Source organism: Capsicum annuum, chromosome 8 (genome assembly GCF_002878395.1).
Source record: "Capsicum annuum cultivar UCD-10X-F1 chromosome 8, UCD10Xv1.1, whole genome shotgun sequence".
In the NCBI taxonomy this organism is placed as follows: domain Eukaryota; kingdom Viridiplantae; phylum Streptophyta; class Magnoliopsida; order Solanales; family Solanaceae; genus Capsicum; species Capsicum annuum.
The window spans coordinates 11,585,221-11,657,309 of record NC_061118.1 but is presented as its reverse complement, the minus strand read 5'-3'; the positions used below and the strand labels follow the sequence as shown (position 1 = coordinate 11,657,309).

General features: G+C 34.7%; 1 long non-coding RNA gene and 1 other non-coding gene across 12 annotated transcripts; one reads left to right on the top strand and one right to left on the bottom strand.

Moving 5' to 3' along the window:
- Nucleotides 1-27,698: 27,698 nt before the first annotated feature.
- LOC107839006 lies at nucleotides 27,699-71,792 on the bottom strand. 11 transcript variants are annotated; one of them, XR_007043900.1, is made up of 6 exons: nucleotides 71,656-71,792; nucleotides 71,441-71,541; nucleotides 39,582-39,675; nucleotides 37,613-37,810; nucleotides 36,171-36,278; nucleotides 27,699-29,231 (listed from the first exon to the last, which is right to left on the bottom strand). It is a non-coding gene; the product is annotated as an uncharacterized LOC107839006 (long non-coding RNA). The 11 variants fall into 11 exon arrangements; XR_007043899.1 differs by lacking the exon at nucleotides 39,582-39,675 and having other exon boundaries at nucleotides 37,613-37,819; XR_007043891.1 differs by lacking the exon at nucleotides 39,582-39,675.
- On the top strand, nucleotides 35,662-35,768 carry LOC124886803. The gene has a single exon (XR_007044211.1). It is a non-coding gene; the product is annotated as a small nucleolar RNA R71 (small nucleolar RNA).
- Nucleotides 71,793-72,089: the final 297 nt, after the last annotated feature.

Here is a 72,089-nt window from a genome sequence, read left to right as displayed (position 1 = left end):
TGGCTATGAGAATAACTTTTCCACATCTCAAGCTTGACACAGTACATCCTTTAGCTGGGAATTTGACCTTATTTCCTTTGTCACAAATTTGAAAAACACTTAGAAAGCTGTACTTAAGGCTATTCACATACTACACATGTTCTATTGCTTGATAAGATTATTTTTCAAATCTTTCCCACACCATTAATATAGCCTTTTTTTACCAATTCAAAAATAGACACCTCCACCATGAAATGTCTTGAGAGAAAGAAAGCAGGCAGTCCTCCTTTTCATATGCTATGAACATGTGCTATCCATTAAATAGTTCTTACAACATTCCCCACATCCTAGCTGCAAACATAGTCATTTGTTAGATTTAGGAACCCACTTGAGTTTGAATTCCAAATAGGATGACAAATGTGTGATCAAATATTGCTAGTCCAGTCCACTAGGTAGAGAATTCTTCTTCACATTTTTCAAGGGCATGAAACATTTAGGATAATAATTCTCCTATTGGATCTAATTAGCACTGCTCTTTTTAGCTCTAAGCTAATATTGACAGTTTTTCTTCAAGTGTCCATCACTTCCACAATAAGTTCATAGAGGGGTGTGGACCCTGAATTTAATACCATCCCAAGTGATATGTCTTATACTCGTATCGAGTAATTTTGCCATTATTGACACTTTAACCAGTTAGATTAGAAAGGATTTGTAAGGATATGGTCCATTTTAGTGATTTGTTAAGTTCTTCCCTTAGATGGACCAGGTTCTTTTCTAACTCTTCATTCTTATAGAGGGCAGTCATAAGGTGATTTTGAGAATCCCTCAATTTACCTTCAAGCTAAATCTAAAGCTTTGAAGCTTCTTTCTTTCCTTTATCATCAGAATCATTTTCTTTCTCTAGTTGACTCAAAAAACTCTGATTATCATATTTTGACTTAGCAAACTGTTCTTCTATTTTATATATCTGGAAAGTTAAAGCAATTAATTCAAGATCTTATTCTCTACTTTCTTTTCTAGAGAATTTTTCTCAGTAGCCAGTTCACGTATATAATCAATGAATACATTTGCTAGTTTTTTAAATCTTTCCAGCAGAGTATTTTTCTAAATTTTCCTTAATGTCAGAGAGAGTTACCTCATTTTCTTCTTTATCTTCAGTGTTTTCCATGAGACAAAATAAGGAATCATAGTTAAATTCACACTGCTTCATAGTCAGCATAGACATATCTTCAGCCTTATCAGCTTCACCAAATTCACTGAAGGGATATCTCCACATTGCCAGGGCCTGCCTCGCTGCATAATCAGTTGTAATCTTTCTTCTTGATTTTGCAGGGACCTGGTCGCTGTTCTTTCCTATGACACCTTTAGTTATGAGATATTACTGATTATCTATTTTTTTGCATTGTACAGTCCTTAATGAAATGTTCAAGACTTCAAAATTTGTGAAAAAATTCAACAACACCAATTTTTTTTGCTTCTACTTCCTCTTCATTGACACTGACCACTTTTCTTCATAGAACTAACAATTCATTTTTTCAAGTAGGAAACATCAGTGTCTTCTTAAAATGAATCAAATTTTAAAGCCTTTAGTGCCAGCGATTTTCCCCTCTTTCCTCATTTTTCTCTTGTCCTTGTTGCTTCTTAAGCTCAAGAGTATTTAGATTACCAACGAGTTCATCCATAGTGAGAATCATCAGGTTTCTTGCCTCTGTAATAACATCCATTTTTCATTCCCAGGACTTAAGTAAGAAAAACTAGAATTTTTATCACTTGCATATATAAAGGTATTTCTCCTAAGCAATATAGCTCATTTGTGATAGAAGTGAATCTTGTATGCATTTCTAGAATTGTCTCTCCTTTCATGGTGAAGTTTTCATACTAAGTAGTAGAAATGTCAACTTTAGAATTCTTCATATATATGGTTCCTTCATGAGCCGTCCTCAAGAAATCCCAGTTTTCCTTAGCATTTTTACACAAAAATGACATTAACCAACCCAGGGCGTTGTCATAATGGGCATCTCAAGTCCATCTAGGATCGGGGACCGCCCCCTGTTACCCAACCCAACCACCTATATGAAGCCTTAGGTGTGATTAATTTTGAACATATAACAAGATAGCATTATTGATCTCATTATGACTCTGGGATAGGATAACAAACATGACCAATCCAAATTAATCCAACCATACCAAACCAACCACCCAACCATACTAACCCAAACCATAAGCCATAAACCAGGCCATAACAAAAGAGATTACCAAAACAAAATATGATATGTAGGAACAACCAACAATTTCATCTAAAGGTGTAAGCCTCAACACTAACACTGATGCTAAGGAAAACACCGATACCAATCCCTCCCATACCAATCCCCAAAATTACCATAAAGCCTCTATCCAAAAGAGTAAATAAATTTGGATGGGACATGCCCCCAACCATGGCCAAAACCAATATCCAAAATATAGTCAAATTGTCTAAAAATATCCATAACATAAACTGAAGCCTGCCAAAAGGATGAAATCTTACCACTTCAGTCCAAATTCTAATATCAAATCCGCGTACTAAATAGGAGGAGCAGAATAGTCATTTCCTTGATAGCGTGGGTATACAACTGCCAGTAGATGGGGTTAGAGAGTGACCGCTAGCACGAATCTCGAGATAAGTATAAAATAATGCCAGTTATAAAACCAATTAAAAACCATCAATAATGCATACAACCATACATATATAAGTTCTAGGAAAGAGAACCAGGTTTAGCATGCATTGAAAACCTTTTTACGTGGGCTGTGAAGATTGGCCATCCTAAAGCACCCACAGGCTACATAGGTTCTTCTCCCCCTGCTGAAAGGGTCCCACTGTGTATAGTGGCACACCCAGGAAATATCCCATAGGATGACTAGTATATCCCCTAAAATAAAATGTGACGCACGTATATCAACATCAAAACACCTCATATCGTCAAATATTAATTTCTAATTTTTGTCCCCTTGGGATAGACACCTTTCATGACTTTGCTGTACACCCCGCCATTAATGCCCAATTAAAAGTAGTTTCAAAATAGCCAAATAATTATCCATTTATTAAAAGGTAAATATTAGTGGTATCGTCATACCATCCCTTACTTGCAAGTAATATCCACAACAAAACTATTTAGGTTAAGAAGACCTTAGGTGCTCTTCCAATTACCATATTAAATCCATTTTGGAGACTTCCATGTTCTCCACAAGAATAACCATTTAGCCTTTAGCATTTTCAAATTGTTAAACCATGTATAAATCCTTTATCAAATTTAAAATATGCATGAATTCCATTAAAAGAAGTCAATGCAATGAACATATCTTTATAAGAATTTTACCAAACACCTTGGGGGCATAATATAACCAAAACAAATTCCAAAGACCATTAAACCATTACCATGCAATCCAATTGTCCAAAACCACCATTAATGCATAAAGAAGAATAATTAAAACCATAGGAAACCATAATCAAGCATTCAATATCAAAACCACTAAATAATAGTTGAAAACCATAATCATGAAATAGTAAAACCATGAAATCAGTCATACAAACCATGAATTTTGTTCAAATTATAATTAGGGAAGAAAATCATGCCTTATACCAAAGAATTGATGGAAGGAAATCACCAAGATAAGCCCCAAACCCTAACCTTCTTGCCCAAAAAGCTCTTGAAAGAATTATGGAGTATTTTGGAATAGTTCTAACTATTAATGAATAGAATAATAGGGCAAATAGACTCCACAGTGTATTAAAAGTTATGGGTCCTAATTAGGGTGAGCAGTGAAATGTATAGAATACCTCTACTCAAGTTGCGAAAAATCCCAACACAGAGATACTACTGACCCATACGAGTCGTACCCTCCTATATGATTGGTACCCACCACTCGTATCCAAGCCCCAACCCTTGGATCAAACACTATCCAGTATACGACTCATACAACCAAGTCGTAACCACAGCATAGAATTCGTACCCATAACCCGTATCCCTGGAAGAATGAAATACCAGAAGGATCAAACACTGCCCTCTATTCGAGTCCTTGTTACTACTCGTACCAATCCCTACGAATTATATGCCTAATTCGTAACCATTCTAGTGATAAAATTTATCCCAACAAAAACACTATTCAACATACGACAAGACCATACCACTCGTACCCAAGCATAAGGCTCGTACCCGTGAGTCATATTAGTTCGAACAATGGAATTATAGGAAATTTTCTTAGTGTCAAAACACAGGATGTTTTAGTCTCCCCCACTACAAACATTTGTCCTCGAATGACGGACAAGGTAGGGGTAACCATATACAGAGTCATTTGCATTATCAAACCTCCCTTTAACAAAGTTTGAAAACAAAAAGTCAAAGATGTAAATCTTTAATTTAACAAACTCAGAAATTAAGGATGTGTTCAAGAACACATACCTTCTGCACGAACACCAGGAGCAAAAACAGATGTGGATACTTGGACTTTATATCCTCTTCCTCTTCCTAAGTAGCTTCTTCCACCTTATAGTTCCACCATATAAACTTAACTGAAGCCACATCCTTGGTCCGCAACCAATTAACTTGCCTATCAAATATCTCAATTGGGATCTCTTCATAAGATAGAGAATCAAAAATACCTAATCCTTTCAATAGAACAACCGAAGAAGGATCACCAAGACACTTCCTTAAGGTAGAAATATGAAAGATCGTACGAACCAAACATAAGGTAGATGGTAACTCCAACTCATAAGCAACGTTGCCAACTTTCCACAAAATCACAAAAGAATGAATGAACTGAGGACTGAGTTTCCCCTTTTTTCAAACCGTACCACTCCCTTCATGGGAGACACCTCGAGGAACAGCCTATCTCCGACCTCAAACTCCAAGTCTCTATGCCTAACATCTTCATTAGACTTTTTGTGACTTTAGGCATCTTTAAGCCTATGCCAAATCACCTTGACCTTCTCCATCGACTGATACTCAAAATCTAAACCAAACATGTCCCCCTCCACAAGCTATAAACCACCCAATAGGAGGTTTACACCTCCTACCATATAACACTTTGAAAGGAGTCATACCAATACTCGAATGATAGCTATTGTTGTAAGAAAACTCCACGAAAGTTATATGCTCAACCCAATTGCCACCATAGTCAATCACACACGCCCAAAGTATATCCGCCAATGTCTGAATAGTTCTCTCTGCTTGCCCATCCAACTGCGGATGGAAAGCAGTGCTTAGACTAACCTTAGTCCCCAACCCTTTCTAGAAAGACCACTAGAATTGAGACATAAACTACGTAACACAATCAAAATTAATTGAAACAGGAACCCCATTCAGCTTTAAAATCTCCTAAAGATAAAATCTCGTATAATCCTCCATTAACAAGGTAGTTTGCACTGGTAAGAAATGCATAGACTTGGTCATCCTACGGAAGGTGTCCCAAATTGAATCATACTAATTTTGAGATCGAGGAAGACCGGTAACAAAGTGTATATTGATCATTTCTTACTTTTATTCGGGAAAATCAATTTGTTGATACAACCATCCTAGACTCAGCTACTTAACCTTAACCTGTTGACACACAATACACTTAGCCATGAAATCAACCACATCCCTTTTCATCCTATTCTACTAGTAGATCTTCTTTAGATCATGATACATCTTAGTTGAGCCGTTATGAACAATATATTATAACTCATGCACCTTAACCAAAACCCTTAGCTGTATCCCGTCGACATTAGGAACACATAACCTCCCTTAGTACCGTTAAGTACCATTACCACAAATCTCAAACACAACTACTTTTTGCCCACCAATATCACCCTAATTCTTATCAAGACAAGATCTAAAACTTTTTTTCTTTAATCTCCACACCAAGAGATGATTGAACCATTTCTTGCACCATCAAACCATTGTCATTAGAGTCCAAGAGACGAACTTCAAGATTATCCAAGTGGTGAATATCATTAAACGGTTACCGCTTGACTTCCTCTACATGAGCCAAACTCCCCATGAATAACCTGCTAAGATCATCAACAACCACATTAGCCTTATTGGGATGGTAGGGAAGACTCATAGCATAATCCTTGAGAAGCTCAAGCTACCTTCTCTGTCTGAGATTAAGCTCTTTCTGAGTGAACTCGTACTAAAGACTCTTGTGATCAGAAAATTTATCCACATGAACACCGTACAAATAATGTCGCCATATTTTCAAAGCAAACACAACTGCCAATAACTCTAAATCATGAGTAGGATAATTCCACTCATGTATATTAAACAACCTGGAAACATAGGAAATTACCTTCCCATGCTGCATCAATATGCAACTAAGACCTACTCGAGTTGCATCACAATAAACCACAAACCCATCATTGCTTTATCGTAAGTTCAGGATTGGATCCAAATTCAACTTAACCTTTAACTTTTCAAAACTTCCTTCATAAGCATCCGACCAAGAAAACTTAACCATTTTCTGAGTCAACTTAGTCAAAGGAGCAGCTATTGAAGAAAAGCTTTTCATAAATTACCTATAATACTTGGGTAACCCCAAGAAACATTAAATATCAGATGGATTTATCAAACTAGGAGACCTCTTTACCATAAATACCTTCTACGAATTCATTATGATCCATTCACTAGAAATAATATAAACCAAGAAAGTCATAGCGTTCAACCAAAACTCATACAGATGGACCTTATTATACAATAGTTGTTCCTTTAACATCAGCAACACCATATGGAGGTGATTAATATGATCCACCTCACTCTTCGAATAAACCAGAACATCATTAATAAACATAATAATGAAAAGATCCAAATACTACTTGAACACCCTATTCATAAAGTTCATAAATGTTTCTGGAGCATTGGTCCACCCAACTGACATCACTAATACCTTAAAAAGCCCATACCCAGCACGAAAAGCCATTTTTGAGATGTCCACCTCTAGAATCTTAAGATAACGGTACCCTAACCAGAGATCTATCTTAGTGAAGAACTTGGCACCCTGCAACTATTCGAACAAATCATCTATCCTTAGGAGAGGATACTTATTATTTACCATCACCTTGTTTAACTGCCTTTAGTCAATGCACCTCTTAAGGGAACCATCCTTCTTGCGGACAAACAACACCGGTGTACCCCACAGAGAAATACTAGGATGAATAAATACCTTATCGGGAAAATCCTTTAGTTGCTCCTTGAGTTCCCTCAACTCAACCGGATCTATTCTATACGAAGGAATAGATATTGGATGAGTGTTTAAAAGAAAATTAATACCAAACACTATTTCCCTATCAAGAGAAACACCAGGAAGATCATCCAGAAAGACCTCTGGAAACTCATTAACCACTGGGACCGAAGATAAAGAGGGACCTTCCGAGTTAGAATCTTTAACCCTAACCAAGTGGTAAAGACAACCCTTAGATATTAACCTCTGATATCTAAGATAAGAAATAAACCTACCCCTATGAGCTAAGGAACTACCTTCTAATTCTTAACTGGTTCACTAGGGAACTTAAATATAATCCTACGGGTTCGAAAATCTACAGATGCATAAAAAAATACAACCAATCCATACCTAGAATTACATCAAAATCTACCATATCTAACGTAAACTGATCTGCCAAGGTTATCTTGCGACAAAAAGATACCACACACACCCTATCAACTCTCTTAGCAATAACCGCATCACCTACCAGGGTAGAATAGAAAAAGGATCTGAGATAACTTCTGGATCAAAACCAAAAGACACATCCAAATATGGAGTCACATAGGAAAGAGTGGACCCTAGATCAAGGAAACAATATACATCATTAGAGAAAAGCTGTAACATACTAGTAACGATATCAAGTGATGCCTCAGATTCCTGTCAGTATGCCAATGCATACAACCTGTTCTAACAAAAACTACAACTAGGAGCAGCAACAGAAGTAGATGCCATACCACCAGGTGTAGGAATAGAATATGAAGCCACAAGAATTTTATTCGCACCCATATCAACCTTGTTGACCAGATAATCCCTGAGCTGATGGTCTACCTGGTAATACTTGAAGAATTTGTCCATTCCTTCCTCACAATAGCCCCAATGAGGACGATCACAAAATTGACAAGGAGTACATGAAGAAATTAAATGGCCTTTGCTCGCCTGATATTGGGCAACCTGCACCTTGGAATTGTTACCACCTTGATGGTGCCTGTCTCGTGATTAGTAAGAAACACTAACAAAAAAGTATCCAGAACTCCCCCACTTCTTTTTCTACAACTTACCACCACCTATACCTCTTTGAGACTAAGCACTTTCCTGATCAGAGAGCCTTTTCCTCTTTTTATGGTAATCCCCAAACTCTGCTTGCTTCCTTTTCTTATCCTCAACCAGCTGCATATGAATAGTTAACCTTGAGATGTCCATATCTTTAATCAACAAGGCAATCTTGCTTTGCTGAATCAAATACCTTTTCAACCCAAAAGCAAACTTCCTCATTCTCGAATTCATATCAGCCACCAAATCAAGAGTATACCTTGATAACTGATGGAACATTAACGAATATTCATTTTGTGACATCTTTCCCTGCTCGAGGTTCACAAACCTCTCCATCATAGCTTCCCTCAATTCGTAAGGAAAGAACCTATCTAAGAAGGAATTACAAAAGGCCTGCAACAACCTTTCCTCTTCTATATCACCTTTATCCATATCCCACCCCTCATACCACTGATAAAAAACTTCCTTGAGCTGATATGCTGTAAAGTTAACCCCCTCTACCTTTGGAGCCTACATCACCCAAAAATTTTTTTCATCTTATCCAAGAAGCACTTTGGATCCTCCTCTACCTTTACCCCAGTAAAAGTTGGACGACCTAACTTTATAAATTGGCCAACCCTTGTGGCCTCAGTAGATAAGACACTAGTCATACCTTACCTAGCCTGACCAATAACTAATTGGGCAATAACATAAAAAGACAGATAAAATTTTGCATTTTTCATGTTGCCCTGAGGACTTGAGGAAAACTATCCAGAATAGGAGGAACTTCAGCACCATCAAGAATAGGACCATGAGATCTAAGATAAACTTTAGAGTAGGACATACCCCTTTAGTATTATCCTTGAATGGGATAGAAGAATTTTTTTATGTTCCAGATCTAAAAGGCATGATTTGAAAGGTGAACAAATAAATATTAGAGGAGATTCCAGGATTGAGAACTCAAGCTTGAATGTAGAATAATAAGAAAGTGAAACATTCCAAAATGTCTTGCAGCCTCTCTCTTATAAGTGTGGCACTCTTTAAACCCCTAAAAGAGACTCTACTCAACATGGCTTTGTGGATTTCCCAGTTGACCATGAAACCTAGTTCTGATACCAACTTGACACGACCCGACCTTAGGCCTTATCATAATGGAAATCGTAAGTCCAACCAGGATAAGGGACCGCCCCCTATTACCTAACCCAACCACCTATATTCAGCCTTAGGTAGGCTAACTATTGAACATATAACAAGATATCATTATAGTTTTCATTATGACTCTGGGATAGGGTTACAACCGTGACTGATCCAGCCGAATCAAACCGTACCAAACCAACTATCCAAACCATACCAACCCAAATGATAGGCCATAACCAAAGAAAATATTAAAACATAATATGATACTCAATACCAAAATATAATAGGATAGAACAACCAAAAATATTATCCAAGGGTGTAAGGCCCAAAACTAATATTGATGCCAAGGAAAATACCAATACTGATTCCGACTATACCCACCCCAATAAGTACCACAAAGCCTCTACCCAAAAGATTAAATAAATTCGGTTAAGACATGCCCCCAACCATGGCCAAAACCAATATCTAGAATAAAGTCAAAACGTCTAACAATATCCATAATATGAAATGATGCCTTCCACAAGGATTGAAGCTCACCACTTCAGTCCAAATGTTAATACCAAATTCTCATGCTAAATAAGAGGAGTAGAATAGTCATTTCATGCATAGCATGGATATATAACCACTAGTACATAGGGTTAGTGAGTAACCGCTAGCATGAATATCAAGATAAGGATAAAATAATATTAGTTATAAAACCAAGTAAAAACCATCCATAATCATATAACCATGCATATGTAAGTTTTGAGAAAGGGAACTATGTTTAACATGCATTGAAAACCTTTATACATGAGCTATACAGCTTGGCCATACTAAATCACCCACGGGCTATATGGGTTCAGCTCCCCCTTGTGAAAGGGTCCAAGTACGTGTAGCCACATGAACAGGAAATATCCTATGGGATGACTAGTACATCCCCTAATATAAAATGAGACATACGTACACAGTCATCAAGACCCCTCATATCGGCAACTATTAGTTTCCAATTTCGGTCCCCACGGGACTGCCACCTTCCATAGTTTTGCTACATACCATGCTATTAATTTCCAATTAAAAAAAGTTTCCAAATAACCAAACCATTATCCAATTCTTAACCAAGGCCAATATTACTGGTATCATCATATCACCTCTTACTTACAAGTAATATCCATAGCCAAACCATTTAGGTTAAGGAGACCTTAGTTGACCTTCAAATTACCATATTAAATCCACTTGGGAGACTTATATGTTATCCACAAGCATAAAAATTTATCCTTTAGCATTTTCAAACCAGTTACTCAATGTATAAATCCTTTATCAAGTCTAAAACATTCAAAAGTTCCATTAAAAGAAGTCAATGCAATAAACATATCTTGATAAGCATTTTACCAAATACCTTGGGGCATAATATAACCAAAACAAATTCCAAAGATCATTAAACTATTACCATGCAATCCAATTTACCAAAACCACCATTAATTCATATAGAAGCATAATTAAAACCATAGGAAACCATAACCAGCCATTCAATATCCAAACCCCTAAATAATAGTTGAAAACCAAAATCATGAAATAGTAAAATCATGAAATCAATCATATAAACTATTCCTATAGTTTAAATTATAATGAGGAAATAGAATCATGTCTTATATTGAAGAATTGATGGTAGGAAATCACGAAGACAAGCCCCAATGAATTTCGCAAAATAAAACCATAGTTTTTTGGCCACAAAAGCTCTTGAGAGAATTATGAAGTATTTTAAAATAGTTTCTAAGAGTAAATGAATAGAATAATAGGTTAAATAGCCTCCAAAGTCTATTAGAAGTGGTGGGTCCTAATTAGGGTAAGTAGTGAAATTTCCAAAATATCCCCACTTAAGTTGCACAAAATTCCTTCATAGGGATATGATTGGCCCATACGAGTCTTATCCTTTTATACGATGGGTACCCATCACTCGTATCCAAGACTCAACCCTTGGATCAAAAACTATCCAGTATATGACTCATCCGATCAAGTTGTAATTACAATGTACTATTCATACCCATAACCTATATCCCTAGTATAATGAATTACAAGAAGGATCAAATATTGCCCTTCATACGACTCCTTGATATGATTCATACCAATCCCTACAACTCATACCACTAAGTCGTAACCATTTCAGTAAACAAAATTATCCCACCAACAAACACTAGTTACCATACATTAGGATCATACCACTTGTACCCAGCATATGGCTTATACGCATGACTCATATTGGGTCAGCAAAATGGAATTTCAATAATTTTTTTTATTCATCAGGTTTTATGCCAAAGATGAGCAAATTTTTGGCCTTGTAATTCATTTTAAATTTCTTTCAATCTTTATCATCAAACTCTCTCCTAGTTTTGACAACCTTGAGGACCATTAAGTATTACATCCATCAGCTCACTGTCCTTAGCCATAATCAACTCATACATCCTAGTTTTCCACTACCTATAGTACTGCCCATTAAAGCGTGGTGGTTTAATGAGAGATTGCTCTTCCTCTAGAATATGTGGAGAAGCTATGATAAGCAAATCACATAGGAGTGAACCTCTTAGAGTGTTCTGTCTCTGAAAAAAATTATGAAACATGAGGGATTGCACCACACTATAAGGGACCAGGTCCATTAGAGTCAGTCATAGGAAATCAAATAGTAAAATAGTAGGAAACAAATGCTTTGTTGTAAACTAAATAACATGAATATTTTACATGGAAACCACCTTGATCAAGGGAGGATAACCCCGGCTTGCCCTCAGAAATACTAAACAATCAACTATAATTAAACTCTTAATTACAAACTCAATAAAAAATTATCTCTAAGATCACTATTTTGCAATAACTCTATCACAAACCCTCCTTGACAACTCTGCCAAAAACTCACCTAATATTGATTAACTCTAAGAAATATTAAACTCAGGTATCTCTACCTAAGAACTCTTACGAACACAATAAAAAGGAATTACTTTTATAACATAAGTATTCAATTATATACACAGACTTTACTCAAGAATACAAACACTCTCCAAGTACATATAGATTTAGACTTGAGCACTACTTGAGTTTTTGCGGATTTCTCTTTTTGAATAATCATGTTATAAAAATTGATAATTTAAGGAGAATTCTTATCAATATATAATTTGATAATGATTAGGGTAGAACTACGATTGGCCCAGGTGACCTGAAAGGTATAATATAACTTGTGCATTTTGTTACACTAAATGACAAAAATGCACATAATAGTGATAGTTGTACTAAACTCATGAAGACCCAGGGACCAGGTCCCTTGATGTCAGCTGATCATTATCAAAACAAAATATTTTATTAGGTGTGTTTTATTGGATATGATATGTTTGTAAGTTTAATTTACAAGAAACTAGGTTCTTGGAGCTTACCAAAAGAAAAAATTAACAGCTAAAATTTTATGCTACCAACTTTGGCACCTACTGGCCATAGGTACCATGTTGTGGTTGTAGGAGATAGATCATAGGTTCAAAAATCTAAAGTCTTAGAGATTTTGTAGTTGTATAAGATGTCTTCTATCTTCTTGGGGGCACTTACGACCCGTAAGTGACACCGTAAGCAACCATCTACTAAAGTTTTCTTTTTTTTTTTGGGTTTGATTTCTAGGGTTTCCATATAGTTTATAAATACTCTTTTGACTATTTTTAGTTGATATATTCCCTGTGAGGATAATATATGCTGTTGGGGATAATTTTACACATTCTTATCATTCACAAACATATATTTTATTCTAAGAATAGATTTAGATCTTGGGATTGTTGGGTTCTTGATTTTGGTTGGTTTATTGATTTGAGACTTTGATGTTTTTTTTTGTAAATTATTATGCGATCAACTTAATGCTTTCATGAATTCTATTAATTTTTTCACAATGATGTGTGGCTAATTCCCTTAACTAGCATTTTGGGAACCCTGGCTGAGTAACAAAGTAGGAGAAGTGAAACATTATTCCAAATTAATATTCTTGTAGGTATTGTGGTCATATTTAGTATAATAGAATTATTAGCAATGGGAAATAATAAAAACCCATATTTATTAACTACATACTTCCCAAGAGAGGTAATCATTAGGAAAAAAAGATGATGACAATAATTTAAGAACCACCATCTTATAATTTTACCATCTTAACTAATTAAATAGAGACTAGAAAGTAATAGTTAATCTAGGAATTAGGATTAGGGTTAGAAAGGGAACACTTCGAGACTCAAAAGGCAAGGATTGAAATTCTCCAATAAGTCCATAAGATAGTTGGTGATACAAGACTTATCAAATTATGCATGAAAGATATTATGTAAGTTCAACAGAGCACAATAAAACTATGGAGTTAGAAAGCATGGACGAACACAGTCCTAGTTTTTGAGATTCATTACAACCAAAATCATTTGATTTTTTTTACTATTTATTTATGAAAAATATCCCCCCTCATTTACTTTTCTGCACTACCCATTGTTTTAGCATGTTTGAGAGTTAGTTCCAAGTACTCCCTATTGGTTTGAACCCAAACTAGTTGGGTTACTATATTTTCACATTGACCACTTGATACTTATAAAGAGTTGTGCTTTTGTGCGACATAAAAATTTTTACATCGTTGGTTGGGAATATTGTTATGTTTTATTGATGCGTGTAATGTCCATAAACTTAGTTATGAGTTGTGTGAGGCTGAAAAGATTATTATAACCCAAATTAAGAAGCTAAAATTAGAGGAGTCAACACTTGATCATATGTTTATAGATATTGTCACTATTTAGAAGAGCATAATAGAGTTAGGTGAGTATGTAAAAAAAATATAGTTCCTATTTTGGGATGTATTGGACCTCATTCGAAGTATTTTCCCATATTATGTTTTCATAGTAAGATATTAGTCAAGCCATCTGATTCTATAGAAGAATGTGAAAAAGAGGAAGAATATGTATATATTCTTGAATTTGTTGTGCCAAAATCAAGAAATTGTATTCCTCACTTAAGGAACAAAATTTGCAACATGCCATATCTATTGCTTAGTTCCTTTATTTTCATACCACCGTCCCTTTAACATAGTAGAAAATTGGAGAAAAACTTAGGGGTGCAATTTATAATTTCAAAGTGACAGAAAAATTAAAGGCCAACCCTTTGGCTACCTTGATAAAGTTTGAGTAATAACGATGCCTGCATCATGTTGTGATGTTAAATCAGGAACTACATGGTAGGTGATACATGGGATTCTTGTGAAGTTTGAGTAACCAACACAGTGACGTTATAAAACAATATTAAATCAACAATTGCTTTGGAGGAAAACTAAGGTATTGTCTTAATTTTATCATTGGAATTTGTGTTATAGTTATTAGCGTCAGATATCTGCTCTTATGGTGCCATAGGTATGTTCCTAATTCTATTATTTGCTAGTGGTCTAATGTATTAGGGAAAATGCATATTATAAGTTAGGGGTAGGGCTTCTTGTTGGTCTAGATGTTCTCTTGGAGTTTTTATTATCATGTCTATTTTCTCCAGAGCTTGTTCTTAGTATAGCCAGCATGTTTAGTTCGTATTGTATTTTTTTTATTGTATTGTTTATGTTAAATAGGAGAAACATAATTACTAACATCATTTCATAGGCTTTGATTATGCTTTAATGGTTTGAAAAAAATGACACCCCTTCGAACTGTGTAATATGTACATATATGTCACCAATGCGAATCTCGTTATGGCATTAGAATTAGGGACATAATAATCATGGATAACATTTGTGTGAACCGGATAAGTTGTAGTTTGTGATGCAACCCTTTGCCATGTGTGCGTGAGATTCTTACTTTATTTTTTTTTGTGTTGAATTTAGAACTTGCCTGGTTAGTCTTGCCTAGGTTTTAGGATAGTTGGTTAGGAAAAGATCATAGGTCGTTCATGAAATTAGTATACTTTTAGAGAGAAAAGAAGGGTAGAAGGGTAAATGAGAGAAAAGAAAGTAGGGTTTGATGTGGTAGAAAAAAACCTGAAAAAGAAAAAATAAAATAAAAAAAGACAAAAAAAGAACGAATAAAAAGAAAACCACACCTAACAAGAATAAGAGGTAAAAGAATAAAAAAAGGATAAATGAGGGTAGAATAAAAGAAAAAGTTGTTTAATAAGTAGACCCCCTAAAGTAAGTGTAGCGCCAAGGAGGATCGATCACTAAATTCCTTGATGTACCATTTCAGAACTCAAAATTCCATTAAAATACAAGTAATTTCCTATTTTTATATTAAACCGAGTGTCTGAAAGCCAACGTAAAGAAAATAAGGGCAAGCCTATAGTATTCTATGCACATTGTTGGAAATTCTTTATGAGTGTGAGCGTCTCATGGTTGATGAGTGTGAGTATCTCGTGGTCATCCTTGCATTAACATCCATGATTCTATTGAGTGAGTGGGACATCTTTGTGGTGAGGTTAAATGGGTTGTATTGCTATCTACTTATTTGTTCGGGTACTGTAACTTGTATATATACATGATTATTTGTTGCTAATGTAATGTCATATATTAATTACTTTGAGTCTTATTGTTGTACTGCATTGATAAACCCAGTTGGTTCTGAAGTGTTAATAATTTGACAGGGTAATGTTCTTGAGCTTAAAGTTGATGATTGGCTGCCATCGATGTTTTTGGTTTCTCCGTGTTAAGCATCGTTGTGTTGTTTGTTGTGTTTATGTTGACTGAGAACATGCAAGCCTCTAAGTTGAGAGTATTGATGTTCCATGAATTCATAGTACTTTCGACCTATAAAACCAAGTAATATGGAAGTAAATAGTTGTGTTTTGTTAGATATGATGCGGTTTTAAGTTGATTTTGCAGTAAACTAGGTTCTAGGAGCTAATTGGAAGAAAATGTTGAAAGCTGAAATTTTCTGCTACCTACTTTGGAACCTACAACCCATAGGTACCAACTACTGACTGTAGGTAATAGAAAGTAGGTTCCAAAAGCTGATGTTTCAGAGATTTTAAAGCTGCAAAAATGTCCTCAACCTACGTGAGGCCTCCTACATCCCATAATTGGCACCGTAGGTGGCCACCGACTCAAGTTTTACTCTTTTCTAAGGATTTGACTCCTAGGGTTTTCATGTAGTCTATAAATACTATTTTGATGTTTTCAATTAATATATGCTCTGTAAGTCTAAGATATTCACTTTGGGGAAATTTTATATTCTCTTATTATACACAAACTTATATTTGATTCCAAGATTAGGTTTGGATCTAGGGATTGTTGTGTTCTTGATTTTGGTTGATTTATTTATTTGAGACTTTGGGTTTTCATCATAAATTAATGTTTCACAACGATATAAGGCTAATTCCCTTAACTAGGGTTGGGGGAACCCTGCTACATCACAAAGTAGAAGAAGTACAACATTGTTCCCAACAAATATTCTTGCATGTATTGTGATAATCTTCAGTATAAAAAATTTCTTAGTGGTTGCGAACTTTAAGAACCCACCTGTATTCACTACTTACTTCACAAGAGAGGTAGAAAGAAGATCACAATAGTAATCTGAGATTCACGTCCATCTTATAATTTTTCCATCTCATCTAATTATAAAGACATACGAAAGGTAATAGTTAATCTAGGATTTAGAATAAGGGTTAGCAAGGAGAAACTCTGAGACTCAAAAGGTAAAACATAAAATTCACAAACGAGTCCAAAAGATAGTTGGTGATACATAACTTATCAGATTCTCCATGTAAGATATTAGGTTAGTTCAATGGAGCACGATAAACCTTCAGAGTTAGAAAGCCAAGGGAAACACCGTCATAATGTTTGTTTCAAATTGATTACAACCAAAAGCATTCGAGTTGTGAAATTGTTTACAGATATAAACAAATCCCTAAGTTACTTTTCTGCACTGCCTGAATGTTTCACAAAGTTTGAGAGATAGTTCTAAATAATCCCTGTGGTTTTGACCACAACCAAGTTGGGTTATTATATTTTGACATCGACAGCCAGATATTTCTAAAGAGTTGTACATTTGGTAAACCAAAAGGACATGACCAAGAATTCATAAGGTCCTATCGACTCCGAAAAACTACTTTTGGAATATTTGAATCTCTAATCTTCAACAGTTGATACCCGGTCCTTAAATCAATCTTCGAAAACACTGAAGCACCCTAAAGATGATCGAACAAATCACTAATACAAGGAAGAGAATACTTACTTTTAATCGTCACATTGTTCAATTATAGATAATCAATACACATAGGCGTAAACCGATATTTTTTATTCATAAACAAGATAGGCGTACCATAAGTTAATACACTAGGTCAGATAAATCCCTTATCCAATACCTCCTGCAACTGATCCTTTAATTCCTTTAACATTGTTGGGGTTATCGTATAACAAAGAATAGATATGGGTTTTATTTCTGGATCAACATTAATAGAAAAGTCAATATCACAACCAGAAGGTATACTGGGCAAATATGTTGGGAAAACATCTATGAACACATAATCAATAAGAACAAAATCCAAAGAATGTTGAGAGGAAACACTAGTATCAAGAATATAAGGAAAATAAGACAAACATCCCATCTTAACTGACCAATGATCCTAAAGAAAATATATAACTCCTTTGGGTCCTGAATGAATCACAACCTTTCGTTCGGTTCTTGGCATACCCGACAAAATTAAAATAATGGTCTTAGCATAAAAGTACAGGACAACATGATAAGGAGATAACCAATCCATACCCAAGATGACATCAAAATCTACTACATCTAGGACAATTAGAGCTGCCAAAGTCTCAGGCCCAGCAAAAGTCACAACACAGGATCAGTGCACCTAATCCACCACTAAAGATTCACCTGCATGGGTATATGCACATATAAGGATGGAAAGAGTCTCACTAGCATAATTAAAATTCAAAGTTAAATAATCGCACATGTAGGAGATAGTCAATACCAAGCAAAATAATATAGATGGAGATCTAAAACAAATAGGGATGATACTTGTAAGGATAACATCATAAGCCTCTACCTCTAGTCTAGAGGGTATAACATAACATTATCCATGACTACCATCTGACAAAGTAGCCTTACGACCACTAGTACATGCACCACTACCTCTGCCTTGCACACTTCTAATAGAATCTCTACCTCTCACAGTCGATATAGGATTAAACTAGAAGACCCACTACCTGAACTCTACAAGGCTACCTATACTGGACTACCATGATACCCCCAAAAGCATCTAGAATCTCTATCTTGAGAAGTATGACCTCTGAAGCTGCTTAAACGACATAATATTTTAGCACATCCTAAAGATACTTAAAGAATAAACTATGTTATCTTAGAATGATCTGTTATACTCTAAAATGATACCCCATACACCACCTTCAGAGTCTTAGCTAGACGAAGTGAATCATCCAACCCCTTTACAAACATTTGTTCCTTCTCAGACTCAGTAGCAATGCTGATATAAGAATATCGAGATAAGCATAAAACTGTGCCTCATACTTTGCAACAGTCATGGAGCCCTACTATAAGTGATCAAACTCATCTATCATCTAATCCCTCAAACAATATAGCCAAACCTATTCAAAAAAGGCCTCAGTAAACTGATCCTAAGTCATCTCTAGAGAATCAAGAGGTCTACAACTTACAAGTGACCCCCACTAATCTCTGGCTCCATCTCAAAACTGATATGTAGTATAAGAAACCCCATGCAACTCAAGAAAAATAGGGTCATGCAACTTCTTATTACAATCCATCCAGAACTCATAGGCATCTTTGCCTACAATGCCAGTGAATTTGGTAGTAACCAAATAAGTGATTTTTGTTAACCACTTTTTATTCTCAAAAGATATAACTATTCTCTCAATAATACGAGGCATAATAAATATATTTTATTGATATCCCGACCAAGGAGGTAACATAGATAAAGGCTGAACACCTGATCATAGAATACTATACTCAAAGTCTAACACAAAAGGCGATATAACATTGAAGTTTATGGAGTACCATAAGAAGATGCCAGTATTATTAGAGGATCCACATTCAAAACTTCTAGAACACCATAGGCAGGCTCTGGCATAAATAGAGGTACAATAATTGGAGATACTAGAACATCAAGCAAACTTAAAATAACACCCTTTAAAGGGGTCAGCAAGCGAATTAGTAAATCCTCAAAGACTAGGGTAGAAGAAGTCTATGGTATCAGTGTCACAACATATCTCTAGTATACTCAACTCAAGTCTCAAGGAAGAGACCTCTAGTAATACCTTTGGATTGGTCAGATCCTCGTGCCCTTGCACTACCTCAAGATCGTCCATGACTCACAACTCGTCCTTTATTCTAAGCTCACTCCTCATATAACAATTCCACATCTCTAGTTTTATGGGATCTAGTCCTTATAATAACATAGAAAAGAGTGAAATATAATTTAGGACATAAGATATGGAAAGATCCAATTGATACAGAATGAAATAATGGATGTTTCCTAAAGGTATCTTATAGTCTATAGAAGATAGATGTGGGTAACTATATACTGATCCATGAGATTCAACTAGATAACATGTTCTTACATTGATAAAACCAATGAAAACCTGACAACTCTAATGCAAATTTAGCATGACATAAAATTCAAGGGTCATTATGGCACTTATCGCGCCATGCCTTGATAAGTAAGCCTATTACCTATACTGATATGAAATAAGAAATCAATACGGAACCCAAGCCAAGGCTTCTAGAATAAAGTAAAACCACATAATATGATAATAATAGCAGTACATAGTCAAAGATACCATACCAGATCCCAAAACATTATGTCACAGTGTAAGATGTACTAAATACATCTCAAATATTACAAGATGCAATAATTGTCAGATAGGATCATAATCTATCTTTAAAAAAAAGGACATGAAATAGATACAAAGAGGCATAAGATAAACTCTGGAAGAATAGATTAATTTCTACCTCAAATAAACCCTAGATATTACCTGAATCATCTACCTGCAGCACAATAATACTTGGATATGCACCAAAAGAGCATAATAAGGGTGAGTATGGTCCATTTGTACTTATTAGGTATCATATGCTGATTGAGCAAAGTAGGAAAAAAATAATATAAAATACACACTATAGGCATGTTATCGACGAACAGGAAATGTCCCAAATTATAGCCCACAATGTCTCCACTAAAAGTTCTACAATATTCATATATACCATACATAAATAAGAGAAAGAAACACAGGCATACATATATCACACATGTACGTATGAAAAAGAAGTACAAATAAATAGATACCACATCAAAGATAATATTACAATGAATAATAAGCACAATATATATGAAATGTAATGACGATGATGGTGATGATGTGATGTGATGCATGAGGTTGTCGCACAACTTTCCTATACACCTACCGAGTTTTCCTCCCAAGGTAGAATCCATGGGGATTCCTTAACCCATTTACAATCAAATATGCAATACTAGAATATAAATCAGTAGAGGGTTTTTAAAGATGTCACATTTCCTATCAGAAAAATCCAGTGGTACCAATGATTCATAAATATGTATGACATGAGTATATAATGCTCACAACCAAAAGGAATGATATTTCCAAATCTAACCAGTATATAAACAATAAGAGCCAAAACCCATTCATTATGCCAATAGTGTAAAATACACAACAATACGTCATTAATACCACATAACTTCCATTACACAACAATATGTCATTAATACCACATAATTTCCAACTTAGAATTTTTTCACTTAAAAGATAAAATCAAATATATATCCATAAGGCCAACCATATAAGATATGACCCCACATGGTCTGACATAGCAAATAATGTTGCAAAATCAGTAAATAACAATAACAGAGGCCACTAGATAGGCGCAGAATGATAATAAAGTCATTTCATGATTAGTTCCCACACCTATAATATAATTTTATACCAATAATAACTACCTAAACCAGTCTAAAGAAAGTTAAGGCATAACCTACCTCGAATGCCAAATCTGATCCAAAAAGCCTTTATCATGAAGATTATTCCATACAAAATAGACTTAGAATGAACTAAAACACACAAGGAGTAAATCTGAGCATTAAAAGGAAGCCAATAATACTCATATTGCCCATTTCAGGGTTGAGGTCAAAATGAACCCCCGAAAAGAGTTTTCAAAAAAGAAGGGTAAAAGTGGAATTTTAAATCAAAAAATATATTTCCATGATTAAAGGAAATTTTAGAAGAAAACTCAAGTGAAAATAAGTTTTAATTGAGTTTAGCTCGAGAAATTACATATATAGGCCTTCCAGGATAAAATCCCCAAATTCAACTTTTTGATCCAAGTTTTAATAAGGTTTAATTTAGAAGAATCAAATAAAAAATATTAAAATAGGGATTTAGAGCATATCTAAGCTTATAAATAGGACAAGTCACCCAAAAAACTCAAAATCCTAAATTTCAAGTCTCAAAAATGGTTAATAATCATGTAAATAGGGAGTTAAAACCACCCAGGCACGGCTTAAGTAATCATTGGGTTTCTTAAGAGGCCATCTCTTAATCGACCAAGTGTTGTTTACACGATACCTGCCTTGTCACGTAAGCAACCTGGTAATATATTAAAAGAAAGGCACCTACGCAATGGGGGAGTCACTTAAGAGATACTCCTAGCTAGCTGCCAAGTCACTTAAGTGCCAAAAGGTCCCCAAGCTGATGCACCTGCTTAGTGCTATACTAACTAGAGAGTTAGAGAATTCTAAGTTTTTGCATACCCCTCGATATTCATCTAGGATATTAAGAATGTAAATGAACTGTGATACTAGACAAAATTGATGCCCCTAAATCAATGGTGATATCAAATTTTCCAAAACAATGTCATTTTTACAAAGATGACCTATGAAACCCAATTTTAAAACTTTAAAAATAAAGGATCAAAATAAAATATATAATCTTTATAACCACAACAATCATGTTACAGCCCTATAATTGATGTTTTGAATCTGCCGTTGTAGTCTGTTCTGCTATCTGATGCATAGATCCATAAATCTTGATCGAAGTCAACTATAAAGCCTTTTTAACCACCAAATACAATAAAATTACAAAAATCATACCGAAATACATAGGTAACTATGCCAATCATCCTCACACCCCAAAAATACCACCAATTAACCACAAGGAGGAGTAAAATAGTCAAATCACACATAAATCAATAATTCCCAAAAATCACCAAAAATCAGGTCATTGTGTTTCATGATTAAGAAAAACCCTTGAACATTGTTTATACACTTCATACATATTTATATTGATTTTCAGCTCCTAGTAAAAGAAGTAAAAGATTCATTCCATAATTCTAGTCATCTCCCATGAACCTATAAGTTCTAGTCTTATGTTAAATAACTTATGCTAAATACAAAACCATCTTTAATAGTATGCTCAGTTACCTAAATTCATGATACACCATTAATAACTAATTAGATCATATTCTGTCATGTATGCTATCAATTTAGATTTCTTTAACAAATTCGTGCCTACAATACTATATTCTTAAGGCTACAATAAAGTTACAAAGTTAAGTATAGTATTCTTTCATACTTTAGGTTCTTATGGTATATCATTTCAGTGGCCCTCCTTATGTTAAGATAGCGGTGATGAAAATGGATGAACAAGGATTTAGATGGGAGAGAGTAGAAGTTCCTTATTAGCGAAAAGTATTGTATGCTTATTTTATCTAAGGCTATAAGTGCAAAGGAAGATCGATGAAAAGCTTTGCTATATATCATAGTTAAATGAGATTTATTAGTGTGACTTTTGGGAGATAATTCATAAAATTATTATTGATAGAGGTATTATAGAATATGAGAAAAATTCCTAGTTATGTTGGTTTCCTAAAAGTTCATATATGGTAATAATTATAGGGTTGAATGTCATGTTGGTATATAAGTGAATGGATGCATTGCGCGCTAGTGAAATCCAAATTAGATCTTGAAGTTGTTGTCAAGGTCGTAAGAAGTATTATTCTTGAGATGACGGATCTAAAAAGTCATAGGATAGTCAACCCCGTAGGTTAGACAAGTGTTATTGTGTTATGTGTAATACCTTCTAACTTTGAGTTAGGCTTGAACATGTACCCATGTGAGTAGTATAAGTTTCATAAGATAAAGTGTATTACTCTAGAGGAAAACTTTAGTTTAGAAAAGTGTTTAAAAAGTGTTGTTAAGCTTGAAAGTTAACATTTGCATTGCCTAAGGAAAATTAATCCTATTCTTGATACTATTCTATATGCCTATATTCAATGTTATACAGTTTTAGCCAGACGATGTTTCGTGTTTGAGTCTATTCCCTCTCTATAATATGAACCTATATCAATATATTAGACTAATTAGACCATGTTGCGATTCCTTTATCGAATTCCTTACTTAGATCATGTCCAAAATTCTTTCTCTAGATTGTTATTATAAATTATGACAACAAGAATTTGAGGAAACTTATATTCCTTTCTTAGTAACTCTTGGAAATTTATTTGCACTAGATATCACTTCACAATTCTATATGTATGATCGTTTCATGAGTGTTTCAATTGAGTTATTAAATATCAGCATAAAATAGCTCCTTATAGTCAATCAAGAAAGCTTAGAAATTAGTGTTAGGTTAGGGGTTTTATCTTTTAAGCTTAGCTATATCCTTTATTAGCTAACATGATAGTTGAGTAACCTTATTTGTCACTCCTAAAACCAATTCAACAAGAATATTAGATTTCCCTCCTAGCACTGTGCTCTTCTAATTATATGTTTACATTGTTTCATGCAATTCCTATGTAGTGATAATGTTCCACATGTATCAGCTGAGTCAATACTTTGTCAAAATTTTATTTCAGTTAGTAAAAATGATAAATTTTAGAAATTTAGTCTCATGTTAGTACATACAATATATTTCATCACAATATAAGTATTCATTTGAGGATGAATGATCCAAAGGGGGAGATATTTTAACACTCCACAAATATCTAGCTAAGATTCTAACCGTCTGTTATTTGTTTATAAGCCCAAGAACGATTATTTATAACCATACATAAGTATCATGATCATTTAACTAGTATGTAAAGTTCTTTCGATTCAAACCTTTAAAATAGGAAACATTTATTGCAAAGCTAAAAGAGTGTTTTGTTATCGATTGAGTTTTAGTATTCGATCCTACAAGAGTTAACTTTAAACGGGTATAATGTTGTGGCTCAAACACACATGTCAGTGCACGTGATCATACAAGTAATATAGTGACTTAGACAGTTAGATATCATGCCCACGAGGATTAAGCAACTATAAATTTAACCAACTTTTAGTTTTTGACAAAGAGGTATTAAGTGTTGTAAAGTAAAGATGTTTGTGAAAATGTGAATAAAAATTATAAATAAATAAGAAATGTCAATGTGTGACAATAGTAAAGCAAGAAACGGTTGTAAACAATAATGATAAGAATTCCAGGGTTGAGGCACATCTAAAAATCACACAATTCTATTTTCTTATTACATTCTAATTGTTTATCAAGTTGTTGATGCGGAAGGTTTATGGTACGATCTTGGTCTCTCAACCTCAAAACTTATATCTATTGAATATTTGAAACTACAACTCCCGTAGATATGCAAAATTTCATCTAGATTCATAAAGTTATCTTCTTGCAATTTAACCAAAAAAGGATTCTAGGTATATCCCTATCCGATATGGTAATTCAAACCCCTTATTTTATAAAAGGATAAGAACCTTGCTCCTTAATTTCTTAGTTCTATCCTACGATTCTTCTCCCGCATTCACATAGAAATATAGATTTATTCTAATGGTGACCACTCATTACAATAGTAAGCTCAAGAAATTAAGAATAACCCAAATAATAATTCAAAAAAAAAAACTACAATAAACAATATGAAAGAGTAATCATGTTCTTGGCCTCAACCCCAGAACAAGGGTGTTTAGCCACTCATGTTTGAATTCAAAATAAAAAATAAGTAATTAATCACAACAAAATTTTATCTTGAAGTAAGGAAGTTCAAAAGAAATTCTAAGAATCCTAAGAGAGAGAATTTTGTGTTTTTCCGTCACTGCTATGCTTTCCAAAGTGTCCCCAAATTGTGTTTAATTTTTCTTTTTATAGCTAGGCTAAAAAATCCGAATTGGTCTTTCGGCGCCACGTGCTGTGCAGTCAAATGCCATACTCCTCATGGATCTGGGACATCACTGAAGGTTAATACTTTATGAAAATTGTGATTTGGCTCATCACCACGATGCGGTGATATCACTGTGAGCTACTGCATTTTGACAAATACGATTTCATCCTTTATTGCGATGAGCTGAGCTGTAGATTTCAAAAAACTAACAACTAGAATTTTACCATTACGCGAGAATATGACGCCCTTATTCTGGAATCTTGAAAATTAGGAAATGGATCCTCACCGAGGTACCTCACTGGTTTTTCACAAACATCATTTGGTCCCTCACTGTGGTTTGGAGACTGCAAAAATTGAAATTTTTAACTTCTAGCTTTCCTTTCTGAGCTATGTTCCCATGCCTTTGTTTATTCCCTTTTCTCTTGCATATCATTAATTTGTTCAATTAGGTCTAATTCATCAAAGTTTTGTCCTACAAACACAAATCATGTCCATTAGATAAAGAACGCACTTAAAGCTTAATTACACTCAGAATAGAACATTATAGCTCTCAGAACAAGTCCAAATATGGGTGAATGTTGGTGATTGATCATATAAATATGCACAAGATCACCACCCCACACTTATAACCTTGTTTGTCCTCGAACAATTTAAATCATCAGCACAATCAATCAATTTTCACATGACAACCTAAGAGTTATGCTTTTGTTGGGCACTTATAATTTTGACAATAACTTCTCAGCTCAAAAATGTTAAAATAGTTTTAGCACATGAGACAATTTGTTTGATCTTTCTGTATTTCAACAATGAATTTCCAACTTGTTGTCAAAATAAATCAAATTAGTCAAACTAGAAACACAAAAAGTACCCAACCATTCATCTGCTTGCACCCTCACAACAATAAAGCTTCCCTATATTCATTTACATCAATATCAATGTATAACCTAAGGGGCATATCAAAATCAAATCACTCTCTCAATAAAGAATTCATACATTTTATTCAATGAACCATAAGCTTGCCCTTAGTGTATTACTCCACTAATTGTCGGATATCGGGATTAAGTATCAACTAGGTCTTTTATGGTTGCAATGTAAGCTATGGGGCGGGTAGGAAAAATTTAGGAAATAGTGACTAATATACCTAAGTGCTTTAATACATGTCATTCCACAATCAACATCACACATATCAACCCAATTTTCAATTTACTACCTTCACACATCATTTATTTCACCCCAATTTAATTAAATACATTACACGAACTATGGCGGGAGTATTATATATATATATATATATATATATATATATATATATATATATATATATAATAGCCATTTGTTGTAACACACCCCTATAATAGCCACGCCTAACTAAAGCTTTTAACTTTCGTTGACGTGCACAATGTCCGAAATAGACAAGGGACAACACATGTTCTTTGTAACACAACTAAGCAATAAGAGAACTAAACTTATTTTCAAACAATTTCTTCAACTCCCAACGACAACAATTGTGCACCAATAATACACTACACTGAGGCTTCACATTCACCTACTACCTACTTCAATTTCACACCCCTTAATCACTTAATCATCTACATTAAAGTATTTAGGATCTTTGGATCAAATAAAGGTCTTCGGTTACATATAAAGATACCAAATAATAGGCTAAAGGCTCAACAGAGCTAACTAGGGATATACACAAGGGTAGGTATATAAAGGATAAAAGTGCGGCTATCAATGAAATTCCTATATCACTTCCTACGCCAAACACCATATATTTCGCTTTGTAAACACATCAGGCAAGTTCTAGGCATTACTATACATATAGAATATAAACAAATACTCACTCTCATAGTGGATTAACGGACTCAAGTTAGATCCTTAAGGTTCTCTGTCTTGTTCTTTATGGAATTCATAATTAAGGCAACAAATTTTATTTCTATTACGAGATTAAGAAATTTATAATCAAATCCTTTGACATTTCAACATGCTTTTTTTTAAAACTCAATCCAATTCGAATCACTCCAAAAATGGCCCACACACAACACTTCCCTAAAGTTGTGATCAGATTCTAATCAATTCTTTACTTTATAAGAACAACTTCCCTTAAGACAGTCGTAATCCATCTAACATAGGGGAAGGCACTAGCTATCAACAGTTATTTTGAATTGCCAAAGAAAGAAAAAAGAAATAATTTAAACTGAAATTTGCCAAGGAGAGCAAAAATAAATAAAAGCAAACACTTTAAACTAAAAGGAAAATGTGAAAAATGCCTTGAGGGTAAATTACAACAATCCATACTTGAAACTTACTAACTATTATAGGCATAATGTTCCGAATAATTAGAAATACAAAAATCCAACACAACATAAAAATAGAAATTGTTCAAGCAAAATTAGATATGAAAGCGAAGGACAACCACCATACACTTAAACGAAGCACTATACTAGTGCTATCAATAAGCATATGGTAAGGTAGCGTCATAGTTCCTGATCAGTCAAAGGGAACTATCACCGTCATGGCATCATCTGCACCTTCCTAATCATAACCATCATCAGCATCAGCATCACAATCATCAGACTGATCCTCAGCATCTGACTCAATATCGGAGTCCTGGTACCACCTATCTACATCTGTAGGTACATCAACATCAATAGGTTCAAAAAACTCAGGAACGATCCTCAGCAAAATTCTAGCCTGATGGCTAATGGGGTAATCTAACTCCATATTATAAAGTTCTTCGTGTGTTGGGAATCTTCCCCTATCCATAATTGTAACATTTGCAGGCCAAACATCCTGGCAGATATCTCATCAGCCCGAGCATAGCACTCGTCCATAGTCAGGATTGGGCCTTGGGCCCCATCTATGATCCTAGCAGTAGTAATATCAACAGGGTGAGTAACAACTTTCGGCTTGTAATCCAAATCCTCCTCATCAACCCTGTGCGTCCTTAATAACCAAGTCGACAAACCTCCAAAACCATAGCTACACCCCAACTAGTAGCGTACTTTCTCCATTACAGAGAATATTACCTAGCCCACATTAATGTCAATGTCATAACATATCAAAGCATAGATTAAACATAACCGGTCCCGTGTAATTTTTGTCATGTGTTTGCCTTAAATGGGGAAATGATACCCAATACGTCCCCCAATTCGGGCCTCTTTGTTAATTTGAGCATAGGGAAAGGAGGAATGTAAGATCGTAACCCAGTGCCTAGTCCATCTAGAAGATGAGAATGTACCACACAATAAGTTTTAGGTATAAGCATAGGGAGAAGTGACAATCAACATCTTCAAGGGGTATGCATCAGCCTCCGATATACCTAGCAGGTTATTTATATTTATAGTTGTGAATCAGACCACCTTTCCGTGAATATTCAATTCATGATCTGGGTTCGTAGGATCCCAGTTGGCATAGAATTTGCAAATCAGATGTTGATTACACTTAGTCAACTGATGAAAAAGTAAGTTCATGTTCAGCTGCTCAATTTGTTGTATCATGCTTGGCATTCCCTTAGTAGGCTTGCCCTGTAAATGAACACCTCAGGAATATAATTGGCAATAGTGTGTTTGGAGTACCACTGCTTGTCTACCTTTCAGGTCGCCTTAAACCTAAATTTCCTTATATGAGTAGGTTGTAGTGGTGGAGCTCGTGGCACCCTAGCAAGTTGGTTTTCAAAATGCTTGTTCTATTTCCTAGCTGCTGCAGAAGAGCTAGCCTTAGCCTTTTCTTTCAGTTGTTAGTGATCTATGGTGCCTGTCATCCAACATATGTAGCAAACAAGTGAGAAACCAAAGAAGTTAGTCCTAGGTCATGCTATCTTAAAGTATGTGTGGCTGGGTCACAATAAGCACCCCACACTTAATTGCTAGCTAAAGTGCACACATATAAAAATGGGGTACTCAGACTTCTCCTATTCAACACATTTAGCACACATACATTGTCCATAATTCAAGCAAGGATAAATTTCAGCTAGACCAAAACTAATTCATACCGTAGTATGTCATTAACACAAGCAATCCCCCCTTATTCAATCAATTTCAAGAACACTGACAGTTATCCACAATAATGTCCCCTATTCGTTACATCCCATTAATGCGAGTGTGACACAATTACAAATAGCTCTAAATTGGCATATTAACTAACATCATTGTATATTAAAAATAGGGATCGACAAGCAGGGTGCACACGCTATTACAAGAATGATTCAATCACGCATATTCAACCCATATTTCACTTATTTTTCAACTCGTTGATTCTTTCATCTTCGGGACTTCAAAAATTAATTCACGCATATTCCTAGCACCAATTGGGTTCACCCTACACTTAACATTTATACAACATTACCTCATCACTATGCAAGGTACTCAGACTTTCCTTCGTGGTGATGCATATTACCCCATGCTTAACACGTTCATACAATATGTACAATCAATAAAATGTAAAGTGTAATAGGTAAGATTGTGATATAAGAACTCAAACCCAAAATACCCCCAATACGTGAACCATATAAAAACACATATGATATTAGCAATACTATTTCTACCACACACCTTTCATAAATTGATAAACCATAGCAGTAAACTCACCCATTCAAAACATAAGTATGACTCCACACTTCAATTTAACAATCATTCACTCACCAAATTAACAAATTAATGTAAGATTGTAAAGACTATAATTAACTACTCTATAAAATTTAAGATAAAAGAGGTATGGGCACTATACTAAAGTGAATCCATTACAAGACAATCTATTCTAACCAAAAATACCGAAATTCATAGCAAGAAAGAGATGAAATTGAGAGATTTTAGAACTTACCTTTGGTGTTGATTAGAAAAATTTAGCTTGGAAGAAAATTGAAAGAGATTTGTGTGGAGGGGGATTTACATATGGTGCTTAAAAGAACTAGTAAGAGGTTTTTAGTGTTTAGATAGGTATATATGGAGGGGTGGGACCAAGACGGGTTGGGTAGGGTTAAACTAGATTAAAATTAAAAATTTGTCCACTTTTAAGCATCAACGTGACGTGGTGGTATCGCTTAGGTTTCACATCAACACACTGGAATTTGAAAATCATCATTTTCTAACCACCATGATGTAGTAGTATCGTGCCAAGCTACTGGAAATTGACGATTGCCATTTTGGCCATCTCTGCAATGCGGTGGCCTCTAATTTCATGTTTCCAGTGCATTTTTCAACCGCCTTTCTACCTAATTTTGAACCTGACTTAAACATATTTAATATTCAAACCTTATTGTTTCCTTGGGCATGGTATTCTCTTTAGTTTCAATGTTCTCATCCCTACAAATCAAACAAAAATAATAAAACATCATAAGAAAAAGTGGGTTGCCTCCTACTCAGCGCTGTAGTTTTGTCGTGGTACGACTCATCTTTCTATATTTTTTTCTTCTTATTTTAATAACTAAAAATTAAACTACCTATTACATTACATTTATGGGTTTGACTCAGACATAGCACCTTATTTTACGTTGTGGCATGACATAGCTTAGGCTCACTCATCAGCAAAAATGATGGATACATTATGCTTATCTCCATGATCATCCCAATAATGCTTCACACATTATCCATTCAACAAAAAATTCCCAGTCTTCTCATTATTCCATAGTTTAACCACTCCATGAGGCATCATTTGCACCACCTCAAAAGGCCCAGATGACTTAGACCGTAATTTACCCAAAAAATCTTTAACCTTAAATTGAATAGCAAAATAAGTTGTCTGGGTTCGAACACTCTGTCCTGAATTTGCCAGCCATGCCATCTCTTTATTTTCTCTTTGTACAGTTTGGCATTCTCAAAAGCATAGATACAAAACTCATCAAGTTTAATAAGCTGCACCAATCTATTCTCTCCCGCGGCGTTCATCTCAAGATTAAACACTTTAACAACCCAATGAGCTTTATGTTTAAGCTCTACAGGCAAATAACATGGTTTCCTATAAACTAAACGATATAGAGAGGTACCAAAGGGCATCTTAAAAGATGTCCGGTATGCCTATATTACATCATATATCTTTTTTGCCCAATCCTTCGATTGACCATTAACATTCTTCTGTAGTATCTGCTTTATCTCCTGATTGGATACCTCAACTTAACCACTTGTTTTTGGATGGTATGCAGTGGACACCTTGTTCCTAACAACATATTTAGCCAACAGATTTTTAAACAAAGTGTTGATAAAATATGTACCTCCATCTCTAATTATAGCTCTGGGAGTGCAAAACTAAGAGAATATGTGTTTCTTCACAAATTTCAATACCACTCTCACTTCATTAGTGGGACAAGTTGCAGCTTCCACCCACTTGGACACATAATAAACTGCTACTAAGATGTACAAGTTTCCATTGGATGATGGGAATAGTCCCATAAAATTGATCCCCCAAGCATCAAATACTTCAACTTTAAGAAATTATTTAGGGGCATCTCATGACGCCTTGAAATTGTACCTAATCTCAGGCATTGGTCATACCTCTTCATGAAAGCCACTTCATCTCTAAACAATGTTAGGAAAGAAAAGCTAGATTGCAACACTTTTTTTGTTGTTCTTTCACCCCCATGATAGAAACCATAAGGAGATGAATGACAATTTTGAAGAACTTATGTGAATTCAACTTCTTTAATATATCTACATGTAATTCCATCAAGAACCTGCTATAAAAGAAATGTCTCATCCCACATATCATAAAGAAGTTTCTTTCATTGCTGAGTAGTAGCTTTGGGAGGATAAACCGAACATGCTACCAAGGTCACAAATACCATGAAAGCTCACCCACATCTAGAGCCAATAATTTTTTACCTGAAAACGCTTTCTGAATGCAGAGAGAGCCATTAACGTTATGATCATAAGTTTTTGGCCATGAAAAATTGTCTACAACTTGATTCTCCATTCCTTTCTGATCCCAAACCTCAAAGTCAAACTCTTGCAGTAATAAAATCCATCGGATAAATCGAGGCTTTGCATTCTTTTTATTTAAGAGATACTTGATGGCCCATTGATCTGTGTGTACAATAACCTTGGTGCTCAATAAATAAGCTCTAAATTTATCGAATGCATAAACCACAACTAACATATCCTTTTCAGTGACTGTATAGTTCATTTGGGCATTATTCAAGATTTTACTAGCATAATAAATATAACGGAAGACCTTTTCTTTTCTGTTCCCCATAATAGATCCTACACCCACATCACTGGCATAATACATCAATTCAAATGGTAACTCCCAATCTAGAGAGATTAAGATGAGTGCTTCAGTCAGCTTCTTCTTCAGCTTCTCAAAAGCTTCTTGACAATCAGCCCCAAAATAAAACTTGGCTTCTTTCTAAAAATTTATACATCGAGGTTCCAATCTTTAAAAAATCTTTAATAAAATGCTTGTAGAAACCTCTATATCCCAAGAAACTTTGCACTCCCTTCACTATAACTGGATGTGGCAGCTTTTTAATCACTTTAATTTTGGCTCTATCTACTTCAAGTCCTCTACATGACACTTTATGGCTAAGGACTATTCCTTTCTTAACAAAATGTGACACTTTTCCCAATTCAGCACCAAATTTGTCTCTTCACAATGAGCAAGGACTTGATCTAGATTCTTCAAGCATACATCAAAAGAATTACCATAAACAGAGAAGGCATCCATGAATACCTCGACAAATTCTTCAACTATGTCATAGAAAATTAACATCATGCATCTCTGAAATATTGTAGGTGAATTGTACAGACCAAAAGGCATGCGTCTACACGTATATGTTCTATTTGGACAACTAAAAGTCATTTTGTCTTTGTCCTCAGGTGCAATGGTGATCTGATTATAACCCGAGTAACTATCGAGAAAATAGTAGTACCCCTTTCCCTGCCAACCTATCTAACATCTAATTAATGAATGGGATAGGATAGTGTTCCTTTCTTATGGCTTCATTAAGCATCCGATAGTCAATACAAATTCTCCATCCATTCACCATGCGATTGAGAATTTGCTCATTTTCTTTACTGGTAACCACAATCATCCTACCTTTCTTTGGGATATAATGTATTGGGCTTACCCACTTGCTGTCTGAAATTGTATATACAATCCCATTATCGATCCACTTAACAACCTCTTTTCACACCACGTCCTTCATCACCCAATTTAATCTACATTCTTGTTGCACCCTTGGTTTGAAACCTTCTTCCATGTATATCTTGTTTATGCAAAATCCTTGATTTATCCCTGTAATGTCAGACATCTGCCAACCAATTGACTTTATTTTTAAAGACTGCCATTGCTTCTCTTACCTGCACATCAAATAAATAGCATACAAGGTGTCATTTTCACCAAGGTAAACATATCTCAAGTGAGGGGGAATAATCTCAAGCTCTAATTTTGGAGCTTTATTAATTAAAGTTTTGGGGAATGGGCCAATTGGCCTATTCAATTGCTTAAAAAGTAGCTTTCTCGTTCAACTATCGCCTGATTCATGACTTGGACTAATTCTAACGCCTACATATCTCCATAAAGATCATGACCCATCAAAGCTCGCTCTAGTAGATCATCAGAAAATAATAAATATAACTTAGATGCAAGGTCAATAGCTGATATGGAAGACAATTCTTCATATATAGCCAGTAATTTTAGCACCTTCTATATATCAAAAACCTCCACTTTATCATGCGCTCGAATTGTCATCATCCCTTCTGCTACATTAATTATTGAATGCCATATTATTAGGAATGGTTGTTCTAAAATAAATGGAATGGCAGGATCAACTTCAAATTCAAGAATCATAAAATCTACTAGAAAGATCAGTTATTCTACTTGCACTAAGACATCTTCAATAATTCCATCCGATCTAGAAAAGGACCTATTAGCCAACTGAAAAATAATGTTCATGGGATTGGGGCTCCAAGGACCTATTTTTTGGTACCAAGATGTGGGCATAAGATTTATGCTATCCCTAAAATCACTCAATCCATGAGCACTGATGGTCTGCTCAATAGTGATCTGCAAAGTGAAACTACCTGGATGCTTCAGTTTTGTGGGCAATTTGTTTTGTATCTTAGATGTGCACTCCTCAGTAAGTACAACTGTAGCATACTCTATCAACCGGTTCTTATTTACCATAATGTCCTTTAGATATTTTGCATATTTTATCACACTCTATAGAATATCGACAGGAGAAAGATTTACATCAACCAGCTTTAGAAGATTCAAGAACTTCTTTTAACTAGCCTCCTCTTGATTATTTCTTTGCCTCTAAGGAAAGGGTAAAGGTAAAGTCTTTTTCTCTACTTGAATTTCATCACTTGTAGCTTTTTCTTTGACCCCTTTCGCCTCATTATCGTTGGAATCATCATAAGTGAGCGTTGTACTACCCATCTTAAGTGTCATCTCATTTAATGGTAACCCACTCCTTATAGTAACTGCATTTAACTACTTTGGATTTGCCTCTGTATTTCTAGGTAAGTATCCTTAAGGTCTTATATTTTATGCTCCCACAATCTGAATGAGTTGCAACTCCTAATTCCTAGTGATCAACTGTTAACTCTTTAAATTTGCTGTGAACTACACTTGATTTGCTAAAAGCTGCTTTATCATCTCCTCCATATTACTTGAGTAGTAGTCTAATTGTTCTAAAGCCGTTGTCAATTTTGTTGCACTAGCCCCTTATGTTTATTATTGTTCATTCCCTAATTTCCAACCTATGAGAAATTGGGATGATTCCTTCAGTTGGGATTATATGTGTGCCAAAAGTTTTATTTCCATGGATGATTAACATTCCGCACATAATTCACAGAATTTGGATAAATAGCACAAGCATCCACTACGTGTTCACTACTTCTAGAAACCTCACACCAAGGTCTCACCTATTGGATTGTATTAGTTGTAGCTGCTTCTTGCGGAACCCCCCAACTATATGTTTTTAAACTAAATAAGCATCTAATTTTGAATTCCTGCAAGTTGGGTTGATAATGCTATGAACTGATCTACCTCTAACACACTAGAAAATTTTCAGGAGCACGCCTCGAATCAGTATGCCATTCAAGATTTCTCCTGTGAAATCTGATTCAGCAGTGTGTACAATTCATCATAAATCTTGTCAAGAGCTTGTCCACCTGCTATTGAATCCAAGAGAATATTGGTATTTGGCTCTAACCCCTCAATGAAAGTATGAATAAGAACATTGTTAGACTGATGATGGTGACGACAATTTCTTATTATACTTCTGAATCTCTCCTAAGCTTGGTAGAGATTCTCTCTTTCCTTCTATCTAAAACTCAAAATCTCACTTCTCAAACATTTAGTCTTCCCTGATAAAAATAATAGAATAAGGAACTTTCAAGCTAGATCTTCCCAAGAAGTGATAAAGAGTGGTGGTTCATCATGTAACCACCTGTTTGCTTCCCCAGTTAAAGAAAAAGGTAAGAGTGTTAGTCAGACACAATCAGTATTCACCCCTGTAGGAATGTATGTATCACTTATTTCTAGAAAGGTCTGTATGTGCTGCTGCATGTCTTTATGTGACAGGGTAGAAAATTGCCCCACTTAATTAAGCAATTGCACCATATTCTGCTTCAATTCAAAATGACCACCTGGCTCGGGCTTTCTAATACTATTAGTAGCATGGATAAACGAAACTGGGATATTTCTGGCATTTGGATCGACAAGATAAATTAGATCAACTGGATGAGCCATTTGAACCTGTTGAATAGGATATTCAGCTCTTCGCCTTTGTTGGAATATCATTTTTGGTTCTACAAAAGACTCTACCAACTCTTTTTCTCTTGCCAGTCCTATATTCAGCTAAACCTGCAAATATTTAGCCGCTAAGATCAAGTCGTTAAAACTTAAAATTATTATAAACAACCAAAAATTTAGCAAATTACTAATAATATTAATCCCCAAAAATGGCACCAAAAACTTCTTGCGGCTCAAACCTACGCGCAAGTGCACATGATCATACAAGTATTGTAGTGACTTAGACAGTCAGATATCCTTCCCATGAGGATTAAGCAACTAGAAATTTAACCAACTTTTAGTTTTTGACAAAGAGGTAGTAAGTGTTGTAATGTATCAAGATTTTTGTGAAATTGTGACTAAAAATCATAAATATATAAGAAATAGCCATTTGTGACAATAGCAAAGCAACCAATGATTGTAACCAATAATGATAAGAATTCCAGGGTTGAGGCAGATCGAACAATCATAAAATTCTTTTTTCTTATCACATTCTATTTGGTTATCGAGTTGTTGATTCACAAGGTTTATGGTACGATCTTAGTCTCTCAACCTCAAAGATTCAATCTATTGAATATTAAAACTACAACTCATGCAGAGATGCAAGAATTCATCTAGATTTAAAAAGTTATCTTCTTTCAATTTTACCGAGCAAGGCTTGTAAGTATATCCCTATCCTAGATGCTAATTCAAACCCCTTATTTCATTAATGGATAAGAACCTTGCTCCTTAATTTCTTCATTCTATCCTACGAATCTTCTCCTTGATTCACATAGAAATATAGATTTATTCTAACGGTGGCCACTCATCAAAATAGTAAACTCAAGAAATTAAGAACAACCCAGATGATAATCCAAAAAGAAAGTACGATAAAAAATATCAAAGAGTAATCATATTCTTGGCCTCAACCCCAGAACAGGGGTATTTAGCCACTCATGTTTGAAATCAACATAAAAAATAAGTAATGAATCATACCAAAAATTAATCTTGAAGTAAAGAAGTTCAAAAGATATTCTAAGAACCCTAAGATACAGAATTTTGTGTTTTTCTATTGCTGGTATGCTCTCCAAAGTGTCCCCAAATTGTCTTAAATTTTTCCCTTTATAGTTGGGTTGAAAAACCCTATTTGTTCTTTCGGCGCAATGCGCTATGTAGTCAAATGCGATACTCCTCACAGATTTGGGCCACTGTAGAAGGTTACTATTTTGTAACTATTGTGATTTGGATTATAACCGTGACGCAGTGATATCACGGTGAGCTACTGGATTTTGACAAATGCGATTTCATCCTTTATCATGATGCATAGAGTGGTAGATTTCAAAAAACTAGCGACTAGAATTTTACCGCGATGCAGAAATATCGCGCCCTTATTCTAGAATATTGAAAAATGGGAAATGGCTCCTCACCACGATGCAGTCATACCGGGGTACCTCACTGGTTTTTGACTAACTCCATTTGGTCCCTCACCGCGATGCATTGACTAAAAAAAATTAGAAGTTCCGACTTCCAGCTTTCCTTTCTAAGCTATGTTCCAATGTCGTTGTTTACTCCCTTTATCCTTGTATACCATTAATGTGTCAAATTAAATTCATCACAATTTAGTCCTGCAAACACTAATCATGTCCATTAGATAAAGAACACACTTAAAGCATAATTACACTCAGAATAGCACATTATAGCTCTCAGAACAAGTCAAAATATGGGTGATTATTGGTGATTGAACATAAAAATATTCTCAAAATAATATAACTTCAAGAATATATAGAGTTTTTGAGTCCTCTTTGCAATGAATTCAATTTTGCCTTAATCTAATATCAGGGTAAAAAATATATGCATTTTGTTAGTAAACCAATAAGGGTTCATGATAAGGAATGATAAGAGACTATGCTCTATTTTAAGGCCGTGGAACACAATCTATGCTCCACGATAAGACCGTGCCACGCTAGTGGTCATGGTGACAATTAAATCCTATTTCCTTCAGTTTTTAGGGCAAACTAGTCATTTATATCCTAAATAATCCCACAACCTATACCAAAGAGTTTTACCTTATCCCATAACACAAATACACCATTCCCACTCCTCCTAAACTCTGAAGAATGTCAAAAGAAGGATTTTCTCTTCAAAAAATCATACATTAAAGGCTCCAATTCAAGCTATCCTTCAAGAAATCAATAATACCAGGTATGTGGAATTTGAACAAAGATTACCTTTAATCCTTTTTCCCAAAACCTCAATTTTGACATAAATTTATAGATTTGATAACTAGGGCTCATAGCTACTTTCCATCATTTCAAAATTCTGATGCTTCCTTATGACCTAAACTTTATTTAGTAATAAAATTTTTATTTACTCATGTTTTCACTCGCATAGTTTATATTATGAATTGAGTTTTAGCATTTTGACATTAAACTCCATGAATTGGTATATATATATGATTTTAGCATGATTTATTCAGTTTACGAGAAATTTGGATGTACTATTTATGATTATAGTCTATCACTATATAATTACGATTTTAATTTTGATCATATGATATAAGATATAATATAAAATTCACGTATTTACTTATTAACATGATTTAAAAAGAGAAACATGATTAGTTTTAAGACTTGTAAGCCCATATCCTTACTTTAAGGTGAATTTCATATATTGTAAGAACTAGTATATTTTTGGAGTAGTATTGACCAGTGAGGGGGTATGGTTTTGGTGCACCCAAATTCCCAAAATCTATGAGCCATAGTAGGTTAAATATGTCCTTGTTAGAGAGTGTCTCTCTTTCTCAAATGGGCTTAGTTTAGTGATCACTGCAATTAGGGTCTATACTAATTGAAAGGTAAGTAGCATCCCTCCTCAACTGGTTTAGATATTGGAATCCATGTTGCTCACATACATTAATTTGGTTATAAGAATCTCCAACAAAAAAGATGATTTTAGAAACTACGCATAACAACTCAATAAAGTAACGCCCCGGGTTTTTGGCCCTGAAAAGTTTCTGAGTACTTAGTTTTCTGTCCTATCAATGACTCATTTAAGAACTTGAGCAATGTTACAAAGTTGAGTTTTCACCTATTTCCCTCTTTTATGTTGTGATTTATAAAAATGCACCAATTGAGAAGCATTCTTTCTATTTATAGTGGAACAATAATTAAGGTAGGTATCTGATTAAGCCAAATGTCTTGAATGCTACACATTTCACCTGTCCAATTTATTACTCTAGATGAAAAAAGTGTGTAGGCCATGTGGCAGCTGTATATTTCCATGAAGAATGAGGGACTTATTCCCTTGGTGTCAGCTGATCATCATAATATTCGCCCTTTCTGATGATGACAAACCATAAAATTTGACCATAGATCTTGGAGAATCAAATTCATTCACCTTAGTCTGAGTGGTTGCCGCTATTGTCAATGAATGTTCCCCTATGAGTAAGCACCATGATTCCTCCTGTCAATGAATCATGCAACCTAGGGACCTGGTCCCTTTTTATCAATTGGCATAAAAATTCAGTCGCTATGTTTTAATGTTGATTCAGTTCATTTATCCACCTACAACATTTAATATTCTTCGCCCTATAAATATTGCATCATTACCATTTACATTTATTTAACACATATGCATTTGGTACCTGGTTCTTAACATATAATCATATCATTAAACACACACCGTCACCTGGTCCCTATAGCATGAATTCAAAATTCCTCATTTTGGCATTATTGAAAAGTTAAAAAAGTAAACAAGTATTAAAATAAGAAAAAGTTAATGAACGCATGTCCACTAGGGAAACTCTTACATGAAGAACAATATTAATGATAAAGAAGAAATAGAGTCAGCATACAAATAAAGGATTCAGTCAATTTAAGTGAGATCTACACCATTAAAGCATACAAAAAGACATAAAACAACTATGTACAAAAGCCACATAAAAAAAGCATTTCAAACTAACGTAGGGATGACAAACTAAAATAGACATGATAGGACTTAGGTAGAGGAGAGATTCTGGGAGAAGGGTACGAGTACAACACAATTCTAGAACTCTTTGCAACATGAGCATTTGGTAGCTACTTAGTGAGGTTTTTAACTTCATAATTCAACCTTAAAAATTTTATACTGAGTTCTGCATCTTTGGTTTGGTGCTTTGCATTTTTCTTCTACAACTTCATCAGTAGCACCAGATTCTCTAAAAATAACATCTGATTCTGCATTTTCAAGTGCATTATCTCAGCGTCCTTTACAGCTAACATAATCTTTATCACCTTAATTTTCTTAGATTTTTCCTGAGCAGCCAGTACTCTGACACTTGGAACATAATTCTAACTTTTCAAACTATGCATTCATTTTCAACAAATGTTGTCATACTAAACTTTTATTTGACTACTCGCGGACTTTTTTTATTCTAAACTATTCTAAAGTGGTCAAACACCTTATTCAAAAAGTACCCATAAGGCAACTATGTTTCCCTTCCTTCACATAGATGACCTTGTGCATGTGCTCAAACATTAGAGATGGTTGAATTATCAACTTAAAGTTTCTCAGACACATTATCATAAGCAAATAAAAACATAGGCAGTGGTCTTTTTCTCTGACCCAGGCAAAATGACTTTGTACACAAATTCAAATAATAATTAGAACTTACTTTTGAGAAATTTCTTTCTCACAAAAGCTATTGAAGTCCCTCCCACCTTTGAGGCACCAATCATGAACTTAATTGATCCTTATTGCTTTACAATAGTCCTCTCCCCTATAACAGGCACATCAAGGATTTTCCCTAGAGAATCGTCATCCAGTATGATTTGTTTTTCTTGCACTTGGCCGGTCAAAGATAAATCATCATCTGAGAAATCCATTGTATAATAGAATTCTCTTACTTCTTCTTTAAAAATCATGGGAGATTGTTCCTCAGGGGAATACAGCTATCCCTGGTAAATGACATATTTCACCAACTCAACCATCGCTGGTTTCTCAAAAATCTTGGGATCAAACACTCTCCCAAACCATACTTTTTTAGTTTACAAGATTTTATTTCTTTGGTCTCTAGATTGATCCATCTTTCCTTTTTGTTTGTTTCTTCTTTTTTTCGAATGACTTCTTCATTCTTTTTCAATAAATTTTCTCTTCTTTAGACCAGGTCCCTTGGAGAATTTCTTTTTTTTTTTCAGTAATGTATTTCTATTTCATTACTATAGGGCTACCAGACTATGAATGGAAGGACCTGGTCCTTTGTGAGACATGAATTTGTTTTCTCCTTTTCTCCATTATTCCAATAGTATAAGGGTCAATGTTCTCATTCTCTATAACCTCTACAACTTCAACATTCTCCTCCTCCATTATAACAACTTCCTTAAATCTTTTTTCTTTTAGTAGTAGAAAACTTGCTATGCTTCATGATATCAGCTAACAACTTCTTTTTATTCCCTCTAATAGAATACAATCTAGCATTCTTACACTAGAATCAACAACTTTTTCTTACCCTCTACTTCTCTTTGTTTCTTCATAGAACACCTCATAGGTGGTTCATCCTCGTACTCCTTATGCTCCTTATTTGGAGGTAGCATAATTTCTTTATCTTTTGTTAAATAATCCTTTTAACTCATTATTTGCTCTCCTACACTAATAGAGCTTTCCTTGGGATCATATAAAAAAAATGTTAAGCTACCCAATCTACATTACTGCAATAATAAAACCTCTTACTGGTACTTCTCTGTTACATATTTGTGCAAAAATAGGGTTTGAGTCAGATGGGGTATGAGAACCAGCTACTTTTTAGGGTTTATAAGGGTTATTTTTTTTCTAGTTATTTAAAAGAAATAGTTATTTCAGAGTTTACGAGAAATTTTGGTTCTTCTGAGGAAGTAGGAAGTTAGGATTGAGAGTGTTCTTATTCAATCAGTAAAGCAAAACCTAGATTCAAATACTCTATCATTGTAGACTTAACATAAATTTCAATGGTTAACGAAGTTTGAAATGAGACAAAATCCTTTAGGGGTTCTGGAATTTTTGAAGAGAATTCAATGGGTAGCATTGGGACAGGTTCTAGTTGAGGGATTAAAGAGATGTCTTCTATGGTTTTGGGTGTTAAAGGATCAAATAGTTCAATCTGGGATTGTTATTATTGATAATATATGGATTTATGACTTTAGGATCTTTAATAGAGGTTGAAGAGGTGGGAATATCTACCAATTTAAATGATTTTTTAAGAGAGAACGGGACTAGTTCAAGTTTAGAGATGATGGACAATTGAAGAAGATGAATTGAGTTAATTTTGGAAGATAAAAAAAGGTATGAATTTTATTTTGAATTTATGTGGTGTGGCCATTATCATAAAAAGGTGTCTTTTTGAACCAAATGTCGTGTCTGGTTCTAATAGGTATGACTCTTCACCTTGCTAAGAATTGATAGTTTTTACATAGAGAAGAAAATATGCCTTGATTTTTAAATATAACTTTTGAATATTAAAGCACACTGATTTGGTACTAACCTGGAAGATGGGACCAGGTCACTCTTTTTTCGGAGTGAATCCTCAAATTTGTGTCTACTTTATAGTTCTCTTCCAAATTTATTCCCATGGGTGTATAGCTACAATGTTCGAAAAATCTATACCTACATTACCAATGATACCAGTTTCTTTAACATAGCCAATTTTAGGAAGAAAAACTTATTTATTTAGTAGGTCACGTTAATTTGATCAATTCTATCCTCAACTTGTTTGTTTAAGTACACCACTTTATTCCAAAAATTGTTTTGTTAATAGGTCTGGGGACTAGGTCCAAGATTTAACTTTTCCAAATTTGTAAAGCTCCTCCTTCATTTCTTTAATCTAGTCAATATTTTTATACTCTTCATATTTTTGGCTCAATTTAAGACAAAAAATTTAAGAATCTTATGAAATTTCTGGTTTGAGCTTTTATTAGGATTCCAGTCTCTAGAGGTGGAGCTAGATTGTCAAGGGAGTGAGCAGATCTGAGCTTTTAGTTTTACCTTCTGAGAGGAGTTCACTAGGACCAGGCCCCTGGATATTTTCACTAGACCCTACTTGAAGTTCTTCTAGTGAGCTGGGGTCTACAACGGAGATCCTGAATCACCATCAGCTTCATCATTCTCATGTTAATCATCTGGTCCTTTACTATTATTCTTCAGCTCTATTATTCCTTTGAATAGGAATAAGTTCTTCAAATTCTGAATCTTCATCATCACCTGGATTGACCATCTTTCCTGACTCATCAAAGGCCACATGCATATTATCTTAACCACACAAATCTTTTTTTTTTTGTAAAACTCTATATGCTTTGTTTGTTGATGAGTAACCCACTGTCAATCAACATAGTCTTGACAATCTATATGAGGTTCCTTGTTCTTTCTTTCAACTACTTCATTTTTTGAGGAGTCCTTGGGGCAGAAAAGTTCTGATTGATTCTATTTTTAGCACATAATCCTTTAACTTGTAGGTTCTCATATTTAATTCAATGATAGATGTTAATTCAATAATCTTGCAATTTAGTTTCATTTGAACTTTGTTAGCAAAAGTAACCAGAAATTCCTAGATTTCCTCCTTTGCTCTCAAGAACATTGTCAGGGTGAACCTTGAGTAGTAATTTACAATCCCAAACACATACTTATTGCCTCCTCTACTTAGAACTTTACTAAGTCCATATAGATATCATATGTAGCATCTCAAGATGTCTAGAAGTACTCACTTGCTTCATAAACTAAAAGGAACACCTGGTCTGCTTGCCCCTAACACAAGCATTACAAACCTTGTTGTTTTGAAATTTCATCATTGGCATGCCATGAAGCAGATCCTTTGAAATCAACTAGTTCAACAAGAAAGAACTTTGCTATCCCAGTCTTCTTTTCATAGATTTGAGACATAATTAGAAGACTATACTTGAGGCCATTTACATAGTACACATCTTCTATGGCTTTATCTAAAGATCTTTCAATCTTTCCCATATGATGAATATAACCCTTTTTACTATTCAAAGAGAGACACCTCCACCTTGAAGTATCTTGAGATAAAGAAAGCAGTCAGTCCTCCCTATCATATACTTTGAACATCCACATCCATAAACCAGTACTGATTATAATCTCCTTCTCCTACCTACAACCATAGTCATTTTCTAGATTTGGGAACCCACTTGAGTTTGAATTCACAGAAGAAGGACAAATGTGTGATCAAATCATCCTTGGCCATCTAGGTAGAGAGTTCTTCTTCATAGTTTTTAAGAGTATAAAACCCTTAGGATAAGAATTCTTCTCCAGAATGTACCTATCACTGCTCATTTGATCTCTTTGAAAACTTTGACAGTTTTCTTCAAATGCTCATCACTTCCACAATGAGTGCATAGAGGTTTGTAGACCTTATTTATAACACCATTAGTGTTTTACCTTTCAAACCTAATTGATTTGGTTTTATACAGATATCTAAGGTCCTTACTATTATTGATTCCCTAATTAGCTAAATTAGAAAGGATTTGAGAGGATGTGGTCCATTTTATGGATTTGTTATGATTTTCTCTTATACGGCTCATGTACCTTTAAAATTATTAATTATTATGGAGTGAAATCATGAGGTGCTTTAGAGAATCTCTCAATTTTTCATCAAGATCAACTTAAATCCTTACAACTTCTTTTCTTTACCATTAGAATCATCCATTTTCTTCAGTTGATTTAATACACTTAGATTTTTAGATTTCAACGTAGTACATTATTCATATTTTTCATATATCTAAGGAGTTAAGGAAATTATTTCAACCTCTTGATTTACAAATTTTTCTTCTATGGCATTTTACTCAGTAGTCAGTTCACACACAGAATCAATCGGCACATTTGCAAGCTTCTTTATCTTCCTAGCAGAGTAGTTATCTAAGTTTTCCTTAATGTTAGATAGATTTACCTCATTTTCTACTTCATATTATAATTTTCCATAAGAGAAAATAAGGAATCATAGATAACATCACTATCTTCCACAACTAGCATAGACATATCTTTAGACCTTTTCAACTTCATTAGATTTAATAGAGGAATCTCTAAAGACTGCTAGGGCCTACTATACTTCATAATAAGCTGCAACCTTTCTTCTTTATATTACAGGGAGATGGTCCCTATTCTTTCCTTTGTCACCTAAAGTCTTAAGATATTCTTAGTAATCTATTTTGTACATTCAACAGTCCTTAAGGAAATTCTCAGGACTTCTATATTTATGACAAGAATTTTTCCTACTTGCTTATACAAAGGAATCATTTCTCCTTAGCAGTGTAGATTATTTGTGATAGAAGTGAATCTTGTATGCATTTCTTGAAATGTATTTCCTTCTTTCATGGAGAAGGTTTCATACTGAGTAGTTAGCATTTAAATATTAGAATCCTTCAACTCTATGGTGACTTTGTGAGTAGTCTTCATGCAATCCTAGATCTCTTTAGCATTTTCACAAGCAACGATCCGATTATATTCATTAGGTCTATGCCACAGACAAATATTTCTTTGCCATGTAGTTCTCTCAACTTTCTTTCGATCTTCATCATTAAACTTTCTTCTAGTTTTGATTACCATCCTTATTATGTCTCCATCTTTGACTTCTATAACATGCATATGAGGATCATTAAGGATAACATCCATCAGCTCACTGTCCCCAACCATAATAAATGGATCCTGGTTTTCCACCATGCATAGTAATGCCCATTAAAGAGGGGTGGTCAAGTGGTAGATTTTCTATCTTCCTAATTTAAAGGAGCACCCATGATCAATAAATCACTCTAGGTATAAAAATTTTAGAGTGCCCTTGCTCTAATACCAATTATTGAAATAAGGGGAAGGGGGTCACCACATTTTGAGGTACTTGGTCCCTTTAGGTCATACACAAGAAATAAAATAGTAAAGCACTGAGAAACAAACACTTTGAAGAAAGGTAAAGAACACATAGGTTAAGGTGGAAACTTCCTATCTCAAGGGACAACAAACCATGGATTGCCTTCACAAGCTCTCAACAATCCACTATAATAAAACTCTTGATTACAAACTCAAGGGAACCTAACTCTAGGCTCAACCCTTCTGTATCCACTCTATTACAAACCTACCTTGCCAACTCTGCCAAGAACTCACGTTGATATTAATCAACTCTAAACAATAGCAAAATGATGTAACTCTACCTAAGCACTATCAAGAGAAAAAGAAAAAGCATTACTCTTATAATACAAGTAATTGAATTGGACACCCTAAATAGACTCAAGAATAATAACTCTTTTAGTATATATAGAAATTAAGAACTTGAGCAATGTTGCAAAGTTTAGGTTTCACCTATGTCAATCTTTTATAGTCTAATTTGCAAAAACTCACCAATTGAGAAGAATTTTTTTTATTTATTGTGGAATAATGATTAGTGTAGAAATCTCACTGGACCAGGCCTCCTAACTGGTACACATCTCTCTTGCTTAGTTTGTTACACTGGATGACAAAACGGTGCAGGCTATATGACAATTGTATATTACCATGAGCACCTAAGGAATTGGCCTTTTGTTGTTAGTTGATCATCATTAAAATAAGATATAGAAAGGTTTACCAATCTAGAAGAATTGATGAAGCTAATCCCAAAACAAAGTGGAACAAAGGGAGATTATGAAATTATAATGACCCTCTAAGACATTCTCTATATTTCCGATCATTATCACTAATTATGGCATTCCTATAGCTTTCCTAACTCATTTATGACTTGCAGGAATTGAAAATTAGTTACTGGGTAGCCTTTTTAGTTTTTAAAGACAATACCCTGACTTGAAGACTTTATAAGTTCAAGTTGGCTACTTGGTGAGAACTTCAATCAAAAAATGTTTTATGCCAATTCTCACAGATCTAATAGCTTTGGAGCACTGATTAAAATTTAGAAGGACCTTGGCTTGTGTCCTGAGACTTCATGATTTATTTTGAGCCATTGGCCAAAAGTTATGAAAAATGGCAAGTAGGTATGGGACCTAATTTCATTAAAAAGACCTTGGATGGAAATTTTAACTATGCCATTAAGCCTAGAACATCAATTTTGATAGGGTATCATAGTTCATTGGCATATAGGGATTCCAGATAAATATCGAGAGGTTGGCGGAAACTAGGAAATATTCTAAGTTTCTAGTTAATATAAGGAAATCAGGTGCGAACACTAAATCAACCTTTTTCTGCTTTAGCGGAGGGTGCTTTAGTGGATTATTGTGTGATTTAGTAACTTTTCCAAATTTGGAAAAATTTTCTTTAGAGGCTGATTGGCTGCTAAAGTGCTAATTGCTTTAGCGCCAATCGATAGCTTTAGCGGCCTACCATATCAGCATGGAACCACTTTAGCGGTCAATTGGGTGCTTTAGCACTGACCACAAAAGTATCCCTATATTTGCTTTAGTGGCATCCACGTACCTGTGAAGCGTATTAATACCCTTCTTAGCCTAATTTTTACCATACTTATTCTATCACTTGAATTTTGAACCCAAAATGTAGGAGAACTTGTGAGAATTAATTATGGGTTATTTTGGAGCTTTAGTATACTTTATTTATGCATTTCTCCTTTGAACTCATGGTAAACTTCCATCTATTTTAGGATTAAATCCTTTATTTATTTCTAAAATCTCTAGAATATTGTTGACTTGATTATAGTACTATTACAACTCAAAATTCATCTATGTTTGAGGATAAATGCTCCTTAAGAATAGTAGGGATGTTTGTGTTGGTTTTGATATGCAATTCTATACATGGGCCCCACATGGTATTTTAAAGTAAATTTGGACCTAAAACATAATAGTGCAAAATATAGGCATCATAGTTTTTGTATTGATAAGTAGATTGTGATTTTTATCACATGCCACCTAGAGAAATCTTTTTGAAAATAAAAATAAGTGGTTTGGCAAATTGTTCCAGCCTTTTGTGTCATCTAGGTAGGCTAGGTTTACCTTCTTATAGATTGAGCTATTTTGTAGTATAATTATTGTATTATGCTATGGGATGAGATTTAGGTGTTGGTAGTATGACTAATGATATTTGAGTTAGTTGGACTATTTAGGCTATCTTGAAATCCTAATTTAGTCATAATTGACTTAGTTTCCCGTGTTATAGGATAAATTGCTATTATTGTATCCTGTTAGGATGATGAGTAGCTTACAACAAGGACTAGGTCTCTAAATCTACAAGGCAAAAGTATAGATGGCACTTGCCTGCATAGTTTTATTATCTTGTGTAACAAACTGCACAAGTGTTTCTTGTTCTATTTATGACACCTAGTCCAATCATATTTTAAACCTTATCATTACCCAACTATATATGAAAAATAATGCTTCTCAATTGAAAGTTTTTGCAAGATTGAAAATTAGAGTGTTAAGAAAAAGAAAAAGCAAAAACTCATTTTCAACTCAATTTCTCAGTTTAGTGTGTTCTTGAAAATAAAACTATTTTTGAGTTAAATATTGGTCTATAACTTAATAACTCATGCTTATGAGTAATGTTTTCTTATTTCTTTGAGTACTCTTAGGTAGAGTCTCCCAAGCCTATGACCAATTAGAGTTAATCAATGCTGAGAGTGTCTTGGCAGATTTGTCAAGGTAAGGTTATGGTCAAATAACTACAAGCAGGAGGAACCTAGAGTTCGATTCCAATTAAGTCTGTAATCAGGACTTTGATTATAGTGGATTGTTCAAGAGCTTGTTAGGGCAAGCCACAGTTTTTCCTTCCTTTAGCAAGGGGGTTTTCACATTAAATTAGTGTTTTCCTTTATTTTCTAAAAACCATAGCTTCTTTATTGCTTCACTATTTTATTGCCTCTGAATGAATTTTAGGTTCCTTGTCCCTCATAATATGATGTAAACCCCAAGGTTCTAACAATTTGTATCAGAACCGATTCACTCTAAAAGGTTCATACCTAGAGTGTTTGGTTATCGCAGTTGCTCTACCTAATTTTAATAAAGGGAAATCTACCACTAGACCACCTAGATTTAATAGGTAGTACTATGGGTGGTGGAAAACTAGGATGTATGACATTATTAGGGATGAGAATAGTGAGTTGATTAATGTACTTCATTATGGTCCTTATGTTTATCTTAGAGAATTCAAAGAAGGAGAAGTTAAAAGAATGGTTACCAAAAGTAGGAGGGAGTTTAACATAAATATAGAAAAAAAGTTGAGGAAAAATACAAGGCCAAGAAATTGTTAGTTTGTGGCATAGGACCAGATGAATACAATAAGATTTCTTCCTATCACAATGCCAAAAAAATCTGAGATTTCTTAAGGATTGCACAGAAGATACCCATGATGTGAATGACTCAAAAGTAGACATACAGACTACTCAATATGAAACTTTTACCATAAATGCATACTTCTATCAATAATGAGCTTTGCTACTTAGGAAAAGTGATTCCATTATACAAGCAAGTGAAGAAGACTCTTGGTGTTCTTCCAAAGTCCTGGGAAAGCAAAGTGGATGCTATAACTAAGGAAAGAAACCAAAAGACCCTCACTATAGATGTACTTATTGGAAATCTAAAGACCCATGAGCTCAAGAATCAGCAGGAGCTAGAGAATAAGTAAGCAAAAGGAGGAAATTATATTCCATTGAAGGCTTTAAAACATGATTCAAGTGAAGAAGATATTGATGTTGACTATTAGGCAAACATGATTGTTAGAGCCACGAAGAAAAGTTGTCAGTTCCAAAGAAGAGGAAGCATCAGTAAAAAGGGAAGCAATATTATGGTGTGTCACAAATAAGGATGTCCTGAGCATTTCTTTAAAGACTGTCCAATGCACAAATTGAATTATCTAAAGTATCTAAAAAATGGAATGACAAGGAAAAAGAACAGGGACCAGGTCCTTAAAAAAAGGAATGCTATAACTGATTATGTAGTAAAGCAAGCTCTGCTAGTATAGAGATATTCTTTTAGTGAATTTGATGAAAATGAGACGTCTGGAGATGTGTCCATTCTATCTGTGGAATATAATATAGTTATCTATGACACCTTCTTTGATTTCATAGACAACATAGAATATGAAGGAGAAAAAGAGGTAACTCTTTTAAATATAAAGAAAAATCTAGATAACTACTCTGTAAGGAAGATACGGATTGAAAGTGTGTTAATTGATTCCTTATATGAACTAACTACTGAGAAAAATTCTTTTGAAGATAAAGTGGAGAATCAAGAGCTTGAATTTATTACTTTAAACCTTCAGATATCTGAAACTGAAGAAATGGTCTTTAAATTGAAATCTAAAAATCTAAGTTGTAGGAGTCAACTAAATAAGGCAAATGATATGGATGGTAAAGGTAAGAAGGAAGCTACAAGGCTTCAGATTGATCTTAAAGAGAAATTGGAGTGATTCTAAAAAATATCTTATGTCTGCACTTCATAAGAATGCTAAACTAGAAAGGGACCTGGTATGGTTAATAAAAGAGCTTAAAAAATCTCTTAAATGGACTAAGTCTTCATATATCCTTTCTAATTTTACTAATCAATGTGTAATAATGGTAAAGACCTTTGTTATAACGGAAAAACTCAACCTAGTAGGTCTCAAGGAAAGGTTGCTCCTGATGCTAGAAATAAGGTTCTCAAACTTTTATGTACTTATTGTGGAAGAGATGGATATTTGAAGGAAAGTTGTCAACATCGGATAAAGTAAAAAATGAGCAGTACTCAATACATGCAGCAAGTAAATTCACATCATAAGTATTTCAAGTCTCTAAAAAAGGTGAAGAAGAACATTCTACTGAGATGGGCCAAGAAGGATTTGATCACACCATTGTCCTCCTATATGGAACTCAAATTCAAGTGGGTTCCTAAATCCAATAAGTGGTCATGGTTCAAGGTAAGCATAAGGGGAATACAGTTAGGAATAGGTTATTGATAGTATGAATTCAAAGCTAAAATATTGGAAGGTCCAATTGTGTTCTCTCTCTAAAAAAAACTTTAAGGTGGAAGTGTCTAATTTGAAATAGTCAATTTTGAAGGACATAGCCCCAGGCATAACATAGCTAAAATTTCCAAGACAAGAAAAATTCTATAATATGAAGTTAAAGCATTGGTGATACTGAAGATAATGGGAAAAAAGTTGACAGATGAAGAGTGGAATGGTGATGATATAGAATACCAATCACTAATCCCAACTTAAGTAGAAGATCAACAAGAAGGTTTCATGTTTAAATTATAAGGGACCTGATCCCTAGAAAACTTATCTCAGAAGAAAAATCTTAAGAAGTATGAATAAATTCAAGTCTGGGACCTATTCTCCAGACCTTCTTTAAGAACAAGTTCGAAAATAAAAAGGGGTGTGCTAAGGTAAACTCATGGATTGATCAAATAGACTTGACCTAAAATATGAATTAGTATTTCTCCTCATAATTGGCTATGATAAAGAGATAGGTATCCCTGGTTAAGTATGTATTTTGTAGTCTAACTCAATACTATACCTTTAAAGGCTTATACCATTGAAACAACATTGAAATAAAATAAATGAAGGATGCATAATATTGAGAACTCACTCAAAGAAAGAGAGGGACCTAGTCCCATCTCTCAGGTTAGTTTCATTAATGTGTATTTATTTTATTATTTTATTAGGAAAGGATGCATCTTCTCTCTCCCTGTTAGAAAATTTTCTTTATCTAAAAAAGAAAAGATGAGTCAATTTAAAATCATACTTATCTTTCTCAATAAAAGTTCATCTATGTATTAGCTCCATGGACCCTTCCTAACTCAGCTATCATAACCATTCAAAGCCAAACATTTTCTTCATTCACAATCTTAAAGAATATTTATTCCTAAAACCATATGATCCCTCCAACAAGGTAATGATTGGTGATTCTTGGGTTTCTGAAAATCTAATTCTATTGTCACATAACCCAATAAGAAGTTGGGATCCTCATAAAAAACAAAATGGCAGCCTGCAATGAAATGCCTCCTGAGTGAAATCTAGAAATCCTACTGAAAAGCACTGGAATTCTAAGTGATCTGGTCCCAAGAATAAAAGAATGACTGATGATGAACCTAGTAGGGCTTCTAAAAGAAGAAAAGAAAGATACAATTGCTAAGGGTACAAATTCATCAATTTTCAAAAGATGGCCCGAGGGTCATTGAAGAACTTAGGAGTGAGGATGATGAACTCAAGAAGAAAGTTACAACTCTAACCAATGAGGTTCCATACTTTAATACAGATATCAGGATGCTAACAAAAGAGTTGTTACATTGTCTTAATTTGGCCTTTCTTCTCCAAATCTTCTTCTCGAATCTTTTAGCTTTTTAACTCTTCCAACTTCTGTGGTATTTTCTATGGATTAGGAAATATATATCGTACACTATAATGATACCTAAATTGTTAAGTATGACTGAATAGTTGCTTTTTTGCTATTTATGTGTTTTAACTTTTTTTCTAAAGTAGTTCTTCAGGTTAGTGTTGCCCAGTGGCTATAAGTTGACTAACTTGTTCAGACTATTACTCTTGATTTATGTTTTCACTTTTAAATGATGAAAAAAGAGGTAATACCAATTTCATATGGTATAGACTAGGTACCAAGTGTAAATGAAAAGGTATCAGGTGTAAATGAAATCTTGAATTACTGATATATATGGAATATTGGTAGGGGAAGTATGTGATAAGCTATAAAAAAGGTATGAAGGCATATTAACAGGGGAAGGGTGGTTTGTTATTTTTTGATATCAATTGATAATAATGGAATATGTCCCTATGTTGTAAGATGATGGAAGCATGATGATTGAATGATAGTGGGAACATTCATCTTCACTAGTGGTAATCACTCTAATTAAATGTAAGGACTGAATTTTAATGCTCAAACCATTTTTATTGGTTTGTCATCATAAAAAAGAGGGATAATTGTTATATCTTTTTTGATAGTGAGCAGCATACAACAAGAGCCCAGGTCCCTAATCTTCTAGGCTAAAGAACAACTGACACACAACTACACAGTTTTGCCATCTTGTGTAACAAAATGCATAGGTGTTGCTTGTACTATTTAGGACACCTGGTCTAATCACGTTTTAACCCTAATCATTAATCCACTATAAAGGAAAAAGAATTTTCTTAATTAATAGTTTTGGCAAGCTTGAAAATTGGAATGTTAAGAAGAAGAAAAATCAAGAACTCATTTTTAGCTAAAGTTCTCAGTTTAGTGTGTGCTTAAAAAGAAAATTCTTCTAGAGTTAAATATTGGTCTGTAACTGAAATACTCATTCTACAAGAGTAATGTTTTCTTATTGATTTATGTGTGCTTTTGTAGAGTTTCTTGAGTCTATGACTATTTAAAGTTAATTAGTGTTGACAAATTCTTGACAGAGTTGTCAAAGTGAAGCTATAGTAGAGTTACTACAAATAGGAGGAACCTAACATTAGGTTCAAATAGAGTTTGTAATCAAGAGTTTGATTATAATTGATTGTTGAAGATCTTGTGAGGGAAAGCAATGGTTTTTACTTCTTTGAGCAAGGGGGTTTCCATATTAAATCAGTGTGTTCCTTTTTATCCTACAAAACCTTATCTTCTTTATTGCTTCACTATTTTGTTGCCTATCACAGACATTGAAGGACCTCGTCCCTCATAGTGTTGTGTAAACCCCAAGGTTTCAACAGTTATCTTAGAGATATTTATGGCTTATTTAACATCTAGAAATAGGATTAGATACCTTAGCCTAATCTGTGGTAGAATCTTCCTTAAATGGTTTTTGGGGATTAGAAATGGGCCCCTCTAGCACATCTTAGTCCAAGACTTGTGTTATCTCTTGTAGAATTATTTTTGCATTATATACCCCTATTAATGCTTAGTATGGTACTTTAAAGAGATTACATGCTTATTAATTATGCTAGTTTGGTAATAGATAGTTACTGCTAATTCTAGGTAAGTTCTAGTGGATAATTGTTATGTTTAGCTATATGACTCATGATTATGGTTTATTTACATATTTTATTGATATGGTCTAATGATATGTGTTTTGATTCAAATCTAGCAATTGATAATAATATTGGTAATATGAGATCCAATTTATGTATGGTAATTATTGATGACAATGATACATATATGAGTCCTAGTTTGAGTTCAACAATTGATGATGATATTGGTAATATGAGTTTTTATTCATGTCCAGCAAATGATTATAATGATGATGACACTATTAAGTTCCATTTCAAGTACAACATGGTTGGACTTATTTATGAAATTATAGTTTGGATAGATTCTTGGTTATGGCATGGTGATCGATAAGTTATTGTCAATGGTTTATTTACTTTCATTGGTTGTACCCTTTATCTTTTGAGGGCCTACATTAGGTTATTTACTTTTCTTCCCTATTGCCTTTGGGGGCCAATCGCATAGTTATAGTTATGGGATCTTTGTGTTGTTATTTTGTATGTATTTATTTATTTTAGTATAGCAGTATTGGATCTTATTTCAAACTTTTTCTGATTACCATTACTTGGTATATTTTATCTCGTATCTTATCGTATTTAGATCATGATTTATCTCAGTCGGTCGATTATGCCTACTAAGTACTCATAGTTTTGGTACTCATACTACACTTCTATAATTTTTTGGTGCAGATCCAAATGCTAGTCTCCACCGCTAATTCGATTCTCATGCATGGTTGATTTCAGTTATTAGATGACCTCTTGGAGTGGGAGTTATCTATTTTTATGTCTATTCATCTATGTCTAGTTTTTCGTCTTCAAGACGGGTTTTATTTAACTATTTAGTACTTATAGTTCATTTTAGTAATTCTTGTATCGACATTACTAAGTCTTAGGCTGGTTATTGATTTTATATCTATCTAATAAATATTATGACTATATTATTGCTATCTATGTCTTTAATTATTAATTTCTAGTATTTTTCCCATTTTCCACCAAGTTAGCCTATTAAAGGGGAGCCTTTGAGTAATTGGTAAAATTGCTTCCATGTGACCAGGAGGTCATGGATTTAAGCCTTGAAAACAGCCTCTGGAAGAAATACAAGGTAAGGTTGCATACAATACACCCTAGTAGTGGGGCCCTTCCCCGAATACCGCATATAACGGTATCTTTAGTGCACCGGGCAACCCTTTTTTCCCATTCAAGTTAGCCCATTGCATCTAGCTCCAGGCTATGGTTCAACTTACCTACTAGCGGGATAAAGTAGGAGACATCATAACTTATAAATCAAGTCATGACAAATTGGTAACAAAGCCTAGGTTTCACTAGTATTATTGGTATAAGAGCAAGTGCCTTCTAGAGTCCTGTGAATTAAAATGATGATGTCTATTTATTCTCTTTTGGAGGCAGTAGGATAGTCTTTTGACCTTTTCACTTCTTTTACTTAATTCATGCTAAGAGTCTGAGTTGGTTTCTAAAGCATTCTTTTTGTTTCACTTTTTGAAAATGGCTAAGACGTGTGCTATCGATAAGTAAGATGAGGGTCTTGATAACGAGCCAAGGGATCCTATAAACATTGATAAAAGACCTAGAGGTCATGGATAGCCTAGAGATGTGTTCCCAGCTAGGGGCCAGGATAGGGGGCCTTAACCATACCCTATTCCCACTCCTAAGGCAAAGACTCTTCTGCCCTAGCCAACGGTCGGCTAGGGACCAGCCAAGGCTCAATTGGGATTTATTTCTTCCATAGTGCTCAGATATGCTTTCATTTATCTTTTGGGATTGGTTGGTGGTGCACTGTGTAATGGTGCACAGTGTACGAATTTGAATAATAGTAAGGCGGGTGCGCAGCTAGTATCTTTGGCTCCCAGAGTTAAGGTCCCTCATACTTTGGTAGTTTCTTAGACGGTAGTTTCAAGCCTTTTATATATAAGGAGGAGAAAAATAATTTTTGTAGATTCTTAGGATTAGCTCCACCTAGGTTTTCTCAAGCACCAAGCGAGGATGTGTATGAGTTCTTGATTGATTGTGAGGATAGGATCTATAATTTGGGCCTAGTTAAGACTTATGGTGTGAACGATATTGCTTTTTAGTTAGACTTGGAAGATCGACATTAGTGGAGTGATCATCTTGATTTTAGTCCTGCTGGATCTTTCCCATTGACATGGACTCAGTTCTTTAAGATCTTTTTGGAAAAGTATATGCCTCACAATGTTAGGGATCATTTATAGGATCAACTCTTGAGGTTGGAGAAGGGATCCATGACTATCATAGAGTATGTGGCTGGATTTCATGAGGTAGCTAACCATGATACTTCTAGTCATACTATTGAGTTTGAGAGGGTTCGTTGCTTTGTTTAAGGACTGAGATTCCTATTTTATATGTCTACATAGAGTTTGGTTAATGTAGGTAGGTCATTTTTTGTGATTTTTGATCATGCACAAGTTATAGAGGAGATGCATCATAAGGCCCAAGAGGGCAATGATAAGAGGTAGCGTTATCAAGATAGTTTTAATGAGAGCCATAGTGGATCAAAGGTAAGAGACAGTGGTTCTTAGGATAGGTAACCTTCGTGTTAGCCATATTAGCATTAGAGTCAGCCTAGTTGGCCCGTTCAAGTATCTCTTATGATTACCAATTAAGGCCAGTATAGCTTCAGTGATCATCCTAGCAAGAGTACTGGTCAGTGTTCAAGGGGTTTATCTTCTTATTATTCTAGTCGTGGTGGTTATTTTTTGTTAGCTAGATCTTCTAGTTTTTGTATTATGCTTGGGGCATGTTATAGCTGTGGAATATTTATTTATTTCGTGAGAGAGTGCCCCATTCTTGGACCAGTGGTTTATTTAGTTAAAAGTGTTTGACTTATTTGAGCAATTTTTCCCCCTAGCTAGAGGTGGTATATATTATCATAGCCGTGGTCCCTAGGGTTCTTATGGAGGTTCTCAGGTAGTTAGTAAAGGAGATCGATTAGGATCCCAGTCAAGTGGTTAGCGTGGGCAGTTAAACATAGTACTTAATATACTCAAGGATGAGTCTTCATATAATGTTATGACAAGTACGATCTTGTTGTGCCTTCTATCGGCTTTTTCTTTATTTGATCCAGTATCTACTTATTCTTATGTGTATGCTTATTATGCTTTCAAATTAGACTTATCTTGTGTTACATTATCTATGTAATTATGTTTATCTACTCCCGTGGGTGATTCTTTAGTAGTGGATTGGGTTTGTAGATCATATGTTATGACTATTCAAGAATTTAATACCCAGGATGATCTTATTTTGTTAGGTATAGTGGGTTTTGATGTTATTTTAGGCTTGGACTAGTTATCCCACTATCATGCAGTCCTGAATTTTTCGTCAAGATCATTACCTTAGCCATACCCAATATACCTCTGATCATGTGGCAGGGAGCTAGTAGTAGTAAACGAATGGGGATTATTACTTATATTTGTGCTAGGAGGCTTATTAAAAGGGGTTGCGAGTCTTATCTTACTTATATTCATGTTGTTAGTATAGAGAGTCTATCACTTGACTCTATTCCTAGAGTTCTTGAGTTTTTTTATATTCTCCCAATCGATCTTCCTAGCCTTCCTCTCAAGCATAGTATTGAGTTTGTTATAGATTTTGAGCTAGGCACCCGACCTATTGCTATGGCATCTTACTACATGGCTACTATTGAGTTTAAGGAGGTAAATTATCTACTTCAGGATCTTCTTGGTAAGGTTTCATTAGCCTTAGTATCTCTCCTAGGGGAGCTTCTATGTTGTATATAAAGAAGAAAGATTATTCCATGCATATGTGTATTGATTATTGGTAGCTTAATAAGGTGACGGTGAAAAACTGATATCCTATGACTCACGTTCATGATTTGTTTGACCAGCTTTAGGGAGTAGCGGTGTTCTCTAAGATTGATTTAAGGTCCAGTGATCATCATTAAAGAATTTGGGTTGAGAATATCCCAAAGACAACATTTAGGACCCGTTATGGTCATTATGAGTTTTTTCTGATATCTTATGGATTGATTAATGCCCCAACTACATTGATGGATTTTAGGAAATAGTTGTTCAGACCTTATTTGAATTCCATTATTATTGTGTTCATTGACGACATCCTTCATATTTGAGGAGTACAGAAGAGTAAATGCAGCATTTAAGGATGGTACTCCAGACTTGAAGAGATCGTCTGTTTCTTGCCAAATTCATTAACTGTGAGTTTTGGGTTGAGTCATTAACATTCCTAGGAAAAGTGGTATCTAAGGATGTGATTATGGTAGACCTAGCAACGATCGAGGCCATTCGTGATCAGGCCAGGCCAATATCTCGAACAAAGTTTTTGCAGATTCATTAGTTTGAGGGTTAATATAGATGGTCCGTTGAGAGCTTTCCTATTATTAAAGCATGATGACTAGTTTCACTCGGAAGGATGTTCTTCTACAATGTTCTAAGGAGTGTGAGTCAAGCTTTGGAAATCCCAAGGGATTTCTCACTTAAGCTCCAATTTTATATCTTTCTTTTACGAGTAAGCGATTTGATATGTATGGTGATGCTTCTGGTGTTGGTTTGGTTTCTGTATTAATGCAATAGGTTCGTGTTATTTTTTATGCATTGAGGAAGCTGGAGGTTCATGAGCACAACTACCTCACTCATGATTCAGAGTTGGTAGTAGTAGTTTTCAAGCTTAATATTGGGAGAGATTATCTTTGTGGTGTGCATTGTGAGATACTCGTGGATCATCGAAGTCTTCAACTTCTTATGACCCAGCGAGAGCTTAATTGTAAGAAGTGTAGAAGGATAGAGTTTCTTAAGGATTATGGTATCTCTATCATGTATCATCTAAGCAAGGCAAATGTTGTAGTGGATGCCTTGAGCCAGAAGTCAATAAGTAATGGTAGTTTGGCTTGTATTTCAGTTTCATAGAGGTCGTTGACACATGACATTCAATCCTTAGTCAACTTGATAGTGAGACTTGTTATTTCTAACCCTAAGGGTATTTTTGCTAGTGTTGAGGTAAGGTCTTCGCTATTTGAGCTGATTCGAGATCACCAGCTTGAGGATAAGAGACTCGGCACCATCGATGATTAGGTGTTGAGTGTGATGTGGTAGAGAAATTTAGCACTTTCAAAAGTTTTAACAAGGAAAATACGCGTTTTCGAGGTTATTTTGTTAGATATGATGCGTTTTAGGTATGTATTGCAGGAAACCATGCTTGGATGCTAAGTTTGTTAAAAATATTAAAAAGGTGTTTTTGGCTACTTTTTTGAGAAATTATAAATGTTTGAGATACTTTCCTTCTTGTTCATGATCAAAGCATGTATGAGAATTAAAGAAGAACTGAAAAGATGACTCCCGACACTTATCAAGTTAACATGTGGACAGAAAGTAGGCTAAGTATGTGACAGAATTCCAATATACACAAAGCTAACTTGAAGGATTTTTTCATTTTGTACCTGTGCCATGTATCGGAAATCACCCTGCTAACCGCAGGTACTACCTTTACCCATGGTGCATGTACTGACCCTATTTTCTCCTATTTCCTTCGGGCTTTGGTTTTAGGATTTCCCCATGTACTATAAATACCCTTTGTGTATTTTTTTAGTAGGAGTTACATAGTTTTGATCCTCACAAATACATTTTAATCGCATGATCTGATTTTGATCTTGGGATTCTCTTGGACTGACTTCAATTGATTAATCAGTTACAGTTGAGGTTTTTTTACTTCTTATCATTGTAATTTAATATATCCCTTTGGTTATGAACGTTTTAGATTTCTACGCAAGCATGAGTGGAAAAAACCAATATACAAGGTTGTGGAAACCCTGACAGATTGATGAAGTAGAGGAAGTGTTGTTGTTATGAAATGAAACCCACGCATGAATTGCTTTATCTTCATTATAATAGTTTATTTAATGGGTGATAATGTTAGGATCCTGCCTAGATATTTTTGCTTACTCCAAAAGAGTAGTAGTGAATGGAAAAGATAAAGACAATAGTAGTTTGGATTTTAACTATCGATCAACGCTTCTAGGATATATTGAAGTATGATGGTTAGCTTTCATCTACTATCTAGAGACTCAAAAGGCAATAGTTAACTGGGATAAAGATATGGGTTAGTAAGGTGACATCCAGAGACTCAAAAGGTAAAGGGTGAAATCCTTCTGCTCGTCCAAAAAACTATAAAAGGTACATAAAATATCGATTCTGCATGCAAAGTATCGGGTTTGATCAACAAAGCACGATAATCCTGCATATTTAAGAGGGAAGGGAGAACACAATCCTAGTGTTCACATAAAACTGAATACAACTAAATTTTATAGAGTTACTTAGTCTAGATTACTACACAAAACCCCTCATTTATATTTCTTATTCTGCTCTCTGACTATAGCTACCGAGATCTATGATTCCATGTGTTCCCTTGGGATTCGACCCCTAACTTTGTTGGATTTCTATATTTTTGCAATGACCATATCATCTTCTAATAGGAGGTATTGTTTGGACGTCATCAAAATCTTGGCACCTTTGTCGGGGAACACGGTGCTAATTAGTGATTTGAAGTTGTTGTATTTTTGGTTTTTTCTTTTTTATTTTGTTCATAGTTGGGCATACGCCAGTGTATGACAAGGACATGGAATAGAGGAAATTGCTTACTCACATTAAATTTTAGTACAGAGAGGATCCTATAAACGCCTAGTAGGATGTCTGAGCAAAAAAGAGTTGAACTTCCTGAAGGGGTTCAGGACGTTGTACCTTCTTCTTCTTATGAAGAAGTACAAAATAATGTTGATCAATAGACTAGTAAGATATTAGCTCAACCTAAAGCTGAGAGGAGGGCAATGTAAGAAGATTATAGGGTATCTAGGGTAGTAGAGCTAGCTGAGCAGAGACAAACAGAATACTGCCGAGCAATACTCGCTGGATACTAGAATAGAGCTAGAGGTTTCCATGTTCAAGTAATCACAACATATTTGTATGTGAAACCACATATAGATGATAAATAAGATTTGGGATATGTTGAGCCAGCAGAGACTGGAGCCATAGTTCTTCCTATCTTAATAAGATTTGGGATATGTTGAGCCAGTAGAGACTGGAGCCATAGTTCCTCCTTTCTTACCCCTAGTCATCAAGTTGTTCATAACTAGTGAAATGATCCAACTCTTAAATCTAAAGGGTGTCTTTATAGGTTTTCCTATAGATAATCCTAACTTGCACCTTGCCAATTTCACTAGGATCTGTAGTTTGTATACAAATCTAGGGGTGAATCAGGCAGCACTTAGATTGAGGTTGTTAACCTTCTTATTTACAGGAGAAACATCTTTATGGTTAGGGGGAACTGCCAAGAGGCTTTATCACTACAAGGAACGAGTTGCAAAAGAAATTGTTGAACGGGTTCTTTCCTACATCCAGGATGTTGCAACTTAAAAATGTGATCTATAATTTTATGTAGCCGCAGTTATTATCTATGTACGAGGCATGGTTTAAGCTTAAGAAGAAGCTAAGCATGGTCCCCAAATCATTGGTTGTTAGGGATGATCTTATTAGATATAGTTTACCAAACCTTGACAATCAAATCCAGATCCATGGAAGACAATATATCTGAAGGAGCTTTTATGAGACTACATTAGAAGACAGCTTTACAGATGTTAGATCCGATCTTGCTCACAAACCAAGGGTGGAAAACTTTGAAGTTTGAGAGGGGATATGACACATATGCTATTTGTACCTCATGCGATGAGAAAGTAGCTGATTAAATAGTAGAACAAGAGATTGCATTGCTAAAACCGATGTTAGGGTACAAGCAAATTAGTTTGTGATGAGTGGTGAACTTACCACTCATTCGCACTCATATGCACATTACCATGTTTTGAATTAATAAGCGAGGCATATTTGTTATTAAATACACTAATATCCATATTTTATAGGCACATAAATAATGAGATGAAAGTATGTGGATACGAGCTGAAAAGAACAAAAAAAGGAAAGAAATGATGTTTAATGACTTGTAGTAGAACATAACTTCAGTTACCGCGATCGCAATCAGTCAAGATTGGTTATCTAATGCAATTGCAGGAATTCTATTGTGATTGGATGGCCACGATTGTGAAAAAATTGATGTAATCGCAAAAACACTGGAATTTTCCCAAGGGCAAAATTGTAATTTCAGTAATCTGTGCCTAAATCCCAAAAACATGACTCAAACCCTATCTCTTGGAAATATTCATTACACCCAGTTATTGTAAATTTTTCTAGTGCTTAGCTTCCATTCTTGGAGAACAAAAATATTATAATAATTTAGGATGAAGAATACATTAGAGTAGATTCAAAGTGGAGGATTAGCAAACTCCCATTGAAGATTATTTGGAGTTCAAAGTTTGAAGTAACATTCACTTAGGCTTTCACAAAATCAAATCAATGGATATTTTGCATAAATCTTTACTTATTTATCTCACGGTTAGCTAACTCTTCCTCTTGGGGTTATGTATGAATAGGGTTGAAGTGTGTGTGTGTGTTGTTATTATCAGCTTTAATTAGTTGTTCATGTTGATGTGTTTTGCAAATGTTTGATGAAAATATATAATTTGTTGGTGAAAGCCTCAAATTTCCTACGTCCCACATAATTCTTGGCAAAGGTATATGGGTAACTTTGATCATTCAACTATGCTTGAAAGAGGGGTTGTAGGTGACATGAACATTTGTGAACAAGTACTTAGGTTTTAGTTGTTCCCCTTTTGTTATCTTAGAAATAAGGATAAATTAATGAATGGCTAGGCCTTAGACATTATCCTAGAAGTAAGGATGCCTAAATTGAAGTTTGCTTACCAAAAGTTGAACACACCCATTTAGTATTTGACAGAATTAGTGGATGATAGTTTGGTACTTTGTCTATGGCTAGTATCAAAACCCCTAACCGAGCCTACCATCACATGGTCTACTAAAAGTGAAGTTGACTGTTTTGCAGCCACATGTTAGCTTTCCCAAATAAAACATAACCCCAAGATCCGTGCCTAAGTAATTTAAACTCTAATTATTCGTAGCCCCAAATTAATACTTGAAAAACGAAAGAGAAATATTAGTCATGATACGTTCGAACCCCTCCCCCCGCCATTTTTACAATCTTGTACTTTATGTATGAATTTAGAAAATTTCCTTTATTCTGAATTATTTTAATCGACACTCACATTGTTCCTCATGGATTCAAGACAAACTTTAAAGTTAGGTAAATATATTGACAATGACCTCGTTCCACTTAAATTGATGTTTAAGTTGAGCATTATCAGCTTGCAGCAGCGACTTTTGAGACAGTAAATGTAGTAGCAGCATAGGGGCCAACTTCCAAAGTTTATGAGTCAGAATTAAAGGAAGAAACAATTTTTCGGGATCGTCAGTCAGCAGTTTTTCTAAAACAAGGGTAAGGGAGATATGTACACTCCACCTGGTATACGAGATGCAGAATCCATAATAGTAGAGATACTGGCTGAGCTAGTGATGGGTCAAAAAAATCAAGAGATCGGCCTTCAAAAGATCAAGGCTGACATTTTAGGATTTACTTAGAAAGTTAAGTCATATGCACTGCTATCAAGCAGTTGTAGCACTAGTTCTGGCAAATGTTAGCAACTTTAAACTAGAGCTAGCCAGGAAACCTTCTGAGAAACACAACGCAAAATATTAAAAATAATGGTCATGTATTTTCTATTACCATGAGAAGTGGTATCACTACAATGGATCCCCCATAGCCTGCTATAAAAGTTGTTGATGATGAGACACCTGTTGTTGAGTCTGAGAAAGTAACAAGTGATAAAGGTAAAGCTGATGAACAAAAAGGTAAGGGTTCGGCCATTGAGCTAGAAATAAGATAAATTCTAAGATCACCCCCACCTTTTCCTCAGAGATTGAAACAAAAGAAAGAGGAAGATAATTTTTAGCGATTTATTGAGATGCTGAAAATATTATGCGTGAACATACATCTTGTTAAGGCATTTGAATCGATTCCTAGATATGCCAGGTTCATGAAAAAATTTATTATAAGGAAGAAAGTAGGGACAGTTGAGGATGTTGATGGTGTACACCACTGTAGTGCAGTACGAATAGGTCTTTAGTACAGAAAAAAGAGTGACCCCAGAACATTTCCTATACTGTGCACTTTTGGGTCATCCGATTTGCTAGAGCCCTATGTGACCTAAAGGCCATCATTAAATAGATGCCGCTGGCCAAATTCAAGTAATTGGGAATGAACCCTTCAAAATTGACATTAATGTAGTTGTTGATGGCTGGACGCACAGTGAAGAAGCTTGTGGGAATCTAATTTCATGTGATCGTTCGAGTGGATAACTTTATATTTTTGGATAACTTTGTCATCTTGGACTGCGTGGTAGACACAAAGATGCCTATTATATTATGAAGACCAATTATGGCCACAATTAGAGCTGTGGTTGACACAAACATAGGTGAGCCAAAATTAAGTGTCAACCATGAGGAGGCTATATTCAACATCTAAAAGTCAATGAAGTATCCAACCGACATGAGGGTAGAGTCGGTGATTGATTGTATTGATGACCCTAAAGGATATTCAGATGGGTATCTTGATCAATTTTAAGTAGTAAAGATACTCGTGTCGTGCCACAACGTTAAATCAAGCGCTTCATGGGAGGCAACCCATGGACTTGTTAGTGAAGACTGAGTAACTAACATAGCCACACCATGCCACGTCGTTAAATCAAGTGATCAGTGGGAGCAAACCCACTATTGTTAGTTTTTATGTTTATGTTTTTTTTCCTTTTTGAATGTTTTTAGCTCTTAGACTTACCCGAAATATGGTAAAAATTTCTACATTTATTGATTTCCAGGTAAGGGGGATGTGTGACCAACCAATCATGGTCACAAGTCCCACACTGTATGTTAAATAATAAGCTGAAAATTTGAAATTTTGAGGATGAAAATGGAAAGTTACGGACTTTGGAATAAATTTAACATTTGCGGCCTTAAAAATAGATTTCGGGACCACAAGTAGTTGGAAATACATCGAAACACCAAGTACAAATTATAGAAAAGCAGGCCAAAATTGTGGCCCGGCAATTGCGCCCTGCACCTACTTATCGTAGGTGGATTGTGACCCGTGCCTGGTCGCGGGTGGCAGGTACAAGTACAAGTCGCGGCTAAGTCAAAAAGTGGGACCATTTTTGAAATCAAATTTTGGGCCCACAAACAAATATATATATATATGACCTAAAATAGCTCCCACCTATATTTAAAGAACTTTAACCTCATTCCAACTCATTCAAATCCTAAAAATGTCACTTTTATCTTTGAATTAAAACTTCTTTCTTAATACATAAACTATCCCCAAATTTTAGTACAGGATAAACTAACACTTATTGAGATACAAACTTGTTATAACTTGCTAAAAAAAAGTTCCAACTTTTTTTTTGCTTGACTTCTTCATTATTCACTTCTGGTTCTTCATAAAAGGGGTAAATTTCTCGGCTTCTAAAGGTTATGTATTGATCTATTTACTGTTTATACAAGTAGATATGTCTATTCCATTGCAAAATATATAGAATCTATCATTCTTGTATGTAGGAGCCTTGAAGTAGCCTAAAATCTTAATGTAGGGCCTTGTTTTGAAGTAAATTTAAAAGTTAGGTCCCAATCGAAAGTTGAACTTGAATGAATAAAATTAATATCACTAGTTGAGCATGTTTGGTTGCTTTTAAAGTTGTGATTTCAACTTTTTCTATCCCTAAATTTGGTTGGAAACTAACAACTGGTTTTCAGGTAGATATGGCACCTAAAGCTATGAAGAAGAAGAAGGCTGATACCTTAAGAAGAAAGAAAAAGTTTCCTAAGCCTAGTGGATCAGTGATGGATTACACAAGGCATAGATGTAAGGACACTGTAATTAAGGTGACATACAATATTACGATAGGACGGATGTGCTAGGCTGCTCAATTAGTTGCAGCCTAGCTAAGGATTAAGTCAGCAAGGATGTCACCTGCATACACTCTTTCACATAAAGATGATAATGAGGAGAAGGAAGCAGATTGTATATCTACACCATAGGTTGCTATTCAAGACCCCAGTATGAGATGGTTCCCAAGATTCATCCAAGGAGGTAAAATAGGAGGAGCCATCAGTGGTGCCCCAGTCTTAGGAGGGTAACTCATGTACAATAGATAGATGTAACAAACTATGAGAAGGGTATAGAGAAAGCTACCCACAAAGGATCAGTACAGTAGGAGTAGAGTCTTATATCTACACATACCTCTAATGCACCTCACAAGGAGGGACATCAAAGGTGGTGTATTGAAGAAATACAGTAGATATTTGATATTGATAGTCATGTTTGAGAGGAATTCAGGTTTACGAGGGGTATTTGAAAGGACCTCCATATTGATCTATGGAGGCTGGATCGAGTACCTTAATTACGGGCAGTATTTGATAGATATCAGCTAGAGTGGATGAATAGACCACTCGGTTCTTATAGCTCATCTATTCTATGGTAATTTTATGCATTCTATATAGCTATCATTGTTCTTTTTTTGCACAGGCTCCAGGCTTGGTGAGATACGTAAGGCAGACACAACTTGGGCATACAAAAGTTAGAGAGGTCAGAGTTCACATTTTGATAGAGACTATTTGTAAAGTTATTTTTGGCCTATATTACATTACTCCTACATCTACAACTGAGTGTAACAATAGGCTGAGGGTTGTATGTGATTGATATATCATGCGGGAGAATGAGCACGAATGATAGAGGGTTAAGATATCTTGGTGGATAGCCAATTATATTTTATCTTTGGGTGATGTGACCCCATGGATAAAGGGGCATGGTAAGATAAAATAAGGCCTATTGATATATGATGGCAGGTTTTCATGGGCGTTGACCAGATACTGACTGATACCCACTTATTTGAATAATATTTTGACCTTTGAAAGAGAAGCACTGGCTGTTTGTATGATGGCTGGATATGCTATGGATTTTTCAATAATTCTATGACATGAGCTATATAATAGAGCATTTAGGGAGTTGACTAATATGGTATTTACTTGCATGATTCAGAAGCTGTGTGATAAGGCTAGTGTGGCTGAGATACTGGTGGTAAAGAATAGGGTACTTATGACCTAAATTGTGCAAACAAAGACTATGAAGGATCAAGAATATCCAGGCCCTTCTAAGAGATCGAGAGAGTAGGAAGTAGTACCACGAGCATAGACTGATGGACTAGCAGTTCCCATAGAGAATAATGAGGCACATCGATGTGATATGGGTATTAGTATTTATATAGACATAGAGGAGATAAAAAGTCTTTAGACTCGAGTACACAAGTTGAGGGGACACCAGCTACATCTTCTTCAGACCCGGCTTTAACCTCAGAGTTGGTTGGTGTATCTTCAGAGCCTACTTGCCTATCAACTATAACTCTTACTTTTGGTATGATCACTATATCTAGCGAGTTTTTATAGATCTTAGTGGATAGCTATAGGGCCATCGGTGATCGATTAAGGGATGTTGAGACCAAGATGACTACAATCTATAAGCGAGTGAGATCAAGGGTTAAGACTAGAGTTGAGCAGGCAGAGTCCAGATACGAGGATGCATAGAGAGCTGCATTATCTGAGCTATGTGTCGACTTCCAGACATAACATGATGAGTTTGAGATATGGGTTATAAAATAATTTATCAAGAGAAATATATCAGATCTATCCTAGTTTATAGAGGATTTTTATATACTATGAGTAGAGGTATGCTCTCTCGCAAATAGTCATGTGGCAGCCACTCCCTTAATTTTACCTTATGTGGTCTAGCTATCATCTCCTTGTGCACATAGATTGTTTGATTTCTTCATGAAGGGTGATGAGGAGGTCCCAATATTTGAAGCCAAAAGAGGTCACATAGATTGTAGGACCCTGATATGGCATGTGTAGGTCATTGAAAGGGCTAGACATGATTTTTCAGAGACAACATTCATCAATAGGTAGAGGCATGAAAATATAGTAGAGGGTGCATCATCTAGTAGCACATCTCTACCACCACCGCCTTCTCCAACTGATATTCCCCCATCTAGGGATGCTTATGATTTAGACTTATAGTGTGTCCAAGGTATGTTCTCTCTTCCCTCTATGTTTATAGACCATTGATAACAGTGCATAGATTTTAGTTTAGGATGTGCATAACCTGCCGCCGCGAGTTTTGGTTGCTATACTTCTTTTTTCTTTTGATCACAGTATGGTTGTAGAACCGGCATGTCTAGGATAATTTTATATTGTATTATATTTTATTTCATATTGTGTTTTGTTTTTGTGTAATTAGGTTATTTTTAAGTATTTAGGGTGATAGTCATGTTTTGATTGATTTTTGATACCCTCTAAAAATTTGTGTTTTAGACCTGTGTTAATTTATATATGTATGAACATTGTGGATCTTATTATGAAGTTAGGATTTGGGACATGATAATCATTGCTAATAATTGCATGAATCGGATAGGTAGTTGCTTGTGAAATAGATTTGTGCCAATGTATACAAGATACTACTTATTTCTATCTGTGTGTTAGATCTAAAACTTGCCTTGTTAGTTTTGTCTATGTTGTAGAATAATCGGTTTAAAAAGACCTTGTTGAAACTTATTCATACCTTATACCTATATGCTAGAGTATATTAGTCAACATGTTTTTTTCTAGAGCCATTCATGGGAGGTTGGAGTAGGTACTTCCTAAATTAGTAACTTTTACCACATGTAGTTTTGTACAAAGTATGAGTATTACTGAAAATATGTTACTTACTCAAGAGATAGTCATTGATAGCAAGAACAGAGGAAATCATGCAAATGTGACTACTAAGCTTGACATGACTAAGGCATGTGATAGGGAATCATAGTAGTAGCTTATTATAGTGCTAGACAAGATGTTCTTCTAACGACATTTTACAAATATGTTATGGATATTGATTGCTAATAACATGTATTACATTTTGTTTAATGTTCAACCAAGGGATTTTACATTCTACTAGAGGGGTAAAGTAAGGGGATCCACTATCACCAACTTTATTTATTTTGTCTTTAGATCTTCTTGAAGGAGCTGTAAATTCTTTGTATGAAAACCAGTCCTTTGTTGGATTTTTGTTTCCTAAATGGAGTCTACATATTAATCATCTGGCTTATGTATATTATACCATTATTTTAACTTCATCCTAGGAAGCATCTCGAAAAAAGTTCATGTAGGTCCTGATAAAATATGAGTAAGTGGCAGGACAACTAATTAATAAGGAGAAAAGCAATTTATATATATTTCATAATGTGGGCCAAAGTCTAGTGGATAAAGTAGAATAGGGGACTTGTCTCTCTAGAGACAAGTGTTTATTCAAGTATTTGGGTTTTTAAATCTTTCATACTAGGAAGAGGAAGGATTACTACAATGATTCAAAAAAAAGTTGAAAGACAGAATGCCGAACTAGAGAGGCAAACTACTATCTTAAATAGGTAAAATAGTCCTTATTGAAAGTTTACTTCAAAGTATTCTTATATACTTGTTGTCTGCAGTGTCACAACTAAGGGCACTATCAATGAATATTTTCCAGTTTTTTTTGGAGTACCAAGGAAGAAGGAAGAACACATTGGATTTCTTGGTCAAAGTAGTGCCTAAAAAAAGAAGAAGGTTTAGGCGTTAAGTCATTATATGACGTCTCTAAAACTCTTTTTCCTAAATATGGTTGAGATACAGAAACACAACTTCTCCTTGGTCGAATTTAATATGGAATAAATACCTGAAAAACCTAAAGCCTACAGAAGTAATATGGAAAAATGGATCTCAGATTTGGAAGAAAATCTTTGAGGCTAGAGATCTATTAAATGGATACATTTGGTGGCATCCAAAGAGAGGTAATAAAGGAACTTAGGAGGATAAATGGATAAGCATGGGTACTTTTAATATTACTAATAAAGAAGTGGTTAGTGCAAACATTGTTGAAGACTTATGTCTTTTTCATGCAAGCTAATGGTTGGGTCAAAGATAAGCTTCAGGAATTTCTTCCAGAAGCAATAGTAGAGCATGCTATCAAAATATTGAGATATGATGAAAAACCATATCTCCGTAATAATCCTTGGAGGTTGAAAACCAGTTTAGGAAAATTTATTATTAGGTGTTCTTGGAAGAAAATCAGACAAAGAAGATTAGAAATAGATGACCATGATTGTATTTAGGCTAAAGGAGTTCCATATAAAATTATTTTCTTGCTATGGGGAATATGGAAATATAAAATTCTTGTAGATGAGGTGCTTAAAAGAATCAAGATTAATTTAGTTTCCAGGTGTAGATGTTGTGAAAACCTCAAGAGGAGACTGTTGTTCATTTATTTATTACAGGTGATTTTGTAGCCTTCATCTTAAATTATTATGCTAATGTAGTTGGATTCTATGGTCCTTTTATTTAGGTACATCAGTCCATTAAAAAGTGGTGGGACAGAAAGGCTTATAGTAAGATGGATCCTATCAATCAGACATTCCCTTCTTTAGTTTGTTGGTAATTGTGGAATATAAGAAATACTAGTCATTATAGAGGAACGATGACTAAAGAAAGGGTTATTCAAAACATCAAGAGTAATCTTCTAAAATTAGTGAATTTGATATACCCTTGGCTAAAAGATATTGTAAATCAGTGGCCTCAAATGATTTATTATCTTGAGCAATATAGACCTTTAATTTGGTCATAGTTGGTGACATGGATGACGCCTGATTCTTGATAGTATAGATGTAACACTGATGGGGCTAATTGACATAACCACAAAGAGAGCTCCGTAGCTTTGGTGTGAGTGATGCTACTGGATCATTCATATATGTTAAAGCAAAAATATTAGGGTTAACTAAAAACATTTCTGTGAAGCTTCAACTATTCAAGAAGGGGTCAAATACTATTTTGAGCAATAGGGGCGTCTAGTTTTAATAAAGTCTGACTTATTATCTATGTTTAATATGATTAATGATAGATGGGGGACTCCATTAAAGATTAGAATGGAGATGACTAGAATTAACTTTTGGAGAGGCAAAAGGCTAATGCATTTTTCCCAGTTCCTTAGGAAAGACAATGTACTATATGGTTTTTTAGCTAGTGCAGTTTTTGTTTTGCAGGTATAGAAGCGGTAAAATACAATTTCTCTCGGAGCTACCTTTGCAAGATAGAATATTACTCTACATCAACAAGCATCAAATCACATAACTAAAGTTCAACACACTTAAAATGTAGGCAAGTCGAGGTTATGGTTTTTAGAATTTCAAAGGGGAAGAGAGGTACATCACATAATAATCAGAAGTAAAGGATTAATACTATCAAGAATGAAAGGTTAATTAGATCAAAAATTTTTCTATTTCCTTAGCTTAGTAGTGAAAAATCAAGAGATACCTTTAACTACTTTTTCATGCCGCACAGACGAGCTCATTAAGTTAAACTTCTTCTTGGATGACGATTCCATAATTTCTATTAGAGATTTGAGTCCAATAAAACTGGAATCGACCCAGGAAATAAGTTCATTATTGCATTTAAAGAAGGACACACGTTAGATTAGCAAACTATTGAAGCTTCAGATATGTGATAAGGATAAGTTCAGGAAGAGTTACCTCCAAAGTTTATGCCAGAGTGCTTAGTGTTGATAACCAACTACAACTTTGAACTTGCAACTTTCACCTTTTTGTAGATCTAGAAGTTTTTTGTTCATTTTATTTTTGCTATAGTCTTTTCATTTTTTATAGTTAACTTTCCAATTTTTTTTGTTTCCTTTATTTCCTTTAAATCTATTATACCTACAAATCCGCGCACCCCCTATAAATGGTATCAGAGCCCAGCAATTTAAAAAGTACGGAAGAGATGTGTATTAGAGTTAGAGTTATAGAATTAGAATTAGTTAGAGAATTGGAATTAGATTTAAAGTTAAAAAATTACCTACGAAAATATTAAATTAATTATACGAAGGATCAAAAATAAAAATAGTATTTTCTAATCTAGGACGAAGATATAAGAAAATAGGTGAACATTTATATCTAATGTTAGAAAA